The sequence below is a fragment of the Cucurbita pepo genome, chromosome 3 (genome assembly GCF_057944985.1).
Source record: "Cucurbita pepo subsp. pepo isolate OVF chromosome 3, ASM5794498v1, whole genome shotgun sequence".
Classification (NCBI taxonomy): Eukaryota; Viridiplantae; Streptophyta; class Magnoliopsida; order Cucurbitales; family Cucurbitaceae; genus Cucurbita; species Cucurbita pepo.
In genome coordinates, this window is record NC_141800.1 from 11,906,516 (window position 1) to 11,978,604 (window position 72,089).

Consider the following 72,089-nt stretch of genomic DNA (forward strand, 5'->3'; position numbering starts at 1 on the left):
AAATGGTTAAGTGGGGTCAAAATCTCCATCTCAAGCAGAATAAGTTGGTTGAGCCAGTCGAATTGAGTGCATGCCAATTGTAGGGACGCGGTCTAACGAGAAAGGTGAATGGATTGAGCCACATTTGTTTGGGAGTTGGCTTGGGTTGTGAAGCGGATCAGCACGCAGGTCATGGATTGGGCACAAGTCACTCGAAATGCATCTAGACCGCTGGAAGATGTTGGGTTGGGCTAAGGCTTAGAGTTGCACTCTTATGCACTATAGGACAAGTTATGTCCATTGATACAATTATTACAAACAAGTCAATCTGTATCAACCATAGATTTCTACTTAACCTAAAGTCGCTACTGTGTACATATCATAGTCATTTTATGCGAAAATAAGTCATTCAAAACTTTATCATAAAAATATCGCCATGAACTTACATGTTTACTCAAAGGTCTTTAAACAGTTTAACAAAAATTGAAATAAAATAAAACAGAATGTCCTACACGGACGTATATTCAACGAATTTAAATGCATGCTAACATATACTAACCTGTAGTCTACGAAATTTAAATGCAAATTACCTTATGCATGTGTTATGGTCTCCTAAGTTGCAATGTCACTGTCAGTCGTACATGAGAGCTTTGTCTTTACCTGAAAAATTAGAGTAGCATATAATAAGTGACCCTGTTATTGGGGTTAGATGCAAGCACATACAATCATGAGTGAGACCTATCATATCAGCCTATATTCCCTTAGGTGACTATCACAAGGGAGTAATTGGATGTGTATTTACTATTCTACACACGATGTACACGTGCGAGTATGGACCCACCAATCGGTTCACACACCTCGGCGCCTTTCTTGGTCGAGCTAGCATTCTCTAGAGCAATTGTCAGACACCCAATAGGTATAGTGACCGTTGCAACATTATGATGAACATAATGATTGTTTTTCTACCTCGTAACTTATGCGTTCATGCCATCATAAAAAGAGGGGTATTCCGTGATGCATGAACACACAATAATGCATGAGGTCCCAACATTTTTTCTTTCATTATCACGTAACACAACCTCTTCTGCTTCCCTTTATAGCATATCTTTATTATGTATATATCGAGGTTATGCATCATGCTGAAACATCATATACATGTCAATCATATCATATATATCTCAACATGTCAAACATGTGTCGGATCAAAATATGTCGGGTCTTCCAAACTTATTATATCATACTATGCGTGAGAGAGAGAGAGAGAAGTGAGGGATTTCTTGGTATATTCCATTCCATACCCTTGTTTTTGGGGGATACAAATTCCCAAATTGGTGGGTCACCTAACCTTACACCATCATATATTATTAATAAATTATTATTATTAAATTATTATTTGCCCTATAAACTTCACCTCCCTCTTTCCCTCCCCTTTTTCCGCGTTTTTTCTCACTAATAATTATAATTAAAACATTATTATTTAATCATGATTAGTAACTGAGTTGGATTAAGTAGGCCTCGTGATTGGCGGAACATGTTTGACCAAATAATTAATTTAATAATATTATATTATTCTATTACACTCACAGTGCCCTATAACACCTTCCAATTTATTCAATATATTCTTTTTTTTTTTTTTTTTTTAACTAAACATTATTCTTCTTTCTAATCAAATCCCAAAACCCCATAAAATATTTAAATATATATGTCTTATAAAATATTCATATCATGATGAGTATGAAAATCCTTCGTGTATCATTACACTGAACCATGGTGTTAAATGTACCACCTCATGTAATGTTGTATGTCACACGAGCATGTATTACTTCTCCAATATGGTAGATATAGACGTGTACCTTTTCTTTTTCGTTGGGTTCCGACTGACAGTATCATTATATGTTAGCCCATCAGGTCTAGGGGTATGTATACGAGCCTGTCTAGTGAATTTATGTATGCATATACAAATCCTTTGAGAAAAAGTATCATGTGATGATAATTGATTGAAATTAATTAATAAACCTATTCATTAATTATTAATTATTATACTGATCATTAATTGATTCATGGTAATCAGAGACACACCCAAGACTAGCTGCAACATTATTTGAATTTTATAAATCTAGAAACAATAAAGTAACGATTCATTGTGACTAATTTTTCATTATAAGTTAGTTATGTGCTCGTGCTTCGATGATCTCTTTCTCAAAGTCTTTGGTCTCGTTATGGGTTAATTTTGTAGACTCGTCAACTTAATCTCTCGTATCAAGTTCAATGATTGTATGCAATAATTTTAGTGATAAGGTTTGGCCTCTTTTGGGTTGGATTAGGCCAATCATGAGCTTAAGAGTAGAATATATTTGTGGGGCATTATGTTTTAGTAAATATTAGATGTTTATTATGTTTATGGTCGATACTGTGTACATATCATGAACATTGAAGGCGGAAATACATTATTTAAATATTCATAAAACATAAACTTCATTTTAAAATACATTCATTGACTTACGTGTTCACGACATAATAATGAACTAAATGAAATAATTAAACGTTTAAATTAAAAAAAAAAAAAAAAAGTGTGACTACCCTATGCACTTGTCATGGTACTTACGTGTTTGAAAACATCTTTAAAACGACATAGAGACTAGAGCTGGCTATTAATTCATCCTCTTGGCCGACAAACTACGACATTGTTCAGTAGTAATCACTTGTGTGCATCATAGTGTTCCCTGACATGTTAGTCCTCTCTTCCATGACGTTATCTACACTATACGACGCAATGAGTTTCGACGGGGTGATTGTCGGCGTCGTGACAATCTTTTCTTCTTCTCCCTTGTTTTCCCTCTGTATCATGTTATTTTTCTTTGCATGTGGATTCTATGAGGCGTATTCTTGACGTCGAGAGGAACATGTTTCGTAAAATAACATGTTTGGATCATTGATTGTTGATGTATCATATGAAACCTCAGCTGAAATGAATAATGTTTTGATTTAAAAAGAAGAAGAAGAAGAAGAAGGTTTTATGTTAGTTATTGGTGAGGAATAAAGAGAGGGTGGAAGGATCCACTTCCTTCCATTATTGTGAAGACTAAAAGGCAAATCAAATTAAGAAGTAAGCACATTGGGCATTGTGGGGGAGAAAAGCTTTGTAACTCTCTCTCTCTCTCTGCTTTTCTTTTGCTTTTTCTTGGTGCCTCTGCTAAGCATCTTTCCCTTACTTTTGTTTTTAATTTCTTCTTCTTCTTCTTCTTCTACAATTCTCTGTTTCTTTCTCTCATTTTGTCGATCAATACGAATTCAGCCAAGTTTTGTGAGTGTTGGAAATGGTATGAATCCGTGAGTGGTTTTAGTGTGTGTGTGTGTGTTTGTGTGTTCGTGTGTTTGTGTTCAAGTGGATTTCGGATTCCATGGGACTGTGTCATGGAAAGGCCATTCAAGAAAACCCAAAACCCATTTCACAAAATCATGATTCAGTGATCCAATCGGAAACCCCTACTAATTTCCCCTTTTACAGCCCCAGCCCTCTGTCCAATCTCTTCAACAACTCCTCTCCGGCTAACTCCACCCCTCTCCGTCTTTTCAAGCGCCCCTTTCCGCCGCCCTCTCCGGCCAAGCACATTCGGGCTCTCCTCGCTCGCCGCCATGCCTCCGTCAAGCCCAATGAGGCTTCTATCCCTGAAGGAACCGAGTGCGATGTGGGGTTGGATAAGAACTTCGGCTACTCCAAACACTTTGCCGCCCACTATGACCTTGCTCACGAACTCGGCCGCGGCCATTTCGGCTACACTTCCTCTGCCACCGCCAAAAAAGGCCCTCTCAAAGGCCACCCAGTTGCTGTCAAAATCATTCCCAAATCCAAGGTTGCTTCACTAACTTCATAATCTCTGTTCATCATCATCTTTGTTCATTATTAGATTTATGAACACCTCATGATTTTCTTTACATTTTTGGTTTAATCTATGGTTGTGGATAGTAGACTGTGTGTTTATGCACAATGATGAAAATAATGTGCAGATGACTACAGCAATAGCTATTGAGGATGTGAGAAGGGAAGTGAAAATACTGCGAGCCCTCACCGGACACAAAAACTTGGTGCAATTCTACGATGCATTTGAAGATCAAGATAATGTGTACATTGTGATGGAGTAAGTTTATATCCATCTAAGCTACGACTTGGTGATGCTTCACACAACCATTTCCCATTTCATTTCATTATGTTTGTGCTTCAGGTTATGCGAAGGAGGCGAACTTCTCGATCGGATACTTTCGAGGTATCTATCCTTATATGCTTCTAGATTGAATTTTCAGGATCTTTGGTACACATTTATTAGTTGTTGCTATTCTTGTGCAATTCTTTAGGGGTGGCAAGTATTCTGAGGAAGATGCAAAAATTATTATGGTTCAGATTTTGAGTGTGGTCGCCTACTGTCACCTTCAAGGTGTGGTTCACCGTGACCTCAAGCCTGAGGTATACAAAACTACCAATTTTGCTTATTTGGTTGTGCGCCGAAATGCTACAACCTTCAATGTTTTGATACCACTTGTTGTGCCATAATGATACCACAACCAAAAACTGTGATACCACAACCAAAAACTGTGATACCACTTGTTGTCCCATTCATTTCTTGGAGGGTATCTCTAAAGTTGGATAATTATTGCTTTTGCTTCAGAATTTTCTTTTTACATCCAAGGAGGAGAGATCCACTCTTAAAGCTATCGATTTCGGGCTCTCTGATTACGTGAAACCGGGTCTGGATTCTGAACGATTGTTTCTATTCAAAATCACCTATCTGAAGGCACACAGTGGATTTCTGAGGTTTTATTTTTATTGTTTGTGCAGATGAGAGATTGAATGACATTGTGGGAAGTGCTTATTATGTTGCTCCTGAGGTTTTACATAGATCATATGGAACGGAGGCAGACATGTGGAGTATTGGTGTAATTGCTTATATTCTCTTGTGTGGAAGTCGACCATTCTGGGCCCGAACGGAATCTGGCATTTTCCGAGCTGTTCTAAAGGCGGATCCGAACTTTGAGGAATCCCCATGGCCTAGTTTATCCTCTGATGCAATTGATTTTGTGAAGAGATTGTTGAACAAAGACTACCGCAAGAGATTGACTGCTGCTCAAGCCCTGTGTATGTTTATGAGAATCTTTCTTTAATTGTTTTGTTTTGTGAAGCTCAAACAACATTTCTTGCATGTAGGCCATCCCTGGTTAGCTGATCATCAAGATATCAAGATCCCATTGGATACAATCACTTACAAGCTTGTCAGAGCTTATATTTGCTCATCTTCGCTGCGTAAATCGGCATTGGGCGTAAGTGTATTATTGTACTCTTCAATCTCATTCACGTAGCTGTATGATTTATGATGAGTGTGTGATCGTGTGAGATCCCACATCCGTTGGAGAAGAGAATGAATCATTCTTTATAATGGTGTGGAAACTGTTGGGATATAGACCCTGATGTCTATTGATAGTAAAAGATCTTGTAGATATATAGGTATATATTTCGTAAACATCGTGCAGAGATCTATATGGTAGATACTTCGTAAAGATTTGGTAGACATACATGGTACGTACCTAAAGTGACCAATAAAACCTTTAGCCAATATTCATCCTTGAATTTTCTCTCTCTCCTGTTCTTTGTGTTCATCTTGATCGAGTGTGTGCGTTGTTGTGCAATCCTAATAAAAACCTCTCCCCAAAGAGGACAATATCTGCTAGCGGTGGGCTTAGGTTGTTAACTAACTAGTTTGGGACATTAATTTTTGTGCAGGCGGTTGCAAAGACATTAAACTCTGTTCGACTGGGATATCTTGAGAAGCAATTTACGGTGTTAGGACCGAACAAGAACGGGTTCATTTCCATGCAAAACTTCAAGACGGTTGCTTCTTTTTTCTGGTATCATACACAAGAATAAGAGAGTTGAAAGTAAGTTGATTGTAATGAGATTAAAACTTGGCAGGCCTTAATCAAGAATTCAACGGATGCCATGAAGGATTCGAGAGTTGTAGAGTACGGCAACATGGTAAGACTTGTGTTCTCTTCTTTTGTTTCAATGCTGCTGCCTGCTAATATGTGGTTGAAAACAAGTGTTGTTGTTGTGTGTATGCCTCTGCCTCTGCCTCTGCCAGGTTAGTTCCATTCAGTACAGAAAATTAGATTTTGAAGAATTCTGTGCAGCTGCCATAAGTATATATCAACTAGAGGGAATGGAGAACTGGGAACAACATGCCCGACATGCCTACGATCTTTTCGATAAGGATGGGAATCGCCCCATAATGATCGAGGAACTTGCGTCGGTATGCTTTCGATAATGATGGTATATTAATGTGATTGGAGTGGGTTGTTTTGTGATATGAGTTATGTGTTATGTGTGTCAGGAACTCGGACTTAGTCCATCGGTACCGGTTCATGTGGTTGTCCAGGACTGGATCAGACACTCGGACGGGAAGCTTAGCTTCCTGGGATTTGTGAGACTTGTACACGGTGTTTCGTCTCGCGCGTTGCAAAAAGCATAAAATGAATCCACATAAATTGTCTGTTGACCAAAACCATTGAGGATTCTATGATAATATGATCCTAGTGAGAAGGAAGGAAGGAAGGAAGGGTGTGATGTGATGTGGTGTAATCTGTTGTAGTTGTGTAAGTTGTTTCTTACGTTTTGGCAGTGAAGTGATTGGTGCGGTTGAAATTGATTAAAGGATTTGTACAGTGGAAGAACAGAGGAACAACATAATGCACTCAAAATCATTTTCATTATAAATTATGAGTTAAAGAAGCGGGATAGCAAAGTGAAGTACTCGATGTACCTCTCAAATATCTTAGAAGCCATGTATTTGGGTTCTCTTCATGGGTTTGCCAATATCTTAGAAGCCATGTATTTGGGTTCTCTTCATGGGTTTGCCATGTACTTGCTAACAACCCTCACTGCATGTGTTATATCAGGTCTAGTGCATACCATAGCACATACATCAAACTCCCAACTATAGAAGCGTACGACACTAATGTCATGTGCTTACGTTCCTCAACTATCTTGGGAGATTGCCCCTATGACAATTTAATACGATTTGTGTAACGGAATCGGAAAAAAAAAAAAAAATGATGGTCGTCAGCAGAGCGAACGCCGGAGTTTTCGCTCACACACGACCCACAAAGGACGGCCGAGGGCTGGGATGCCACAAAATCGTGTCCCCGACCTTCAGCCACCCTGAAAGAACCTGCAAGAAACGAAAACGGTAAGGAAAAAGGAGAGAGAACAGAAAACCGACGGAACTCCGGCGAAGCCGAATCGTACGAATCGACGTCGAAAACCCCCATTTCACACCACAAAAGTAATCCCAGAACCCTTTACACACATCAGGAGTAGGTTCTACGCGAATCCCGTACGCTGAACACCGTCGGCAAGGAAGACGGAACGGCGGACTTCCGAGCTTCTCCAGATCCGGGAGTGCGAGGCCCTTACCAACAAAATCGGTACCAAAAACGGGGTTAGGGTGAAGGATAAGCTCGGGAACGGGAAAAAAAAAGAGGGAAAAAAGACGTCGGGACGACGTTGTCGAAGAGAGAGAGGGACCGCCGGAAAATCGCGCAGGCAGTCGGGCGAAGAGGACGAAGTCCGACCCGCGATCTGGATCCGGAAACCCGAACCGAACCCCGTACCTTCGGTCAGCCCAGAACCCACGTTACCCGCAGCCCAAACACCCAACCTTCAATCGCAAGCCGGCCCATCAACCTGCGGCCCGTCACCCGCGAGCCGGCCCATCACCGCGCGGCCCGTCACCTGCGTTCGGTCCGAGACCCGCGAGCGGCCCGTTAACCCGCGCCTCGACCCGAGACGCCTGCACACGCGTCGCTCTCGGATTGTGCCACGTGTCACGTCTGCAGCGCGGCTACTCTCGGCTCAGGCGGCTTCATCGGCTCGGTGGTGGCTCGGCGGCTCCGGCGGCTTATTGGGCTCGAGAAACCTGTTTCCAGCCCGTTTGACACCGTTCTGACCCTCCCGGACCTGGTTTCGGCCCTGTTTAAGGTAAAAGGGAACATTTTAAGGTCGTATTTCACAAATTCCAGTTGGGAATTTATTCTTATTTGTGAAATACTAACGGAAGTGACTCATGAACCAATAGGAACCAACCACCAATGGAAGCGTAGAACGTCCACGAGGAGCTAGGAGCTTACGTTATATTCTAGGGAGTACTTCGGCTAAGGCCTACCAAGTAAGTGGCTCACCCGTTGTAGGTTACGCGTTAATTGCTGTATGTTGGCACGTGCCCGTGGTTATGCACGTGCCATTAAATTGTATGCTAGCTTAATGTGCTTAAGTACGAAATCATGTGAACGTGAATGTATGTTGTTTATGCTGCTTAGTTGATGTGATATGAATGCATGTGACGATGGGTGACCCTTGTATGATTATGGCTTGTTGTATGAGTATTGAAATGTAACTGAATGAATTGTATGACATGAAATACGGTAAATTGCATGATACATAACCCCGCTAGGAATATGTATGATATGTAACGAAATGAGAATGAGAATGACATGTAAGCATGAAAACGTGACACGGGGTTATGTTCATTAAATGATGACTGTAGGACTAGTGGGACCTCATGCATATTGTGTGATCATGCATTTGGGGGGATACCCCTATCCCATCACGAGGGTACGGACGCGTACATCCAAATGGCAGGACCACGATCGTTATGCCCTGCATAGCGCTGCCGTGACGGTTTTAGTTTTAACGGGTCCCGGTGGGCCCCCAGAGCATGCCCACCGGCTAGGGACAGTGGCCCAGCGGTGTGCGAACTAGCTGGTGAGCCCATACTCGCACGTATGGGCTGCGTGTAGAGTATATGGTACACGTCCACGATTACCTGTTAGGATTACACCGTAGGGAAAACGAAACGAAACGAAACGAAACGATAGGTCCCATCATTTCATTGCATGTGTTTGTCGCATAACCCCGATAGGGGGTCACTTACTGAGTATTCTAGAAATACTCAAGCCTCGTGCTACTTTACTTTTGCAGATAAGGGCAAGGCACCCATGTGACAACGACGACGGCATCGTACCCCCCAGGATCGTGGCACATGCATAGGGTAGTTGGTTGTTTTTTTTCCATTTCGTAGTCTAGGCCGAATTTGGTTGCATCATTAATATAGGTTAGTATAGGATGAAAGGTATTTACATAATAAACCTTAGGGTAGAATAAAATATGCATTTTTGGTTTCTGTTTCTTTTCCTTTCTTTCAATTTTCTCTTTTTCCCTTGTAACCATTTTTCTCTGAGGTAATAAAAGGCGGGTGCGAGTCGCATTAATGAACATGGCCCATTAAATGTATATTCCGCATTTCAAAGTATAGTAATGACCTTAGATTAGACAGGTAAAATATTAGGGTCGTTACAATTTGTAGCCTTGCATTTAACATCATTCATCTTGAATTTGGACAACTTGTCAAAGGGATAGATCTAATGTGCCATCGAATCTATTTCAAGAAATCCTCATCCCAAGAATCTATTTATACGGAAGACATGTTTGCCTTCAAGTGGTTTGTCTCCCTCATACTAGATCCAGCAATTAGTATATCATCCACATATAAGAGTAGAAACACATAAGAATCAGTGTATTTCTTGAGGTAACTGGTCATTTTCACTATTGTGGAAACCACTCTTGCATATGAAGGAGTCAAACTTCTTGTACCAATACTCAGCAAAATTTGAATAGTAGTTTGACAAAGGGATAGCTCCATGCAAAAATTTTGTTTTTACACCATCTGCTCAAGGTAATTCTCAGATGAACCAATACTCAAGCAAAATTTGAATAGTAGTTAATTTCACAACATGGGAAAAGATTTCAGCATAATGAATGTCTTTCCGATGTGAATATCCTTTAACTACTAACCGAGCCTTGAACCTCATTTTTCCATTTGGTTCAGCCTTGATTCTTAATACCCATTTGTTCAACAAAAGTCTCTCTCCTGTAGGTAACTCAGTCATCGTCATCCATGGCTTGCTCCCACTTGGTTGAATCTCATCATCCATGGCTTGCTCCCACGTGCATGTATGGACCCACCAGTTGGTTTGCACACCTTCTGGGACCTTTACTAGTCGGGCGAGTATTCTTTGGTAGTTGTTAATGTCAGACACTCGTTAGGAGTAGCGACTGTCATGACAGCATTATGACAAACAAAATGGACGTTTCCCTGCCTGGTGTATGCGTCCGTACTATCGTGAAGGAATAAGAGTATCCACCGATGTATGAGCACACAATAATGCATGAGGTCCCAACATTTTTCCATTTTAATTATCATTAATACAACCCCACTAGCGTCTCGTATGTATCATACATTTTCATACCATTTCTCATAACGTTTATCATATCATTTATTATTTTTTTCATGCATATGTTGGGGTTGTATTTCATGCTAGTTTGTCGTTTTACATGTCAATCATAGCATATCATACATCTCACATATCAGTCATATCATAAACATATCTGTCCATATCGTGCACATATCATATCATATATCATAACAATCACGTAATAATCCTGAGCATATTTTCAACACATCATATCATAACATAACATAGCATAAAGCATATCAATTCATCGAACACAACATAGCAATCGCATCGTATAATATTTACATATTATTTCATAATAGTGTACATGTACAACCTATGACAGGTGCGAAACAATTGACACGTGTCATCATACAACACACAATTTATAACCAATGATGGTAGGGGCCACTTACTTGGTTGGCCTTAGTCAGCATTCTCCCCAGTTCTAGTACGTTAGCTCTCGTTCCTCAAAAGTGATCCAAACTATTATCGGTTTTCATTTTCTATTAGGTTGTTTATTGCTTTTTGTTAGTATTTCACAATTCTAAAATAATTTCAACTTAAACTTGTGAAATAAGACATTATAATGACATAAATTACCTTACTTAGGGTTGAAACAATGAAATTGGGTCAAAATCACCGAGCTAAATAGTCGAAATTTAAGCTGCGAAGCCGAGTCGAGCCATCTAAGCTAATTGAGTCGAAGGGCTACACACTACAAGTGGTGACACGTGAGGCAAAAGAAGGTCGACGCGGGTGTAGTTGGCTTCGGGTGTAAGGCATGGGTTGCACGCGAGTGTACGGGTCGCGGGTCTCGATCACGATTCACGGGCTGCTGCATACTGGTTTGGGTTCTCGGCTGGCTACATGTATTCAACCTCGGGAATTCGGTGGTCACGAGTGTTGGATTGGTATGGCAACCCTAGAGGGGGGAGGGTGAATAGGGTTTTAACAATAAAAGTGTTTAAACGTGATTAATTTTTCTAATGATAAACTTTTTACAAATAAGCAGAGATAATAATTACTAAACCAAATAATTCAAGTCAAAACAATAAGAATATGCAATAAATCACCATAATAATTTTGAAATTAAATAGGAAAGAGTTAGAAAATATGACACCGTAGTTTTATAGTGGTTCGGTTAAACTCGACCTACTCCACTCTCCAAGCGCCTCTTGGGAATTTGAATAAACAACTTTCTCGACTCTTTCCATGGATCAGAGTCAAACTGCTACACCACTCTTTTTACGAGTTCAAGAGCAAACTCAATTCTTTCCACGGCGCCGGATCAAACCGGTACAAGTATTTGAATTTGGTAGTAACGCACCACAACTCTCTCAAATAGTAGATTTACAATTTGAAGCACTCACAACTATTTTTTCACAATACCATAAAAAAAATCTCTCTCAAGAATAACATAATAAAAATAAAATTGGAAGCTTGGAGAGAGCAAGAAACAATGGAGACTTTGAACAAATCAGGATGGAAGTTGTGTGTTGAAAATGTAGGGAAGTTGATGAGTTTATACAAAAAAAAGAAAAATGACAAAATGTAGGAATCAATATTGACCATTGGATTGTGTTAGGAATAATGGAAGATGGAGATTAAAAGTAAATAAATAAGAAAAATTTCCAAACTCATTTATTTAAAATTTTTAAATATAAAGATAATAAAAATCGATGTGAGTAACGGTCCAATGACAAATTCAAAATTTATGATAAATATAATAATATAATAATAATAAAAAGTATGTGAGTAACGTTAAATTAAAATTTCAAAATTTATTATAAATATAATAATAATATAATAATAAAAACGATGTGAATAACCACCAAAATTTTAAAATATAATAATATAATATAGTAATAATAAAAATCGAGGTGAGTAACGGTAAGATTTAAATTTATATTTTGTAAAAATAATTTTATTTATTATAAATAAAGAAATATAATAATAGGAAAAACTCCACCATTTGTTACTCTACTAAAATTATAAGTGTCATACTTTTATATACTTTCATTTGTATCATTTTGATTTTGCTGCCACATCATCATGTTGGATATTTTATCTCGACTGTAATTTCTTCGTTTTAGCTCTGATTTGAGTAATTGAAAAGTTGTTCAAATCGTTATTCTCAACCTTATACTGTGGACATTTTAAAATACTGAAAATAGTTAATAATTAAAAGTAGGTTTGTTATCATCAAAACATCAATCAATTAATTGATTGAAATTAATTAAAATGAGATCAAGGGCCAAAAAGCTAACAATGGGTTGCAGGCATTCGTCGCAGGCTTAGGCCGAGGTGTTGGCGGGTTGCAGGCGTCTGGATACCCTATTCAGATCCGATCCGAAGTCCACAGGCTTCGTCTTCTCCACCCGATTCACACGATTTTTCTAACAAACTTTCTCTCTCTTCTTGAAACGTCGTTCCGGCATTCGTTTCTCCTTCCTCTTCACCTCCCTCATAGTTTTATGGATGGTAAACACCTAAAACATATAGATTTGTGAGTGCCAACCAATCCGCAATTCAAACTCTCTTTTCCGACGACAAAGCACATTGTTAATGCGTGAAAGCTTACCTTATTCATGTGTACAGTCCTCGATGATCCCTTTCACGGTGTGGGTAGGTTGTTTCGACATCGGATACCTTAGCTACCACTAATTTTCTAATGAACAATTTGTTTATGATCCAACCATAACCCAAGTCTCTCTTAGGTCGATGAGATGAGACGGTGGGATCTCATTGTTCAAGTTCTAAAATTAGCACTTACGAAAACTACTCATCTACTTACTTTATATTGGAAGGAGTGAATTCCATCTCTTGAAAATGGTATGCATATTGAATTAGCTACAAAAATCATTGCCACTCATGCAAATAAAAGGACAAGATCTTATGTGCAGGAGTTCATAACTCACTCAGAATTAAGTTCGAGTCGCATATGATCATTCTATGAAATATTAATCTTCTAAATTAACGAACTTATGAAGAGAGATTAAATATTTTGTGATATAGTCATATACAAACATATTATATAGGATATCTCCACTCACATGTCTCCTCATAAACGATTTGGATCAAATCATTTGTAATAATTACAAAGTCGGTTGTATCAATTATGTTACTAGGATAAGCCATTCAACCTTAATATTAAACCGTAAATAAAATATTATAATTAATTACAAGATTTTAGGGTATAAATCTCAACATTATACATACGTGTGCATGAGAAATTATGACGTAGATGGTTAGAGGAGGTCAAGGAATAAGACGTAAAGATACTATATCACCCTAAAACATTGAGTGTGGTAGCATATGCATTGAGCAGGAAGTAGTACCATATGTCGACACTAACCACCAAGCAACGAGTTATACAAAGGGAATTGAAGCAAGCCGAATAAGTCACGGTCATCGGGGAGGTCATGACACAATTAGCAGAACTGACCGTGTGATCGTCATTGGCGTCGTGCATTGTTGACAAACAATATATGGATTTAAGAATTGATCGAGAAATGATGGTGTTAGTCATGAAATAAGTCCATGAGTTTCCTCTTGCGTTCGATAAAGGACTTTTATAACGTGGACGACTTTGTGTACCTAGTATGCGTAACTAAGGACAAATGTTCTAGCCGAGGCTCATTGCCCATCATTCACGATACATCAAGGTAGTATCAAGACGTATCAAGATTTGAAGTAATGTTATTGGTGGCGGAATATGAAGCAAGTTGTGGCTAAATTCATGAGCAAACATCTCGTTTGTCAACTGGTCAGAACTTTGAGACAAAAATTTGTAGGATTATTATAACTATGTAGTATGCCATAATGAAAATGGAGAACATCGCTATGAATTTAATTGTGGGATTTTCTAGGATGACCAAAGGCTACCCAGTTATATGGGTTGTGATTGATACACTCGCAGAGTCGACATAAAGACAAAGCAAATGAAAGAAAGATCAGCTGTGAGATAAAGAATACGAGAGTAACCATGCTTTGAACCTTTTCACATTTTTACTCTCTTGTAGAACACAAAGAATTCTCCGTTCACCTTCATTCTAGTCAGAATTGTGCTAGACATTATATTTAGACTGCATGCGGTTGAGATGATATGAACCAAGACATCTCAATCATGAAATTTTGAACTTCAAGGAAGATGAACTTCATTTATTCTTAATTAGTTACAAATTTTGGATGGATGATAATTTAGAGTGATGTACTTTTTTTTTTCTTCTTCTTCTTCTTCTTTTTTTTTAGGCTACGTTTACATCGTGGCTCATTATAGTCATTAAATATGAAGGTTACAGCTCTTGAAATACCTTTGAAATGATTTTATTGTGAGGCTATTTAAAGCCAAGGGCTATATTTCTGTACAGTTGTACATAGTTTAGGTTGCACACTTATAATCATTCAAGCTTGATTTGATCAATCTCACGTGTGAAATGATTCAATCTCAAACCATTGTTTTTGTTTTGAGATATTCGATCAACACGATAATTTAAATCTTATTTTGTCTTGGGGTGATTCCTTATAGTTTTGAGGTTCGGTCTTATTCTTTAATTCAGTTGTAAGATCAAATTCTCAAGAGTTGGAATCATTTTGAATGAAATTAAACTGTTTTTGTTTTTTTGTTTTTTTGTTTTTTTTTTTTTGTTTAGCATTTGTGGAATAGGAGTTTGCATATTAAAATATTTATTAGGTTTCTAAGATTGAACCAGTTACCGTTATTGTATCAGAAAATCTACCTATTCGAGGAATAAATTGGCTCAATGGTACCTAAAGAAGTGGTAAGATTGCACGGAGTACCAATATTTATCGTGTCAGATTGAGATCCTTACTTCACCTTGAAGTATTGAAAAAACATTAAATCGACATTGTTAGTATGATGTTCCACCCACAGATAGATGGGCAAACTGAACGTCTAAAGTAGACTCTAGAAGATATGTTGTGGGCTTGTATGTTAAATTTTTTAGGTAGTTAGGACATTCACTTCCATCTCCAGAGTTCACGTTTAACGACAATTATCAAGCCATGATTGACATGACATCTTTTGAGGATTTGTATGGAGAAAAAATATCGATCCACGGTGTGCTTGTCGTATCCAAACCTAGTCCAAAGTGAATAATGAGGCTACACAAAAGATAAAGAGCTCGAATGCGTGCAGCCTAAAGTAGGCAAAAAAGTTATGTTGATGTGAGGTGTAGAGATCTAGAGTTCAAGTCGAGAGACAAAAGTATTCTTAAAGGTAATACCAATAAAGGGTGTTCTCAGGTTCGAGAGTGAAAAGAAGTTAAGCTAACGTTTCATTGGACCATTCGAGATCTTGAAGCAAATCAGACGGGTAGTATGACTTAGGGATTTGAACTTGAAATATGTTATAATTAAATATTGTAATTAAATATTGTGAAAGCATATATATGTTATTAGCTTATAAAATATTTACATTTATGTATGGTGGGGAATTAGTAGAACATGTGGAGAACTCCCAAGGAAAAGGAAAAGGAATTGAAATAGTTGTTTCCAACCGAAAGGCGGAAGAGAAATCGAGTTCCACTCCCAAGTTCTTCCCAGCAGACAACGAATCAAAATCAAAATCAAAATCAAAATCGAAATCGAAATCAGAATCGGAATCGGAATCAGATTGAGAAGCCTCTGACCGTCTGAGCGGGTCGTTGCTTCCTCTCTAAGACGATGAACGGCGGCCCGTCTGGTTTCAGTGAGTTCTCTTCAAATTCCCTATTCTCTCTTCTCTTCTAATGCTTAACCACCCATATTACTCCTTTCTCCCTTCTCAATTTCTTCTTTCCTGTTTGATCGATTTGCTTCGTCTTTGTGTCCGCAGACAATGCCCCTGTCACCCGGAGCTTCGTCGTCGCCTCCGCTCTTTTCACCATTTTCTTTGGGATCCAAGGCCGTTCAATTAAGCCTGGCTTGTCCTATCAGGTACTCTTCTCTCTCTTAGACTAGCGAGATGCTTTTTGGTGCCTTCTTTTTTTTTTTTTTTTGGTTATCTCGGGATAGAGTAGGTTGGCTTCTTCGGTTGAATGAGCCTTATTGCTTGGTTCAGTGTTTGACTATCCATTCCGCGACTTATTGTGCGTATAGTTGTTGACTGGAAGCTACTTTTTCAGCCCCAAGATTATAGATCGAACTGGCCGAGTTGATTGATTGGTAATTGAACGTGGGGATCCTCTTTTCCTCGTGTATTTGTAATGACTTAGTTAAATCGATCTCTGCATTTTTGGTTCTGAATTATAATGGCCACCTGCCATTTTAGGCTCTAGTTTGTTTTATATATCTCTTTAAGCAATTTCTTTGTTGCTGGAGGAGGAAAGGGTGTTTGAAGTAGCCTTGTGGTTGGCTATGCGGCATTTGAATAGTGTATTTAACAAATAGGCATTCGTAATGTACGTTCCGTGACATTTTGAGAGTCTTGTATGTGTAATATTTTTAGTATAATTTAAATAAGGATTAGTTCTAATTTGTGAAATGAAGGAAGTGCAATCAGTTCTTAATTAAGCCAGCTAATGAGATATTGAGATGAGATATTACATCACGGCCCAGCAAAAAAGGCAGGTTAAAGAACTGGCATATTAGAAAGGGGAATGTAGTGTAATTGGAAAAATAGTTATGAAGTTTTTTGCACGAATTCAGGAAATTTGACACAAAGTTATTGTCAACAAATTTGGGATAGAAGAGGCAGGTTGTTTTTGAAAGAAAAGGAAGAAATTAGTTGGTACCACTGAGGTCTTTCATCAAATAACTAAGAACTAATTTTGAGAAGTTTTTGAATTTAAGATGGTGGGACAACGATAAAATTGAAATTTGAGAAGACATTTGGGTGGATGGGCAGCTTTTGAATTTCCTTTCTCCAATGTTATTCTGCGTTGCTGTAAATATTGGAGGTTGGATTAAGGATTTTAAGGATTTGGAGACAAGAAGCTGAAGATCCTTTTGGAGAGGAGCTTACTAGGATAGGTGGAAAGTTTTTGTTTAAGGGTTTGGAAGTGACACAAGTTCAAATAAGCTGTGCTAAAGGGATCCACTTGTAGAATTATTATTTTTATCATTTTGACTCTATTCCATCTTTGTTGCATATATTCCTTTTATGAAGGACTTAAATTTGACTTATTTTATCCCTTTTCCATAGTAGAGGTTACCTCTTAATTTGCCTGGTAGGTGGACACTTTTGACCAGTTAATTGTCATCCTTATGGCAGGATGTGATTGTGAAGCTTCGCATTTGGAAGTTAGTAACGTCAGTTTTTGCCTTTTCATCTACTCCTGAATTGATGTTCGGACTGTTTCTGCTCTATTACTTCAGAGTATTTGAAAGACAGATAGGTTCCAACAAATACTCGGTAAGTTTACTTTTATTCAATTCATGCTTCAGGATCTTATTAAAATATGTCATAATGAACCAACCAGTCATGATCTTTAAGTTGAGTGGATCACAACAAAACGTTTTTTTTTTTTTTTTTTTTTTTTTTTTGTAGTGATGTGTTTTTTCTTAAATAGATTTATATTAATATTCCATTGTGATGCAGGTCTTTATTTTGTTCTCTATAATAACCTCTTTACTTTTTGAGGTCCTTGCGATATCATTACTTAAAGGTATGCATTTTTGTTTAATATACTAGTATGCATGGGAGCTAGCATAATTTTAATCTCATGCTCATTTACTGTTTTGTTTTTTTGTTGTCCATCCCTTTCCCTATCATTTTCTAGATGTGAACAGTTCTACTTTCCCTACTTTTTCTCCCCTAAAATTTGTTAATAGAACTGGAAGTCCTTCTTAGCAAGTAGCTAACATGCCAGGGAGTTAGTTGGGCCTAGTGACGAATGTGCATGGCCTCTTGATTTTTGTAGGATTTTTGTTTGGCAAGTGTTTGTAACCATTTAGTTTCTTCTTTCTCGCTGCTCATTTATTTTTCTTCCAATGAGGATCTACTCATATATTCTGTTAACTTTGGAAAAGGAAATTCAGAATGAAATTCCATTCTTTTCCTTGTTGGTGGCTTTAGGAAGAATTATTAACACCTTGGATTTTATCCTTTAGAACCCTTACTTTGTCCTTGGCCTCAATTGGTGCTTTATGTGCAAGGGGCCTTTAGAAGATCTAAACCACTTGTTATGGCTTTGTTTGCTTCTTTGTTGTGGAGTCATTTCCAGAAAAATTTTGGTTCCTACCGTGAGCATACATATAATAGAAGAAGCGGCCTCTGATTCTCCATTTTGATAGGCAGTTTTTTATGGCAAGCTGGCTTTTGTGCTGTTCTTTGAAATCAGAGAGCCTTCTTGGGTTGAAATAGGCCGTGGATGAGATTTGAGATTTGGTGTAGTTTGATGTCTTTCTTTTGGTGTATTTGAGATTTGGCATTTGTTGATGCTACTGCTGGTTTCCATGCCGCCAGAGAAAGAGGATACCGAGGTTATTACATATATATTAGGAGGCATTCTTGACTGTATCCTTGGTCAAACCACTGGGGCACATCACCTAAAGTCTTTTCCATAATCCTCAATGGAAGAATGAGAGGGAATATTTATGCCACACGGGTCTCAACAAGGGGATCCACTATCCCCCATTTCTTTCATAATGGTAATGGATGACCTTAGTCGCCTACTCTCAAAGGTCAAAGATGAATGGCAGGTAAAGGACTTTTAGATTGGCAATGAAGGCTTAAGAATCAACCACCTTCAGTTTGCGGATGATACAAATCATTTTTTCTGATTTGTCGGAATGCAGATGAGAAAGCAAGGGGCATACAAAAAAACTGCCCACTAGGAGAAACCATCTCCATGAGTTTTAGAAATATCCACTCTGAAGAACTTAAGTGTCTTCTTATAGAAGGATATATCTAATCATTGAGAATGTTTGTAATGGTCTGGTACATATCTTGGCTAAGATGAGATGAAGTTTGATTATACATTAGCTTGTGTCAAGTTCTAAAACTTTATAATTGGTTTTTGTTGCAAGTCTTTTTTTTTTTAATTTTTTTTTTTAAGAATTAACCGTTTCTTTTATAGGGAAATATTGACTAAATCCAAATTGATAGGTAATCTAAATTTCCTAGATACTAGGTAATCTAAATAAATCCCTAGATAATAGGTTTATGTGCAATATTGATCGCACGACTTTGACAACTCAACTTCAACGTCAAGGCATGACTTCAACGGTAATTATGAAGGCTCTAAATAAATTTTTCAATGGTAGTTATGAAAGCTTAGAGTAAATTTGTCAATGGTAGCTATGAAGGCCCCAAATAAATATGTCAACGGTAGCTATGAAGCCCTAAATAAATATGTCAACAATCGCTATGAAGGCACCGAATAAATTTGTCAATGGTAGCTATGAAGGCTTCGAATAAATTTGTCAAGGGTAGCTATGAAGGCTCTGAATAAATTTGAGTTAGCTATGAATTTCTTTTGTCAACAGATCCGTCAGTTGAAAGCCATGAGAGCACATAACTCATGCATACTATCCCCTTGGAGCACTTCCACGTGTATGATTCAGTTGGTAACTCTGTGATAGTAGGGGTAGACTTATAATCTTCAAAGTAGGCTTTTCGTAGCGTTTTTCTTATGGTTCTGCCCGATTCTTCCATTAAGAAATTGAAGTCTAGCCTTTTGACGGATTTGGAGATCTTAGTTTTGTTGCCTCACTTTCTTCCTTCGACACCTTTGGTTCCATCCATTATTCATTTCTATCACCTTCTTTTTTGTGGACCACACCATTCTTGATATGAACCACGACCAAGGAATTTCCATACCTCAAGGTCCAATTACAAGGACGAGAGCCAAGAAGCTACAACAAACCTTGTACGCTTATATTCAAGCTATGGTGAGCTCATCAAAGGAAATTCTAGACCTCCCTTATATGTGGTGCAAAGTTAGCTTCAAGAAAGAGATGCATTAAATGCACTTTAAGTTGCATTTAATGAACTCAACTAAATTTATGGAACTAGTCTAAGGATGACTAATAAGCACATTTCATTCATTGCACTATTTAATTATAATTTAAATATCTGTTTGTCATATTTAAGCTTGTTTTTAATATAGGAGTTAAGGTTATATTGTAACCACATAGGTTACCATATTCCACCATTAACTAGCCATTTTAATATGGAGGTTATGAGTATTTCTCATTTACTAGCCAATTTATTTTGGGAATTATGTTTTACATAGGTTAAAGTTGTAAAGGCTATATAAAGCCTTCTTTTCTTTGATTAGAGACATCACATCTTGGAATTAAAAAGAATAGAATTTAGATTTTTTAGCTTTGTTGAGAGCTAAGATTTTCTTTGCAAATTCTTGTGTTTAGAATTTGCACGCTAGAGTCATTCAAGTGGTATTGATCAAATTTCTTGTGGAGTGATTCGAATCACGAGTTTAGAAACGAGTTTTCTTTACTCTTGATCTTGATCATCAAGGTAATCCGTTCCATACTTTCCCTTAGGTAATTTCTACTATAGTGTCCTACCCCTTGACATCTCCAACACTTTAAATCCCTATTTCGAACATTAGACTTTTCTACTGTTTCTTTCCCTGTTCTAGAACTCTCACCTTTCTCAAATTTAGCTTGAGAGTTCTAGAATAGGGAAAGAAAAAGTAGAAAAGTTTAAGGTTCAAAATAGGGATTTAAAGTGTTGGAGATGTCAAGGGGTAGGACACTATAGTAGAGATTACCCAAGGGAAAGTATGGAACGGATTACCTTGATGATCAAGATCAAGAGTAAAGAAAACTTGTTTTTAAACTCGTGATTCAGATCACTCCACAAGAGGTTTGATCAATACCACTTGAATCACTCTAGCATGCAAGTTCTATACACAAGAATTTGCAAAGAAAATCTTAGCTCTCAACAAAGCTAAAAATAGAAATTCTATTCTTTTTAATTCCAAAATGTGATGTCTCTAATCAAAGAAAAGAAGGCTTTATATAGCCTTTACAACCTTAACCTATGTGACACATAACTCTCAAATTAAATTGGCTAGTAAATGAGAAATACCCATAACCTTCTTGTTAAAATGGCTAGTTAATGGTGGAATATGGTAACCTATGTGGGTTACAATATAACCTAACTCCTATATTAAGAACTAGCTTAAATATGACAAACGAATATTTAAACTATAATTAAATAGTGCAATAAATGAAATGTGCTTTTTAGTCATCCTTGGACTAGTTCCATAAATTTAGCTGAGTTCATTAAATGCAACTTAAAGTGCATTTAATGCATCTCTTTCTTGAAGCTCAACTTTGCACAACATATAAGGGAGGTCTCCAACGTCTTTTAGAATTTCCTTTGATGAGCTCACCATAGCTTGAATACAAGTGTACAAGGTTTGTTGTAGCTTCTTGGCTCTCGTCCTTGTAATTGGACCTTGGGGTATGGAAATTCCTTGGTCGTGGTTCATATCAATTCTCTTCCCTTCACCAGTCGTGTCCTCTATTGATAACCTATTTGCTACCATCAAGTCCTTTGAAGATCCTTTGAACACGCATCGGGTTTAAACGATAATGTGCATAAGTCTGAAATCTTGGGAGTGTGCATCGAATCTCCTATGTTATCATCTATTTCTTTTCATTATGGGTGCAAAGAAGCTACTTTGCCGACTACTTATCTGGGATTGCCTCTCAATGACAAACCGAAATCTTCTTCTTTTCGACTCCCATTGTTGAAAAGATTGAAAAGTGCCTCAATGATTGGGGCCATTCCCACATTTCAAAGGGTGGCTGTCTCACCCTTCTACAATCCACGTTGCCCCATCTCTCCATCTATTATTTATCAATTTTCTCTATACCCCATGAAATTTAAGAGATGCTTGAAGATTTGTTTGCAACTTTGTATGGAAAGGCTACAAAGATAAAACTGGTTTCCACTACTTAAATGGGATAAGCTCACCCGGCCTATTGATGAAGATGGTTTTGGCATCATTAGCATCCAACATTAAAACAAGTTTCTCTTGGCTAAGTGGATTTGGAGATTTTACAATGAAAAGGGAGCTTTGTAGAGAAAAGTGATTGCTTATAAATATGGTTCGGTTCACTTCGACCAACAACCTGGGTTTTCCTCCATCGTATCTTCCAAGGGTCACTGGAAACATAGTGATTGCTTTAAAAGTACAGTTTACAGCAACATCACTTTTAAAGGTTGGCACTGGGGGAAATACTTGTTTCTTAACTGATTTTTGGATTGGAAACAGGCTTTGAGGATGATTTTCCATCATTTTTTGCTCTATCTCTTAACAAAGATGCTGTCATCTTTGACCTCTGGCATTCTGAATAAGCATCATGGGACCTCAATCTCAGAAGACACCTTACAGAGTCTTAAACCAATGAGTGGGCTAGGCTTTCGCACATGTTTGCTAATATTATGCTCGCTGAAAGAGCTGACGTTTGGGTTTGGAATTTATATCATAATGGTTTCTTCACTAAATCTTTGGCCGAAACACAGTCCACTGCAGGTATCCAAGGCACAGAAGCATTGTATAAGATGATTTGGCTGGAAAATATCCCAAAACATTAAAGTTTTTCCCTTGGGAACTTAGCCATGTTTGTCTCAATACACAGGATAAGCTGCAAAGAAGAACTCCGGGCATCTCTCTATCACCCTCATGCTGCATTATGTGTACAAGGGTCCGGAACTCACAATCTCCTCCCATTTTGTGTTCCTTTGCTTGATTTTATTGGGAATTTATCTCCCAAAGTTTTGGTTGGTCAGTCACTCCTCCGACAAATATTCGGGCTCTACTTAGTATTGTCCTCCTTGGTCATTTGTTCAAGAATGAAAGGAGACTCTTTGGCTTAACTACACAAGGGCCTTCCTTTGGCTGTTATGGCTCGAAAGGAATTCTCTCATTTTCTCCAATACGATTCAAGACTTCGATTTTTTTTTTTCTTCTTGTGTTACTTACACGGTTCTTAGTTGGTGTAAAGTCACTTCTCCTTGTTTAATAACCGCTTAAGCTACCTTATAGCCAGTTGAAAATGTTTTTTATAATCCTTTGGATAGCCGGTTGACAAATTTATTTGAAACCTTCATAGCTACTGCTAACAAGTTTATTTAAAGCCTTCATAGCTACCATTGAATCATGCCTCGAAGTTGAAGTCATGCAAAGAATATTGGACATGAACCTATCCAATTCAAGTTGAGGATGAATGATATCTATTACTCAGCTTGAGAGGGGTGTCGAAGGATATTTGTGTAATCCCATTAAAGTTTGAATACATTGGACCTGGTAGAACAAAACAACGTAAAATGTTAACACAGTGCCACTCTGTATGGCACATGCTCCAGCTCCGATTCCATCCTCGATCAGCTCTTTGTTACTTTCGAACATTAGAGAACTTGAATGAGTACAAAGACTTTGTAAGTAGCCTACTTATAGGTTCTTAATTGTGTCCTTAAGGTGTGCTAGTGTATCACATTCTAACTTGTCATATTCTTGTTCTTGGTCTGAGATTTTAGGTGCTTAGAGTCTGTTCTTGGGTTTTGAGTTTTTATTATGATCTAATCCAAGGGCCTTGGTCTTGGGTTTTGAATTTTTAATCTTAACTTTGATCTAAGAACCTTAGTTTTGAGGTTCTCGATTCTTAGATCTCGTAACTCGGATCTTGGTCCATGTTCTAGTTCTTATCCTTTTGTTCTTAGTTTTTTATCTTAATTCTTGTTCATGTCCTTAGTTCTTGTTCTTGGTTCTTGTCTTTGATTCTTGTCTCTTGAGTGGTATCCAGCCTCGTCCTATCTTAAGGGACTTGGGGTTTATATAGTGCTAGGACATTGGTGTGTAGTAACTTGTCTTGATTCATGGCCGTAAGGTAATATATTGATTACTTAATCAAATGCTACCTAAAGCTTACTTGAATCATGACCTTTGGGTAGCATATTGATTACTTAAAAATCAAAAACTACCTAAAACTTATTATGAGGTAGCTTCCTGATTACTTAAAAATCAAGGGTTAACCTTGAGCTCATCTTGAGTTTGAGTAGCCTCATTGTTACTTAAAAACCAAGAAGTGTCCTAAAGCTTAACCTGAGATAGCATCCTGGTTACTTGAAAATTAAGGGCTAATTTTGAGCTCTTCTTGAGTTAGGGTAGCCTCCTGGTTACTTAAAAACAAAGAGCTATCCTTAAAGCTTATCATGAGGTAACAAGGATGAACCTAGAGTTCATCTTGAGTTCGGGTAGCTTTCTACTTAAAAATCAAGGTTCATCCCTAAGTGTAACATGAAGGGTGTGTTGTAACATGAAGCTTATAACACACCCTGATCATGATTCTTGATAACATTCAAAACCCTAAAGTGAGTACAAGTCATATTCATCTTCTAGGCCCATTGGAATCATTTACGGGCATAAATCTTAGGGTTTAACCATTAGGGGCTTGAGCCTTTAACTTATACCCCTAACATGGTGTAGGTTCTATACTTGATCCAAAGATCCAAACTTAGGTGATCTTTCATGTTTACACATAGGCTTTAACTTAAAATCTTAAGTCATTTGGAGGTTATTTGTGCATTGGTGTATGTCTTAAAAGAACCTTAGGGGCATTATTGCATCTTAAATTTGGTTCTTGCTTCAATGGTTCTAAAAGTTTGTATAATCCTTAAACGATATAAAATAAGGCCTCTTATATAGTTTGGAGGTCATTTGGGTCATGAACTAGAGGTAGTTTACCATGGGGGCATTATGGTTAATTTGTATCGTTACTTGGTGTAGCTACTTAACTTTATCCCACGACTACTAAATTTCATATATAACGTTAATGTGTCGTATTATGCCTAGTATTAAAATTTTATGAGAAGCGAAGTTTGTTTAGTGGGTTATTTCAACGTTACTTGATTCTCGAGCAAAACGCTCTGTTTAGGTCCTTAGCTCATGGTTCTTTGCTTATTTCTTCCATATTCCTTTAAATCATACTTAAGGTTCATATTGAAGTCCAAGTGATTCTTACAAGTATTTCTTAAGTAATGTCTACATTGGTTGCTTACCCTATCATTGACACTCGGGTTGTATAATCTCAAGCTTTCGATATCTGAATTACTTCAAATTTTCTTGGGTAGATCCATTTTTTAGTTTAGTTTTTTGAACCATCAAGTATTTTTTAAGAAATGTCCAGATTGGTTGCTTACCCTATCGTCGACGCTCGGGTCCTATGATCTCAAGCTTTCCGTATCTGAATTACTTCAAATTTTCTTTAGTAGATCTATTTTTTAGTTTATTTTTTGGAACCATCAAGAATTTCTTGAGAATCCGTCTGGAAGGGGTTTAATTTTGAGAAAAACTGTGAGAAGATCAAAATTTCGGTTGGCTATAGCCGGTTCAATTGTATCGGCCACGTCATCATCTTCTTCCCCAAGGGGAAGAAGACATGTGATCCCTTTCGAGCTTCCTCTGAAAATTAAATGCTAATTTTGAGTTCTTCTTGAGTTAGGGTAGCCTCCTGGTTACTTAAAAACAAAAAGCTATCCTTAAAGCTTATCATGAGGTAACATTTAGATGACTTAAAAATCAAGGTTGAACCTAGAGTTCATTGAGTTTGGGTAGCTTTCTACTTAAAAATCAAGGTTCATCCCTAAGTGTAACATGAAGCTTATAACACACCCTGATCATGATTTTTGATAACATTTGCCCGTGGTCTCCAATTGAATTTTAATAAATTTCCTTCCTTACGACCATGGATACTCAAATGGGGGGATGTGGACCACTTTTAGCTCTCGAATCCTTCATGAAACTTGTTGGGGGATTCGTTTAGAAGTTGTAGGAATTGGTTTGAAGGAGTATAGCTCCTAAACTTTGGAAAACTCGAGAGCAACAAAACCCATAATCCAAAAGCATCAAACTCAAGTTTTAGGAATTCTCGTTACTCGATTCTTGTCTCAAAACATTGTCCAAAACTTCATATAGATGAGGCCTTGACTGACCTTGAATTGTCCAAAACATATTTGATTTTAAAACTTGAAGTTTCTATAGTTCTTGTTGGAAATATCTTCTCCGATGAGGGTGCTATTAACCTTAGTTTTGAATTATGGTCGTTGGATCTAAAGTACTTCGAGTCTTCTTGAACATACTGAATTTTTAGCTCGATCCAACCATTAGATTTGAAGATGCTGATGATTTTGTCCAGTTGACTCGTTCTGAACACAAAATCTGGGTTTAGATTCGGCGTAGGGGTATTTTCGTAAATAACTTGTATAGGGGCATTTTTGTAATTTGTCATTTTTTAAATATTTTATTCTGAAAATTCAAACTTTTTCTAAAACTTTACCCCTTTTTTGTCATTTTCCTTTCTTGAGCCCTTTGAAATTCCTTCTCCCTAAGAAATTAAAAATCCAAAAAGTTATTTAAAAATTGAAAAAATGATCTTTTTGCCATTTATGCTTTTGCTTTTTCTTTCCAAACCTTTTCCAAAGACCTTGAATGTTTATAATCCTTTGTTAGGGTTTTGAAAATCTCTTATTTGGGCCCTTAAACTTACCCAAGTATCTTAACCTTACTTGGGGGTTTTACATAAGCTTTTCTCCCTTGCAATAGAGATATGTTATTCTCTGAAAATAAAATAAGGAAAACAGCCAGCTTAGCCAAGCCTTTGCCTGGATGGTTTATTGGAAAATTTATAAAGGTTTATTGGAAAATTTATAAAGGTTTATTGGAGTGGTTGAAGTTATTTGTAGATGTTATTTGAATTTGAAAAACACATGGACATTGAAGCGGGTGTTAATGCCTCATTCCTTGAAGAACAGATTTCATCTAGGTTGGGGACTTCATTTCTTTAGCCTTTCTCATGGTCATATGAAGCTATCTTTGTGGTTCTTGCTTCTAAAATTAGAGGAGTGATTCATGATATCATTATCCAAATTACTTTTTGCAATATGAGACTGACCGTTGATTTTATGCCATCTTGTTAACATAGGAGTTCATTCTGTTGTATCTTAGATTCAGAATCAGAAGTTATGTTCTTATGATTTTCACTTGGTTAATATTTATATTTCATTCTTTTTGAGCAGATCCTGCAGCGAATCTAGTTACTTCTGGACCTTATGGTCTTCTATTTGCTTCCTTTGTACCCTTCTTCTTTGATATTCCTGTTTCAACTCGGTTCCGTGTATTTGGAGTTCGTTTCTCTGACAAGTCTTTCATATATCTGGCTGGTCTTCAGGTTAAGGACTGTTTGATTTCTACTTTTTGTGATACCTGCTTTACTTTATTTGCTGTCTAATCTAGTTTTATTGTTGATGTTGCCAGCTCCTACTGTCCTCGTGGAGAAGATCCATCTTACCAGGGATATGCGGAATTCTTGCTGGTTCCTTATATCGTTTGAATGTATTTGGCATCCGCAAGGCCAAGGTTAAATTCAAAATTTGCATAATCAAATTGTTTCCTTAGTTTTCTTTCTGAAATTTTAATTCTGTTATTTTAGATTGTAGTTTAGGCTTTTGGTATCTGTGCAAACTGTGGAAATTAAACACAGGTTTAGGTGGTTTATGGCTTGTTGTTTTTTTTTTTTTTTTTTTTGTTTGATAATCACAATTTAAACTATTTTAGAGGATCAAAAGTGAAATTCTAACTCTGCATGCATATCCAAGATTCTTATGATTAATTTATGAGTTCTCTTGTATTGAGTTTTTGATTAGCTACCATCATCAGCCATCAGGTTATGTCTTCCAACAATAATTTGTTCCTATTTTTAAAATTTCGAATGGAATTGTTACACTTGGATGCTTCTAACTTGATCGAGGATCTAACTGCTATTTTGATGTCTTGTCTTCAATATTCTGATTGATTATTGTATTTTCGTCGGCTCTTACAGTTTCCAGAGTTCGTCAGTTCATTTTTTTCACGGTTTTCTTTGCCATCCGCGGGAAATCCTCCAGCAGCCCCAACTAGAGATGTTAGAGGAAACATGCCATCTTTCGTGGGCCGCCAGGTTGAGGTTAGTACATTTGACGAATGCTTCTATTTGCTGTTAGTTTAAACACATTTTGATAAGCTAAACGATTAAGCATGAACTTACTGTGCCTTGGTATTTACAAGAATGTTGGTATTGCTAATGTTGGCATAATCCATTGAATAATCTGTATAGCTAATGTTGGTATTGTAAGTTTGATGCTATGTCCTCTAAACTGGTTTGCTTTCTCTTGTCCTACTTTAGAGGAGCCATCCTCCTGTGCCAACTGCCACAGAACCACCAGAGGACTCCATTGCCACCCTTGTTTCGATGGGGTTCGACAGAAACTCAGCGAGGCAGGCCCTTGTGCATGCTGGAAATGACATTAACATTGCGACAAACATACTTCTCGAATCACAATCGCACTAATTTGATGGAAATTTTTCTCGGTATATGAAACCTTTGACGTCCCCAGTTCTGAGAACAGTCAAATTCAGTATCCAGGGTTGATGGTCCGACACACTTGCATTTGCTGACAACTGAGTTTTGATAGGTTGCAGAAACTCATCAGGCTGTTTCTCTTAACTCTCTTTTCGGTTTCCCTTTTGTTCGTATCGTAGCTGTCAAATTTTCTTAATACTTGATGTCTGACTACAGAAGATTGCTTAGTTTGTACGTATGAAGTTAAGCTGGTAGAAGTATTTGTGGAAGCAGAATGTGCAGAATTGTTTTGTTCTGTGATAGCTATAAAAGTTGCAGATTCTTACAGAAATTTTATTGGCTGCTAATCGTGATTAACTGCTCTGTTACTGCGCTCTGATATTGAACTGAAATTTCGGTTTTCATTTAGGAATCAAAGAATGCGAATTCTGTTTTGTGTTGGGTATATAAAATGTTTGATTCAGCCCCTCGCAATCCTTCGATTGTTCTGTTCTTTTCTTTGAATGAGACTGAGCCTTGCATAGCCTGATGAGCAACACTTCATTTATTATATATATATGTCGGGAAAAAAACTGTTTCTTTAAATCGTGAGAGACCTATAGCAATGTTCGTACGGGGTTAAAACTAGAACCATAATTTGGGACCCTGGTTGGGTTGTTTGAGATATGGTCGATAATTTTTCGACAATTTTGTGAAGAACGTTGAAATTCGATGATTTCGACGATTATGATTGACAGGCAGCACCAAAAAATGGTTTCGCTTTTGGCTAGTTTTTGTTTGACCAACTTGGGGTACCATCAAGGCTCTTTGCTCGCATTATAGGGTAGTTATGAACAACTACTTCTCTTTCCAATATCTTAATATTCTCTTAGGAAGCTTATGAACAACTATCTCTTTCCAATATCTTAATATTCTCTTAGGAAGCAGTACCTGTATGTATGTGGTTAAAATTGAAGTCCTAATTTGGAAATCGTTTTAAAAAAAAAAAAGGTCAAGATTGATAATTATTCAACAATTTTGAGAGTGGTAACTCTTCTAAGAAGAGAATTGGTTGTAACCGGTGCCCATTGTGCCAAGGCAAGTGTCATGATGCGACCATGGATGATAGTGCATCATCCAACACATTGAGAAGACTGTAATTTCGAAGTTGAGGCATAAGCAAGCTTAGACGCAACCGTCAGGATTCTGGAGTGAGCTTTGACATGTGGCCCTGTAGTTAAGTCTGTATACATGGAAGATAAAAGGTCATCAAATTTGATGTCAATCGAACACAAGACGGATCTCCATATGACTATTTGCGAAAATGGCGTTTACTTCAACCAAAAGGAAAATGCTTTAGAATGTATTATAGAGGAAGATATAATATCAACTCTTCACCCCTTGGCTAAAGTGAGCTACCCCATGACATAATATCAACTCTCCACCACTTTGGCACAAGGCCCAAATGTGGTGAAGAGTGGACACCCTATACAATCAAATAAGCAACCACTTTGACTCAAGAAATACTTGTAGGAACCACTTGGTATTACCTCTTAATCTTAAGTTAACTTATAAATAAGTAAAGATCCGGCCAGGCCAAGAACCATGAGATAAGGACCTAAATTAAAAGTTTTATTTGGGAATCATAAGTTATAAAATTAACCAATTAATGACATCTGCCTATGCATAAGATTTTAACAGGTGGCCAAGTACCATTTAATAAGGATGTATGAAAAGTTTGATGGACATAGGAGCATGCTTAGTAACATGGTCGTACATCTTCAATCGTGCAGCATCGTGATCTTGACACATTCACAACAAGCATTAAGGGGGAACAAAAGCCCCATTCACATTTTTCGCCCGACTTTGTGGCTTCGTTAGATCGTCGGCGAGGTTTGCCTTTGCCAACCAAACATAACTTGTGCAAAATTCAAGCTTGTTCGATCACACACAATGCTCGTGCGTGCATGCTCAATCATGTGCGACATAACGTTGCATCTCATTGTCATCTCGGTTTCTAACAACATGATATATGCAATGTAATGTCATCCCATGTCCCAGGACACATTCATTGGAAACGGACCCATGTGTCGTTCGTCTCATCGAGACATCTCGAACATCCATCCATCCGAGTTTGCTCGAGCATTAGACTCTCTCATGTCTATGTTAAACCATTTACGATATACGTTCAGGATAACTGGTGCATAATCCAACCTCCAACATATGGGTTGAGGCGCAATACCAGCACACCCGTGTCGTCTGGTACTGTCCTTGAAAGATCCTTTTTAAAGGAAGATGCCCGAGACACTCATCCTATGATGCTCGCTCACGCGTGCCACAAAGTCCAAGGGTGGTGGAGAGCCAACACCGTGCCTCCCCCCTATACATTTTGAAGCATTCCAATCCTTTTTGAGTAGACGTCATTTTGGCGAGCAGACATACGGCCTCGTGCATAGTCCGTCAAGTATTTGTTTGACACCAAATTTGGTGAGTTTTCATCTTTCATATCAACGGACTTAATTCTTGAGATGCATGCCAAAACCCATATCGAAAGCCCAACTTCTGAGGTTATGGCCCAGGGTCTACTTGGCCTTCTTCGAACTTGTTTTCGACACTTATGTTGCCTCGTTCTCTTGAACCTTGCATATGCCTCGACTTAGATTGAATGCACACTCTTGGTGTGTTAGATGATGCACCGTCCTTCTCGGTCGCATCATGACACTTCTCAATCTTGGCCCAAACGTGACTTGGATGGGCACCACTTGCAGGTCGCCCCTTGTTTATCTTGATGGTGGAGTCACAACCTACTTTCTCTCGATGAGGCTATGAGACTTAATACCTACACCAATTATAATATTTTCATAATGTTTGCCTAAAAGAACTTAAATAATGTTTGCCTAAAAGAACTAAAATGACTTGAAATTTTATATGAGGCGTATTTGTAATGAACTACTATGAATAATTTCAAAGATATTTATTGGAGTATGTTGAGTGCATAAACCAAAATTATGGTAAAAATGACAAAAATGCCCCTACAAACATTTCGTGAGAATTTATATTCTAATAAACTTCAACATGATATTTATTTATGATGTTATGATGTATAATGTTTGCATGAGATTAGGAAGTGTAGATATGTTTATGACTTGTATGCTTGGACTAGAGCTTATAAACCTCATAGTATGACATATGGCTAGGTTGTGCCTTTAAGTTCTTGTGATGGACCCTTAAACTTGAACTATAAACTTATGAATCTATGATATTACTCTATGATTGTTTCAAGAAGTGCACAACTCAAGCTCTAAGCCTATCATGACGTAGACGGCTAGATATTACTCTACTCAGACTCGCCTTATGCCCAAAATCACCCCAAACCTCCTATACAAAGTACATTTTGATCACATGTTTTCCTCACTTCGGTGGGATATCCTACTTAGACTCTGTACAAGATGCATTGCTTTGTAGGATGCCAAAATTTAGATTACATCGTGGAGGAGGTAGGGGAATGTTGGGGTAACCATGAGCCAAATTTAAATTATGAATCCTAGTTTGCATCTCAGACAAAGATTTTATGCTCAGGTTCACATTGTTTATAGCCCATGTGACCTAGTAGACCGTTTAGGGGAGTGTTATATAGGATGAAAGTGGACAACCCAATGGGATCCACTCTCCTTGTACTCGTCCAAGGATGAGAGATCATATAATAAATGCATAAATCAGGGCTAGGCACCAAATTGATGAAGCCTTATGAAATTAAGAACTCGTGATCTAGGACTAAAGTCACATTTCAAATAAAGTCGTCTCAAAATTGGTACAAAATGTTTTTGTCAGTGGAATAATTACAAGAAGAAGGATGGAAGAATTATGTTTTGAAATGGTAATTGAATTTTTACCCACTAAAATATCCTCTGATTAAAAATTAAAGTAAGGTAATGAGATTAAATGTTTTTTTAAAAGATAAAAAGTAAAAAGTCATAAGGTTGGGAAGTCAATGTGATGTTTGAATGAAGGGCGAAGATCGAATATTTAAAATCCAACGGTTATTAGTTTTGGTGTTGTTTAATGGCTTCCATAATCGCGCCACGGCCGAGAAACCACTTATTCCTCTTCCAACCGAAAAAATAGTGAAATTCATGAATCCACATGCATTCTATTGCATTGCAGCTTCTTCTTCGTTTCTTCCCCGAATTCTTTTCGCAATTGCGGTCTCTGGTTTTCATTTCGCATGATAACAGGTAATACTATTCCTTCCTCTTTCGTTTCGTTTTCCGGATTTCTTATTTTCAATCGATTGTATTGTTGAGAACTGTCTGATCTATGAATGTTGATTTTCATTGAATTGGCGATGACGTCGCGGTTGTCCAAATCAGACCTTCAAATCGCGTTTTGTGTGTTTTTATGTGAAACGTGGATTTGGAGAATTTTGATGAGAGGTCACAAGAGAAGGAAGCAGCACATGCATCTATGAAGAAGACTGGGGTACGCAGGTCGCCACCGCACTACCTCATGCAATTGTCGCTTGTCGACATTGTTGTGCTTCTTCTTCATGCGGTTTGTCCACGATTTTCTCAGATGGAATGGCAGATCCTGCTAGCTATGGGAATCACGAGCGTGATATTGAGCAAGTCAGTTTTTCTCATCCTTCCTTCATATACATCTCCCTCCGACCTCGATGCTCTGTTTTGTCTTTTCTTTTCTCTTAAATGCGTTTCTTTGTTTATCATTTTCAAGGCACTCATCGCTTTGAAAAAAGGAACTCAATTAATCAAGTATAGCCGAAAAGGAAGGCCCAAGCTCTGCCCATTCAGAATCTCTACTGTAAGTAATAGTTTCCTTGTTGAGACTCAAACATATTTATTACTTAATTCCTTTTGAGGGTTGTTCTATAGTGCCATAAGTTACGGATTTGTTATTTGTGGTGTTCATTACATGCATAATGCATTATTAAAATTTTATTCCCCTCAGTTCTATTATGAATGATGAACGTGTATGAGATGAACAACTAGATTTATTAGAACATATTGGTGGTTAGCCCAACACAATACAAATTTTCACTCTCTGGATTTCTGGTGTGTTCGGTACAAATCGTAAATAAGTTTCCATAATACATTCACCAATTCTTTCTTCACTTCTCCAAATACTTTCGTTTCGTAACTTCATCGATAGTTGAAGATATGTATTTCAGATTTTAGGATCATAGCAGGCTCAACATATGCGGCAACGTGTGACCAAGATGAAGGACCATAGACAAACATAAGAAGACTAATACATCTATTGACCATTTCATCAGTTTGATCATCTTGTCCACAGGCATCACGATGTCAGGTTATGTATGTCTTCAAAATTTAATTTTACTGCAACTAATTTTCAGGACGAAACCAAGCTGATCTGGTATTCACATGGGGAAGAAAGAACCTTGAAGCTATCTAGCATCTCACGAATTATCCCAGGACAAAGAACTGTGAGTTAAAATTGCCCTCAAAAAGCTAAGTAATAGAATATGCATACCTGTGATTAACTATAAGGAATGCATATGATGCAGGATCTTCTCGTGGCATGGCTATATGTTTGTCAATATAGAATTTCTACTATATTTAGTTTTTTGATTGTTTGCTGGTTCAATGACTTAATTTGTCACCTTAATTAGCTTTATTAACTTACATCAAAAGCCACTTGTGTTCATTCTTTTGCTGTGTTTTCTTCTCCTCTTGTTCTCTTATCTTCGTTCATATTACTAGAATTTACGTTTTGAACTTGAAAGAATAATAATGAGATTTCTTCTTTTTTCTCCTCTTTTCTTTTTTCCCTTTACAGGCTGTATTCAGAAGGTATTTGAGGCCTGAAAAAGATTACTTATCTTTTTCATTGTTGTATAGAAACGGGGAGCGGTCACTTGATTTGGTTAGTGAACCACAAGAAAATATTCAAGTTTCATCTTTTTATTTGTAGTATCTCCGATTGGAGAGTAATCGAATGATTTCTGTCATCTACTACCTGTTTATAGATCTGCAAGGACAAAAGTGAAGCTGAAGTCTGGCTTGTTGGCCTTAAGAATTTAATTTCTTCAAGACCACATCATGGACGTTCTAGGTGTGAATTTCCAGATGTGAGTTTTTACTTTTCATTCATTCCTATAATGAGCATGGTCTTGTTCATTTTTGCTTTTATCCTTGGCAGTTAGATTTTTTCTGGTATTGCTCTTGCATCAATGTTGAATTCACATGAAAGACGTCATTACGGAGCTATTTCTTCAGGTTAATGCAACAGCACGATGGTTTCATAGAGAAAATCTTCCTGCAGAAAATTGTCATACTTGCAATATAGATGGAACTCGATGCATCATATTATGGATAAGCCTCTAATGCTTGCTCAAGGATGAGTCAATATTTTCTCACACATTATCTGCAATATGTTAGGAAAGTTGGAAAGGCGTCACTTTGCCGTACCACTTCGAGCCTATAAATTATGACTGAGAACTCATGAGCCATAGAATAAAAGGGTTTGTTGGAAAACAAAAGTCTACAATTTCTTTCATTCTTTAGCACACTAAAGAATATATGAAAACAGTGTCATAATTTTAGATTTAATTTATATTCTGTGATTCATTGTTCTCAAAATAAAACTATTTTAAAAGTAGATACAGCCTTATTTCAAACTATATATGTTGATCTTTTATTATTATTATTTTTTTTCTCTTTTCCAAGTTATAGAGTAAGTGAATGTTTTACCCAAGTAGTAGAACGTGATTAAAAATCTTCCAAATGTGGGCAGTATTGTTTACAATCTTGATTCCTTATTATATAACCATAGATCACCTGGGTTGGGCGATTACGCTTTTTATCTGGTTATCATGTACCTAATTTCTATGCTAACCTATCAAAAAAGTTTGTAACCTATGATTGACTATTATTTTCCAGGTTCAGGATGCTAGCAACTTCTGTCAAAGTAATCGACCTTTAGGTGCAACTTTAGGATTTAGTAACAGCATAGCTCGTGGAAGGGATTCTATTGATTTAAATTCTCGTGAGTCTCCATTGCATCTGGTAAGTTCAGATGTGGGTTTGGAACGTGCAAATATGCAACTAAGACCAAGTGGAGGAGATGGTTTCCGCAGCAGTGTATCAAGCACTCCTAGTTGTTCAAGTGGAGGATCTGGACCAGATGATATAGAGTCATTAGGTGACGTTTACGTATGGGGAGAGATTTGGTCTGATTTAGTTTTACCAGATGGAAGTTCAAGTCCAATGCCAGTTAAAAATGATGTGCTCACTCCAAAGCCATTGGAGACGAACGTTGTTCTTGATGTTCATCAGATTGCTTGCGGTGTCCGACACATTGCTCTTGTAACGAGGCAAGGCGAGGTTTTCACATGGGGTGAAGAATGTGGGGGACGTCTCGGTCATGGAGTTGATAGAGATCTTAGTCACCCCCATCTTGTTGAGTTTTTAGCAGTTAGCAATGTAGACTTTATAGCCTGTGGCGAGTACCATACATGTGCCGTAACCTCTTCAAATGATTTATTCACTTGGGGTGATGGTATCTTTAATTCTGGAATTCTTGGTCATGGCACTGATGTTAGTCACTGGATACCAAAAAGAGTTGTCGGTCCACTGGAAGGGCTTCAAGTTTTATCTGTTGCATGTGGCACGTGGCATTCAGCACTGGCAACTTCAAATGGAAAACTATACACATTTGGTGATGGAACATATGGTGTATTAGGCCATGGCGATAGGGAGAGCGTGGCATATCCAAGAGAGGTGCAACTATTGAGTGGACGTAGGACCATAAAAGTTGCTTGTGGAGTCTGGCATACTGCTGCTATTGTTGAGGTTATGGGTCAGACTGGTTCAAATGTGTCATCTAGGAAGTTGTTCACTTGGGGTGATGGTGATAAATATCGATTGGGTCATGGAAACAAGGAAACTTATCTGCTTCCTACTTGCGTTCCTTCGCTTATGGATTACAATTTCCACCAGTTAGCTTGTGGACACTACATGACTGTGGCTCTTACCACATCAGGTCACGTGTTTACCATGGGTGGGACTGCATATGGTCAGCTAGGCAATCCAAGTGCAGATGGAGTTATTCCTTGCTTAGTGCAGGATAGATTAGTTGGTGAATTTGTTGAAGAAATTTCCTGCGGTGCATATCACACAATTGCTCTCACATCAAGAAATGAAGTCTTTTCTTGGGGTAGGGGTTCCAATGGAAGATTAGGACATGGAGATGTAGAGGACAGGAAGGCCCCTGCACTCGTGGAAGCTTTGAAGGACAGGCATGTTAAAAGCATATCTTGTGGGTCAAATTTTACTTCAAGTATATGTATTCATAAGTGGGTTAGTGGAGCAGATCAGTCAGTTTGCACTGGTTGCCGTCAAGCATTTGGTTTCACAAGGAAGAGGCACAATTGCTATAACTGTGGGCTGGTGCATTGTCATTCATGCAGCTCCAAGAAAGCTTTGAAAGCAGCATTGGCACCTACCCCAGGCAAACCACATCGCGTTTGTGATTCATGTCATGCAAAACTTAAAGCTGCTGAGGCTGGCATCAATTTGGCTGTAAATAGAAAATTGACGGCCAATCGTCGTTCAACAGATTACAAGGAAAAATTTGATCGAGTGGAGGTGAGACCCTCTCGCATCCTATTGTCTCCCACCACAGAACCTGTTAAATATCATGAGATTAAATCAGTAAGACCAGGGAGTAGACCAACTTCTCCTTCTATGGTCAGAGCTTCTCAGGTGCCATCTCTTCAGCAACTGAAAGACATTGCATTTCCAAGCTCGTTGAGTGCTATTCAAAATGCTTTGAGGCCTGCAGTTGCTGCAGCACCGCATTCACCACCAATGGGCAACTCAAGACCTGCATCACCATATTCAAGGAGGCCAAGCCCACCACGCTTAACTACTCCAGTATTTTCAAGGAGTGTTATCGACTCTCTGAGGAAGTCAAATGAGACGTTAGCTCAAGATAAATCAAAGCTTCAAAGCCAAGTATTAACTTGACTCCTAGTGAATCCATATTTTTTAGATTCGCATGTCTTTTCTAAAGAAACCTACACCCAAAGAAACTTTGTTTCATTCATATAAATTACACCCTCCCCTGTTTTTCAGGTTAAGAGTTTGAAGCAGAAATGTGATATTCAAGGTACTGAAATTCAAAATTGGCAAAAACTTGCGACGGAAGCAGCTTCATTAGTTGAAGAAGAGTCCTCCAAGTGCAAAGTAGCAAAGAAATTAGTTACAACCATAACAGACCAGGTAATCCAAATATTTCACCGTTTTAGTTACTTCAGGTTGTTTAATAGCTTGTTCAAATAACCGGAAAGAATGCTGTTGACGTCATTGGTAGCCTAGCTAAGTTTATTTACAGGTTTTTGGAGAGCTGTTATTTTATTAGATAAGATAAGCAATCTTCTAAGCTCTTAATATGTCAAATTGTTTGATTTCTGTATCCTTCATTTAGAATTGATAACCAATAATTCAAATACTAGTGACGCACGTTGATTTAATGTAAATTTGTTCCACTTGGTTCTTCAGTTGAAGGAAATGAAAGAGAAGCTGCCACCTGAGATTTCCGATGGTGAAAATTTTAAAGCCATGTATGCCCAAGCTGAAGCTTTCTTAAATATGGTTGAGACATCGAAAACGTCTACGAGTCATGGAAAAGCTAACATTGTAACTACGCTCAATAATGGATCTACTCCCTCACTTGATGATTCTTCAAAGAGGATAGAAGACCACTTGGATGCTTTGGGAATGAAGGCCTTAACGCAGGACAATGTAAATAGTCTCCTGGAAAGTAAGAAAATTTCTGCTAGTACAGGGGAGGCAGTTTCTGAGAGTACAGAAAATGGCTCGATATCTCCAGTAGCTTCAACACCACCAACTGAAGGCGAACAGCAATTTACCGAGCAGTTTGAACCTGGTATTTACGTAACTTTGGTTGTACTTTCAAATGGTACCAAGATTTTCAAACGCGTTAAATTCAGGTATCATTACTCTCTCAGATGCATAACATCTCTTCTTTATGCAACACTTTGTTTAAATCTCTACAGGTTTAGATGTATGAGAACCACTCTGGAAACTCATCCATATTGGAAAAATGTAGCACAAGTTTATGTTGGTATTTTAGTTTTCCTTGCTTGTGTCACTTGGTTGAAAATTACAATCCGTTGCAGCAAGAGGAGGTTTGATGGGCAGCAAGCAGAAGATTGGTGGAATAAAAACAAAGATAGGCTCCTTAAGAGATACAACCCATCAACGAGCAGCTCCACGCCAACGGGTTCACCTAAAACTCGAGAATCTACCGAGGAAAGCGAAAGCAGCACTGAAGAAATCCAAAGGACTTTAGAATAGCCAGCATGATGAGGTTTGTAATAGATCTTGATGAATCGGTAGAATTAATTTTTAGCAACAGAAGCAAGGAGAGAAGATTCAAGTCCAGAAGAAGGCAAGGATAAACGTGAATTCCATGGAAGGTTTGTTAATTCATTTCGTTTTTGGATGCACCACCACTTTCTTTTCAGTTTCTGATGCTTTTATTAGAATAGAGTTATTATAATAGCTTTTTAAGTTCACTGTACTGTTGTAGAATGGAATGCATATGGAACTTGGAAATGCCATCCTTAAGGTGTGGAGTGCGAACATGTATTCCTTCTCATTCTGCATTGATTTTATTCTTCTTTCAGCATTTTTTTCCCCTTTTTTTTCTATATCTTCATTCTTACTTTATTTCGAAAAATAATAACAATCATGTTTGATTTTCATTAACATGCAAGATATTGGGAAATTTCTTTTTAACACCCTCCAAAATGATATGTTAACACAACTAATCATTGATAAGAGCTGATGCCACACAAAAAAGAGCTGATCAATTAGAGGAGTTGCTACAAGTATAGTGATAAGATAAGGAATCAATACAAGGGGAATAAGATTTAGATTACCTTGTTGATCGAATATCTCAAGGCAAGAGTATTGTTTGAGATTCGAATCACTCCACAAGCAAGATCGATCAGAACACTTGTTTGAGATTCGAATCACTCCACAAGCAAGATTGATCATGTCGAGCTTGAATGATTCTACATGCAACCTAAACTACATGGAATTGCAAAGAAACTTAGAATTGCAAAGAAACTTAGCCATTGGCTACATGCAATCTAAACTACATAGAATTGCAAAGAAACTTAGAAACTTAACTACATAGAATTGCAAAGAAACTTAGCCATTGGCTACATGCAATCTAAACTACATAGAATTGCAAAGAAACTTAGAAACTTAACTACATAGAATTGCAAAGAAACTTAACTACAGAAACAAGAAACTTTGCAAAGAAACTTAGCCATTAAGTAGAATTACAAATTGCAAAGAAACTTAACTACAGAAACAAGAAACTTTGCAAAGAAACTTAGCTATTAAGTAGAATTACAAAGAAACTTAGCCATTGGCTAAAGAAAAGCACAAAGCTTCTTTTACTATATTTTTCAAGTCTACCTTACAAATACAACATTAATGCTTTATATAGCCTCAAAATGAAACTATTAAAGCAATTCCAAAAATGGTAACATTCATACTTAATAACCATAATTAGTCATTATGTAAATATAACCTAAAGTAAATAAAATGTCTTAAAATACAATAATTCTAAATTACTCTAAATTGTAACCTATCCAAAATTTGTAACAATCAAACTTCATTCTTCTTCAATGTGGCTGTGGCATGAATTGAAACATCTTTTGATAATTTTGACAATCTTTTCTTCACATCTTCATTGAAGCATATGTTATGATTGATGTCTCTGGGTTCATATCATATAGGCATTGCGTTTAACCAATTGCGCTTTTCTAGTGGGTTATAAATCTAACGACCTAATTTTCAAGACTTAGAATCTTAAGATTTCATAAGGGATTGTTTAAGGTAAACATAAGGATTTCATAAGGGATTGTTTAAGGTAAACATAAGGTATCAGTTTAAATAGTTTGCGTAATTTAAAGACAAATAACATTACAATTTTAAAACAACTTGAAATCATGTATGAGTACTTTTCAAATTTATTACAAATTTGGGCCCTAGAATTGGGATACAAATTTTAAAACATAAAAAAAAAAAAAAAAAAAAAAATTAAAATACACAAACAGACTAGACTAGACTAGACTAGACTGACGCATCGGGACGACTCTCTCTATGACTGCACAAATCCTAATCGCTCTTTCACCTCGATTGACAATGAGCAAGCATCTGAAAAGAAATGTAGAATGGGATGAGTATAAAAGTACTTAGTAAGTAGCCTACTTGTAGATTCTTATCGCATCTAATTCCTTGTAAGTTGTCACTGTCTTTTCTCTAGACTCTAGGAAGTTTGAACATATTTCTATAGCTAATAGAGCGCTTCTCTTACTTGTCACAAACTCAATTAGAGTATAGAAGTTGTTTACTGGGTTCTAACGCTGCAGATCTATTGGATGACGTATCTCATCTCTCGGGTGAGCCAACCTTTTATTCTCATACTTAGTAAGCTTACTTTTCCTTGGCAGTGAACAATCGATATCCTTGGTTGAGGTGTGACATCGTCATATCTCATAGAACAGAATGGGGTCTCTTTCTAAACATCGTTATGTAAGGTTAACTAGTGGCAATTCCACAACGACCACCATCGAGTCAAACCTAGGAGAGTGACCTTGTGTGCCGATCACCTACTAAGTTTACCTATGTGGCCCCTCATCCCTTCTCAAGACAATTTTACAATGCAACGACCTTGTTTAGGGAGCATCTAATCATTTTCACATACAATAGTGATACTCATCATGAGCTAAATTACTTATGTTGTCCCTCATCCCCTCTCAAGACTAATTTACGAAAAAGCGGCCTAGGCTCTCGACTTGTTTCTACTCACCATGGTAACTAAATGTCTATTGTTTAGCGGGAGTACTACTAGATCTAACCTAGTTTGTCAAATAATGTTATTGAGCTACCGGAGAAAATAGGATGCAATCAAGCTCTAGTGATACCGTTCACACTGCTAGTAACCTTTTATGCTTTCTTAGATTTCCTTGGGCACCATATAGGTTTACTAGCTTCTTAGGGCATCTAGGTGGATTAAATCTCAAACTCAAATTTCCAGGATACTTGAGACTAGCTCCTTAGGGCTAAATCTAATTTCTTGGAGTATTATAGTCTTGACCACTGATCACCGCTCACGATCTTTAGATGCTTGATCTATTAAAAACGTTCTAACCTAGGTCAATGTGAAACTAGCCTAGCTCTACGCCCTATTCTTAACTTAGTACATTCATATTGGGTTTTATGTCCTAAAACTCATAGTTTGTAAACAAAAACATATTCTATTTTCAATAAAGTTATTATTGTTGTTTATTCAGTAAAGAGTATTATTGAATAAAGTGAACTTTACGATTATTAATCTAAATCCAATAAACTAAGAACACTCTGACTATAGTATGATTACTTGAACTATATGTAGAGACATAAGAGTGGATCAAGTTCAAGTATATAGTTAAAATGATCTATAGTATGGGGATAAGGCTGAGTATCTTATCCTGGGGACACTATGGATGCGGCCCACTTTTGTATATGATATAAACAATGTGATCACTAAATTGTACATGTGGAGACATGTGAGTGGGGGCGTCCTATGCAATGAGTATTGCATAAGATCGGACCATGAAGAAAACCACTCTCACTTTATAATGTCGTTTACTGTTGAGACTAATTTTCTTTTCATTCGATAACCTAGGTAACTCGGTTTTAATCCTGAGCTAACCATGAACTCCTGTTTATTCGGAATTATCCTTAGATTTGCATGGCTGACAGTGGCTCTAGTTCGCCGACTCAATAGGCCTCCCATTTCAGGGGTAAGACTGGGTGAATGGCTAGGGACGTGGGGTGCAAGATGGAATTCACTCCTACCCACTTTTAGGGATAGAAGAAAGATAGTTCCCTTAAGCACTGACTCCAGGTCTTGAACAAGGGGCCCCACCCTCTCATTAGCCTGAGAGGGATTCGGTTTACTGGTTGGACCACAAACCAATTGTTCATTAGAGGATCAGTGAGACATAAGGAACAAGAAGTAACTTTAGGGGTAAAACGGTAAATTGACCCAACTCTAGTTACGAACAACCTGTGAAGGATCGACTTACTAATCATGGTTATATCAAATGGACAGAAATATATCTATAGTGAGGGGAGTGCAACTACTAGGCTATAGTGGAGTGTCCTAATAGTTAACGAATGTTGGTTAACAAGGTTAATGAGTTTAACCGGTTAATCTTGGATCGTTGGAGCCCATGATCTATAGGTTCATTAGGTCTCTCTACTAGCTCATACCGGACTAAACCATAGAACAGTGTGACGAGTGAGTTTGAAGTGTTAGAATTCAATTTAGGGAATATGCGCTACATATATACGATATATTTAACTGCATTTTTGTTTTATTTACAAATTAAACGAAAGGAGAGAATCTGAGATATTTAAATAAATTAATTGATTGGGATTGACATTTGAATTAATATTAAACATTAATTAAATAGTTCAATTAATCATTTAATATTACTCTAATTTGAAATTAATTGTTGAATTAAAATGAAGACTTCATCTGGAAAAATTCATGTTTGAGTTAGTGGAATTTTAAGGTGTCAAAATTTGGTTTAACCAAACTTGCATGCTTGCCAAATAAACCCCACAAATTTTAGTGGAATTTTGAGTGTCAAAATTTGAAGAACTCAAACTTCGAATGCTTGCCACATAATCCCAAACATTTGAGTGGAATTTTGAGTGTCAAAATTTGGTGATCTCAAATTTGCATGAACATGCACACATGACCCTATAAATAGAGTGATCATGGTACATGGAAGGTCTTCCTTCAGAAAAAACCTTGAGAAAAATCTCTCACAAACTCTCTCTTCATATATACTAAATCCCTCCCAAGTTTAGTCACTCACCGGATTCCACAATCCCATTCTAAGGCCGGAGAATAGTGAAGAAGACACTAGTGGTGGTTCGAAACCGGTTCGTGAGGAAAAAGAAACTTGAGCGACAAAAGGTTAGTATTCAAACTCATTGAATTTTAATGCTTTTGAACATGGTAGCTAATTTACTATAATTGATGTACTTAGAATGCCTAAGATCCAAATTGCTTCCGCATGTGTTATATTAACACCATCAATTCATATTTTTTCGAGGGGATAATCCTATCAATCACCTAAAATATAAAATACTTTATTTCAACATTCATGCAAGCTCAACAAGAGATAACATCCATCAATCAATTGGAGCATAGATCACATTCTTCGTTACTAGCACAATGGAAAACATCTAAAACAACATGCATCTTAAAATCTGACCGTAGGGCATTTCATTAATTTACCCTAACATACATGGCATTCTCATCCAATTTATTATTCTAAAGTTCTAATCATGTATATTCTTAACACCTAAGGTAAGATATGTTTGCATGTCCTAACGATCCCTACAAGTATTGTTAATAAAAGTACAAATGGCTACTTAGGCTTGCGTGCCTTTCCGAGCTTACTTAGATTGGAGACTCTAAGTCTCACATCCCGTGTTCAAAACTTAGTTTGCATAGCATTCCTTCGTTTTTCGTTAATCAACATGTGGCACCTTCCAACCCCGAGCACACAACTTTTAATCTAGCGAGCTATTTCAAGGTTGTGCCACATTTCACCCTCCTATGCTACACACATTTCTCCTTCCTTTGGCTGGCTGACACATGTCCTTGAGATTCCTCAAGGGCACGTGTTTTATCTTCAATCAGAGCGGTTTTCATCAGAAATGCGCCTCACCTTTCAACATATCCGTACCAAAGGGTAACTGATATTGAGCTGAACAATTCATATATAGGAAAACTGTTTCCACCGTCTCGAGCCAACTTTCTGCTGCCACTTGATCTAATTTCCCACAATCAAAAGAAGGTGGGTTGTACTTTTGGAAATCCATTTTAAGTAATGGGATTCAACTATCATGCCCCCTAACTCGGGCCTTGTATCTATACCCTACCCATCCCTTCGTATCTACTGATTGCTATCCATTTTTCTTGAATCTATCTCAAGAGCGGAGTTATACCGAAAAAGATTGGAAATTAATATCAATCTTATATGTTCTCATTCTCCTTGTTTTCCAGCAACTTCAAGGCAACAAATGGAGACGTAGGGAGGAACAATGTTCAAGCTGTGACAACCCAGCAACAACAACTTGCTTTTCAGCAAAGAAAGTAAGTTTCACTCCCAAACTTAACCGCCAATCTCAAGTTCATAGTAAACCATCTCCACAACAAGACTCATGTGCTCCACTTCAATTAGGCAAATCAAATCTGTAACGCCCCTAATTTTCTTTAACTTAATTAGTGACGTCACCCCTGCATACTTATCTTATTAAGCGGAAGCTCATCATAAATAACCTTGAAAGAGTCTTTCATAAATATTCATGAATCCAAAACAAAACCTAAACTCCGAAAATAAACCTTCAATTCTGAATTTAAAATAAATTCAAATAAAACAATACTCAATGCTATAACTTAAAACAGTCTAATAAAAGTAACTCCTAAAAATATCCCGTCACCAACTTCCATGGTGGCCTCAGCTCCGCCGTCAATCGTACATTGGCGCCTTGCCTTTACCTGAAAAATGTAGGTAGCACGTGGCTTGAGTATTTTATGAAATACTCAGTAAGTCACCCCACTGTTGGGGTTAGGAATGCAAACACATGCAACATATGAGCGGGACCTAACTTTTCATAAACTTTTCATAGCCTTGGGCGCTTTTCTATTCCGGGTAGGGTTGGATGTGTGGTACTCCTTCACACATGGCCCATGTACGTGTACATTGACCCACCAGGCGGGCTCATATACGTACCCCCTGGGCCTAGCTTGGTCGGGCATAACGTATTACACGTTGCCGGACACCACAGAACAGAAAAGGGCGCATGATATCATGGCGAACATAAATATCGTAATTCATTCTTTCGTAACATAAAGGGGATGCACGTGACATACATATATGCATGAGGTCCCTTAACATATCTAACATGGCATTACATAAGCAGTGCTAACATCGCATATACGTTTCTTACATTACATGGCGTCTCACATGACCCACATTACATGGCATACTACATAACATTACATAATTCATAGCATGAAGGTACATTCCAGTTGCATAAACATCTCATGACACGACTCGATAATTCTACGTGTATCTACGGCATCGATCAACATATTCATGGCATATAATACTAACATCTCATTCATGACTTCACATAACATAAACAGTCAACAATCAACACAAGTTCATACATCACATAACATACACATTCGACAGTCAACACAATCTATACATCACATAATCATATCACATAAATATGGTGCATGCAGGGGCCACAGGGCACGCACCATCATACAACATGTAGTAAGCTAACTCCAACAGTAAGGTCACTTACCTCGATGGTCTTGGTTGAAGTCACTCACAACGAGCTAGTCCCAGCGGTTAAATACGCCCTATGATAACCACATAAGAATTTAGAACCTTTCATAAGGTACCCTATGTTAGGATCGATACCAGTTGTTAGCTCTGATACCAATTGTTAGGATCGATATCAGTCGTTAGCTCTGATACCAGTTGTTAGGATCGCACAACAACGCACACGCTCGATCTAGATGAACACAAAGAACAAGATAGAGAAAATTGCAAGGAGAACTCTGGCTAAAAGGATTTTTTATTGATGACTTCAGGTATGTACAACAAGAGAGAGTACAGAGAATAGAAAAGTACATTTTCAAAGCTCTACCGGACCAGATATATATATGGTTTAGTTTACTATATATAGCTTTACCAGATTTAGCCATCTACTATATATAGCTATTTACCATATATAGCTTTACCGGATATAGCTTTACCATATATAGCTTTACTATATATAGCTTTACCAAATATAGCTTTACCGGATATAACCGTTGACCAAGCTATAAATAAGGCTCCATAGCCTAACAATTCTCCCACTTGGAGACTGATCTAGTCAACCAAGAATTTCACTCTCAAACGACCATGAGCATCTTCACTGCACCATACCAATTGAGGTTTTGCACAACCTCAATATTCCAACATCAACACATTTTGTCAACATGTTTGCTGGATTCTTTGCACCCTCTATCTTCTCAAAACACATCACCATCTTCAACTAACCTCCGAGTGAAATGGCATCGCCTTCTGTGTTTTGAATGATAGACCGGGTTCCTCGCCAACAGCATGAGTCTCAGGAGTTTCTTGAGTATCTGCTACAACATCACTATGTGAATCTTTTAGCAACTCAACCTCAACTCCCACTTGCTTCACCTCTGGTTTCTCAGCAAGAGTCTCAGGAGTTTCTTGAGTATCTGCTACAACATCACTCTGTGAATCTTTGAGCAACTCAACCTCAACTCCCACTTGCTTCACCTCTGGTTTTTCAGCAAGAATCTCAGGAGTTTCTTGAGTATCCGCTACAACATCACTCTGTGAATCTTTGAGCAACTCAACATCAACTCCCACTTGCTTCACCTCTGGTGTTTCAGCAAGAGTCTTCCGGCCCATGCAACCTCCTCTGGAGTTTCAGCGACGCTTCCAGCCGACGCAACCCCCTCTGGAGTTTCAGCGACGCTTTCGACCGACGCAACCCCCTCTGGAGTTTCAGCGACGCTTCCGGCCGATGCAACCTCCTCTGGAGTTTCAGCGACGCTTCCGGCCGACGCAACCCTCTCTGGAGTTTCAGCGATGCTTCCGGCCGACACAACCCCCTCTGGAGTTTCAGCGACGCTTCCGACCGACACAACCCCCTCTGGAGTTTCAGCGACGCTTCAGGTACTTTTCTTCAATTCTCTAACAGTCTTTGTGAAGCTAACTCGTTTCTGTTTGCTCGTAACGCAGTTCTCACAAGGACTCATAACAATCTCCGCATTAAATACACCTTGTTCATAGCCGACGGTTTTTTTTTATACATATTCGACAGCGTCTTCAACAGACCTGACGTTGTCTTCTCCTTGATAATGTTGAACGCCACGTTTCTGGATAGCGTCAACCGGATCAGCCCCAAGGCTTATCGATCCTTGAGCTTCCACTGTTCCGTGGTCATGGTATCAGGCTTCACCCCCAACAGAGGTTCGTGAAGATCTTTCTGATACAGATAATCTTCAATCTGCATCTTCCAAAAACCAAAATCGGATCCATCGAACTTCTCAATTCCAATCTTTGAACTTTCCATCTTCACAGATCGTGGTGAATTTCTCCTAGCTCTGACTTTCGCCTGGCTCTGACACCGCCTGGCTCTAACTTCTGCCTGGCTCTGACTTCCGCCTGGCTCTGATACCAGTTGTTAGGATCGATACCAGTTGTTAGCTCTGATATCAATTGTTAGGATCGATATCAGTCGTTAGCTTTGATACCAGTTGTTAGGATCGCACAACAACGCACACGCTCGATCTAGATGAACACAAAGAACATGATAGAGAAAATTGCAAGGAGAACTCTGGCTAAAAAGATTTTTTATTGGTGACTTCAGGTATGTACAACAAGAGAGAGTACAGAGAATAGAAAAGTACATTTTCAAAGCTCTACCGGACCAAATATATATATGGTTTAGTTTACTATATATAGCTTTACCAGATTTAGCCATCTACTATATATAGCTATTTACCATATATAGCTTTACTATATATAGCTTTACCATATATAGCTTTACTATATATAGATTTACCAAATATAGCTTTACCGGATATAACCGTTGACAAAGCTATAAATAAGTATCAGGCTCCATAGCCTAACACCCTAGCTAAACCTCATGCTATTTATCAAAAATATACCCCCCGACCTAAGCTGTCTTTAACATTTAGAAGCCATACTGACCTCGGATGGTAAAACTAAGGGCAGAAACTGCTTCGGAAGTGTCAAAAACCTTGGAATCGATATATTATAGTGATACCTTGCCGCTAAGCCTAGTTGCCGAGCCGGCCAACTAAGCCGCCAAGTCGAGCTGCGGGAATTGACGGAACCGAGCCGATTTCGTACACGTGCGAGCCGACCCGCATTGTGTACGCGTGCGAAGCTGCCGAAGCTGCTGGGTGTGCGTCTCGACCCTATTCCAAAAACCTTGCCTTCCTTACCCGACAAGCGACGAAACTCTAGTTTCCGCCTCCCCGATTCCAGCGACGCGCCGACAATCCCACAACTTCCTCAACACCGATTTCCGACGGTCAACCTTTTTTGACACAATGATCCCAACATCAATGCCTTACTTCTACTCGATTCTTCCTCCAAAGAGCAACCCAACGTTCCGGAGGAAAGTTTGGAGAGAAAATTGTTTTCAAACGAGGTAAAAGGTTGGACATGAGAATATAAAAATAATATGAAGACATTTGTATTCTAGGGTTTTTGGATAAGGAAACTCAGACAAATAAGAATGTTCCTATTAGGTAATAAAAGTCTGACACGAATCCTTTGTATTTTCGGGGAGATTACATTTAATTATTTATTTTATTTTTAGACAATAACTTCCTTGTCGAAAATTGCACATTTTCGGGCGAGAACAAAAGCATAACATAATACGTTGTCATATATAGAAATAAAAATAAAAATCAACCAAACAAGGCAAAAATGGAAAAAAAATCACAAAATCTCTCTCCTCCATCCCAACAACGTCAAAATAAACCAGCCACACCAGATAACTCTCATCACTTCGACAGTCCAGAATGCTCTTGTTCAACAGTCAAATTGGAAAGGTCAAAGCAATGACCTACATAGGGTCGAAAATTGACTAATTCTTTTGTGGACCAGGTTCTTTCTCTTTGACGAGTAAAGTTCATTAAAGATGATGGGCTTGCCCACTCGCTTCCAGAACCTAAGCTTTTGGACTATGACCAAACAAATCTAAAAAATTTCATTCGGTCTGGTTGGCAAATAAGGGCTGCAGCAACTGGTTAGTCGGAGCCTGATTTTCCATGGAGGTTCTTATGAATGTCTGTTGATTCTCCATGGAGGTCCTTATGAAAGCCCACAACACCTCCAAGGTGAAGGTTGTTGTCGGCTGGCTAGGAGGCACCTTAGTGTTCGTCGCTAGCATCCGTGGGACCACCTCAGGAACTTGTGTCAAAGAGTATGCATCAGGAATATCACGAGTCACCGCCCTCCTTCGTGCCCCTAAGCGAAGGTGCCTGTGGTATAGCCTGTCGTCCTCTTGAGGCAACTTTCTAATCTCCTCCTGGGGTGCATGTTGTTTCACCTCAGGTGTTTGGGACTGTCACGTCATTATCGATCCTTCTTCTTCCCCTCCTAGGTCCAGGCCCGACATAAGCTCCTCGCCCCTTTGGCAACATGAGAACCACAAACACAGTTACTAATTGCTTTAACATGTCTCCATGAAAACTCTTAAAACAACATCTTCAACCCCTTTTTCTATGATCCAAATCTGGATGACTACTTGGTCGCAGATGACACGTGTTTAGCAAGCGTGATCATAGAGGTTATGACTCTTTAACCTAAATGTCTACAATACAAAAAACCTTGTGCTTTGATACCAATCTGTCACGACCCAAAATTTCCACAATGGATCATGACCAAAAGGCACGGTTAACATCAAAACAATAATCATAGATTTCAAAAGAAGAAAGTTTCAATACAATGTAACAAATCGTTTACAAGTTTTAATTTTGAAGAGTCATGAAGTCAAACTATATAAAAAAAAAGAGGATTAGATAGACACCTCGAAACTGCTTCCCTTTGTGACTTCCACGTTTTCCAAACACGCCCTTTCCTCAACCAATAGTGTCATGCACCTGAAAAAAAGTGTAGCAAGGTTTGAGCATAAAAGTTACTCAGTAAGCCACCTATTTGTGGGCTCTCAGCGCATTCTTAGCATAACAGGTTCCGATGAACTTTTCTTTGACTCTAGGACATCAAGGTTTAGTCTCCCCCTTAAGGGTCTGTTCTCGCTTCATTCTTATGAGACTATATGGCATCATATTTAGGAAGTTAATTGGCATCTCCCACAAGTCCATAAAGTCACCCTCATTCGGGGGTCGCGACCCCTCCCTCGTCCCATCTAGCTGTTGGGCTATACGAGATGGTCTCACCGTTCCCTCGATAGAAATGGCTTAGCATCTATTGGGTCCTAATAAAAAACCCTGGTCATACCACGAAGCTAGGGCCCATACTTCCCTTCTAAACCTTATATTCTCGTTAGAAGTAGGGAAGGGGTAATGGGGCACCAGTTGACACCGATCACACTACTCGCAGCCTAAGGAAACTCCCATGGTGGTTTATAGGCCATGGTGATCTACTAGGCTCCTAGAGAGGTTAGGTGGCCTTCAAAAACCTTACCTTTTGAGTTCAATGTCATAGTCCTTATGAGGTTTCTATCTCTATTGCGTGCACTGGATTTCCACCCTCTGTTAGTGACTCGTGGCCTTATGGGCTCGAGCTACTAGGGCGTCGTGATCTAAATTTAGTGACGAGCCAACCTAATCATAACTCTGTATTCTTAACGTGATTCTAGTTCTTTTAAATTAATGAAGAGTACACATTCTCCCACCTAAGGTCATCCTACAACATTTCATGCAAAACACTCGCACATGCTTCATGGGGCGATAACATCCATTAAGTACCGAGAGCGCAAATTACAAAATCTCCCATCTTCCTTTCAACATAATATAAAACATATGTACAGTGGAACGTAAAGCATGATAACGATAGGTAAACAATTCTCAAAGTTTCTAAATTTAGTGCTACCATTCTCTAACTTAGGTGGACGATAAGGCAGGTTTAGTAGTATGCATGGAATCCAAGCGAATCCCACCAGTATTTTTTTCCTAAATCCGTGTGGTAACTTACTTGCTTGTTGCGTGCTTTGTTGCACACGATTTTTCACTAGGAGAGTGTTCAATTGAATTGAATTTACTAAAGTAGGTCCTATTTCACATAAAAAAAAAATATATAGTACTGGAATTGAGACAAAAATCTAGCAAATGAAAGTGGAACGAACCAAAAGGAGACTCACACATGTGGTCCATGTGCCGAGAGTGATTTCACGCGTGGAAATCATGCGCAAGTGCCACATGCAGGGAAAGTTCCACAGTCGCAGATCACCGGTCTGGGTTTGGGTTGGACTATGGATCAAATTGGTTAAGTTTTTGAGTCAGACCGCGGGTCGAATTGAGTCGGCAAAGAGGTCGCGTATCTTCGTTCGAATGGAGACGCATTGCTCCACACCGCGCGCCCTCTGCCTGGCAGCGCGTGTTTCCTCTCACTGGTCAACATGTGGCACACCGGAAACTTTCTCTCTCCTCCTGGCAATCGCAAATAGGAATTCCGGTTAGATTTTTCCTTTAATTTCACATTTTATAACTTTTGACTTCAAACTCAAATCGAAATGGTTCATTCACCAAGATTATAGAGCATAGATCCGGCAATGCCCTAGCATTTTTCTTGAAATTAAATGGCAACCATGGGCTGAATTACAAGCGTTTAAAGTAGGTACGTTACTCTCTCTTACCATTCTTGGTTGGACTTCCCAAACTCTATTTTTGGATCAAAATCTATGTCAGAGTTCTTTCAAGAATCTTGTGGAGAATCCTCTCTAAGTGATCATATCAAAAACTCAAGTCTCGAATCTAAGAAAAACTGTGTAAGATTACCCAAAACTTTACCTCATGGAACTTCTAGTGGTATATGGTGCCTAAATATAAAGATATGGTAGAGATATATAGGATAGATATTGGGTTAAACTTGTTAATGACTATTTATCGTAAAAGATCTAATAGAAATATATAGGGTAGATATTTCGTAGTAAACTGAATCCATATATATAATCCATTAGGTAGTGCTTTCAAGACTATTTTATTCATTTGATACTCTTTCTAGCGTACATGCATGAACTCATAATACAAATCCTTTAGCCAATATTTCTCATTGCTTTCTCTCTCTCATATTTTTTTTGTGTTCTTCTTAATCGATTGTGTGCGTTGTTGTGCGATCCTAGCAACTGATATCAAATCTAGGTGAAATTCACCACGCTCTGTGAAAATGGAAAGTTCAAATATTAGAATTGAAAAGTTTGATAGATTCGATTTCGATTTTTAGAAGATACAGATCGAAGATTATCTATACTAGAAAGATCTTTACGAACCTTTGTTGAGGGTGAAGCCAGAAACCATGACCACGGAGCAGTAGAAGCTCAAGGATTGTCAGACCAATAATCGATTCAAAAAATCTAATGATTTTGACTTAGGCCAATAAGATGTTTTTAATACACCGCCTTATTCGGAGTGGAGTCATTTACTTGGTATTTTTAATACTCATTGCTAAATACATATTGGTCAGTCACGATAGTGTTAACTTTCATTTTAGTCAATTTTATATTTTTAATGTTTTAGTCAATAAATTCTTGTAAGATTTATATTTTTCTAATGTTTAAGTATATGATTTTAGATTTAATAATTTTTTTTTTTTTTTTTTTTGTTTGTCCTTATGTTCAATTTTCATCTTTGAGCTATTATTTCACATGCATATAATGAGGACCACGACCATGACCACGACAGGTCCCCTTTAATGGAGTTTATTGTTGGAAGAAGTAATTAATTAGAGTGGAAGTAAGAAATAGGTTATAAGTAGGAGGAGGTAAAGATTGATAAGAGGTAAATTATAAAATGTAATTTAGAGACAGTAATAGTATAATGGTAGTTTAATTATTCAAGGGCATTTGGGGCCTCCTCTTTTAGTCTTCCATTCATTGTAGCATGGACAAGACTGCTTGTTTCCATAAGTCCCATACGGCACACACAAGCATTTGGCACAGCATTTCTGGCAGAAGAACATGCATGGCTTCTTGAACGCCGTCTTTGAGCATCTCCCCGCGCATCGACCTCCACACTCTGCACCCATATTTTGTTACCCTTTTTCCTTTCTTTCTAAACCCATATTTTTTTTTTTTTAACTAAGCCAAATTGCTTTTACCTTCAGGTTCCAGGCTGCCTTCAGTCACTCCATGCTGAAATTAGGCACCCAACATTGCATACATTAGCTTCCAAATTGGATATTCTTATAAAATGATAATAAATTTTGATGGTACCATGGGATCGGGAGAGTTGCCGCCGCCGCTCTGGGGCTGTGGAGTTGGAGCCTCGCTGATGCTCTAAACACACCCACCAAAATCGACTAATTAAGGGGTTGATAATGAGTTTACAAGTAAGAAATAGTATCATTGTGAGCCACGAGAACTTATGTTCAAAGTGGACCATATCATATCATCGTAGAGCATCATGGGTTTGGGACAAGCAAGGCGTAAATAAACGTTAACTAAAAAATGTTGGTCGGGAGAAACTTACATGATTTTGTGCTAACAAAAGGCAATTGAGCAACATAACTGCAAAAAACATCTCCATTATTTGCTTCCTGGCCATGCCAAACTGCTATAACTGGCTACACTAAAGAGGGAGAGGGAGAGGGAGAGAGGGAAGGAGAGGGAGAAGGAGAGAGAGACTTTATTGATGATTCATTGAGGGTACATTATATATATAGACACGGGGTCATAGTTTGTGTTATGTATGGGAATGCACCAAATTGGGTCAGATAGATATGGTCTTTTTTAGACTTTTTCTTTTGAGCTTTTCCTTAAGATTTTCAAAACGCTATCTGCTTAGGAGGAGAACGATTTGGTCCTTCCAAAAGAAGTTATAAAAATGATAAAAAGTAGTTTTAAAGAAAAAAATGGTTGAAAATGATGGGAGAAAAGGAGAGGAGCGGTGATGCATGTGGTGGAGTCACATGTGTGGGTTTGGAGCTTCTAATTCCAAACCCAAAAAAGTGATCCAGAAAGAGAGAGAGACAAAGCTCACATGCTGCTGCTTTTAACTGTTTTGGTTTGCCTTTCCAACAAAACTAACGCAAATGAGAGATAGAGAGAGGAGTTTTGTGAGGGTATTCGATGCATCTCGTGATCACGTTTTGTCTTCTCCCTCTATTTGGACTCAGCCGCACATCTCACCCACTCAAACCAAACAGTGTGTCAGTGGTGTGAGAGAACTATTTCATCCCTACCATTATCATAAAATATACCACTATCATTATCATATTTCATCTATGTTCTAGTCTCGTTCTTGGTTATTTTTTAGGTTCTTGTTCTGTTCTTGGTTCGTTCTCCAAAACACTCCTCCTAAGATTTACAATACTAGCTATGAACTTGACAACTTATGCTCAAAGCTTCATACGTTCCACGCGACACAATTTGAACCTACATCCAAGGCTTCATGTTTTTCAAGCGATGTAGTCTAATCTTGGATTCAGTGCTTGCCCTGTTATACAGCCTGAATATTTATGCCCAAAGCTTCATATGTTCCAAGCGGCATAATCTGACCTACACTTAAGCTTCATACGATCTAAGTAGCGTAGTCTGAGTCATGAAGATGTTGTACCATGGGAGGCCTCAGGATGTTCTTGATTCGTAGCTAAGGTAGTATAATCTCTTCTTGCTCCAATATAGCCCTAGATTACTCTCCATGAAAGACCAAAAAAGGTCATGGGATAGGTACAAAATATGAACACGACATCTTGCAGATCATGAATAGGGTACCCATGACTCTCGGTTCTTTGTGTTTTTTTTTCATATATCCTTAACTCATACTTGGTTTAAGGTTTATACAGAAATCCAAGCGATTCCTACTAGTATTTGTTAAGAAAAGTCTAAGATGACTACTTACCTCGTTATTGACATTCAGGACCTCCGTTCTCGAGCTTCCAGTATCCGAATTACCTAAAATTTTCTTTCACAAATTCTTTATTGTATCTAGTTTCTAGAACCATAAAACGTTTCCTGAGAAATGGTAAAAAAGAGGGTTAAAATTGAGAAAAACCAAGGGAAAGTCACGATTTGGTCTAACATGGCTGGTTCATTTGAGCCAGCCACGTCATCATCTTCTACCTCTAGATGGAAGGAAGAAGACGCGCGTGACTATGGTCGCTGACGCTTAAAAATGCTCCTCCACAACTCCATTCTCATAGTTTCTCTCCTCGATTTCTTCATGAAACCTAAAGATGGTGTTACAAGTAAGAGCTAGGAATTAATTTCATACCTTCTCGTAGATCGTAGCTTAAGATAACTTGCCTCTAAAATTCGTCGAAAATATGATTTCTTGTTAGAGTTCAAAATAGGGGATTCTTTATTGGGCAACCGATTCCAGAGGTTTTCAAGGTCCGATTTCTTCATGGAACCTCTTTCTTATCCTTCCCTCAAGCTAAAGGAATTAGTTTAGAGTACCTTCTTTGAGTGTGTGACCTTAATTTTTAAGAATTGTTCTCGGTCTACAACTCGTCTGAGAAATGCAAGACTTCCTTTTATTGGATATCTCGTTCTAGGATGTTTCAGCTCTCGATTTCTTGATCAAAGTTACTCAACTAAATCTTATGAAGCTTAAGGGATGCTTAATTTGAAGAAAAATAGATCGTAGGAGGGAATTCGATCCTTACCCCAAAATTCTACTTGAAACTAATTTTCTTCAATTGAGCACGTTCTTGGGGTTATTTCTCTTCGTGTTCTTCTATGGAAATACTCCTTAGAGGTGCAGACACTGATTGGGATTGGTTTCACTCGACGAATTGGCTTGTACTCTCGAATTGAATTTTCAAGCTTTCTTTGAAGTTCTTCAATGGCAGCCTCTATTAGGGGAATAGGTTCACAACTCTTTCAATTCCTTCATAAAACTTGTGGGTAATCAATCTTGTTTAGAAGTTGTAAAAACAAGTTTGAAGGGAAATGGTAGAAAATTGATCTCGAATTTGGAAGAAATCTGAGAGTAGGAGACCCAAAATCTAAACGCTTATTACTTGTGATTAGGAGCTCGAGTCAATTTTCTGATGACTGTGCACTGGTTGTGGATCTAACTTTCTTATCCATGATATTTTTGTAAATACCTCGAAGTTCAAGGGTATTTTGGTAATTTGTAATTTCTGAATATTTATTATTATTTTTCTCAAAAAAATCTAAAATTTTTCTAAAACTTCTTCGTTCTTTACAGATCATTTTTTTATTTATTTTTTATTTCCGTTCAAATTTCTTTTAGATAAGAAATTAAAAATTTGTAAAGTTCTTTTGGAAAATTATTTTTATTTATTTATTTTTTTTTTTTTTTGTCCTTTTTCAAGTACTTTTTCTTTTCATTCCTTCTTCAAAACCCCTTTTAAGTCCAAAATTACTTGTCAAGGTATAAAAATGACTTAAACTCTTGTCCTTGCTTAAATTGCTTAAATCCTAGAGCTACAAATGGTGATGATCAAAGATTTTTCCTAAAGAAAAGTTTTATTGATATAATAAAATTAAAGAGTGTCACCTTCAGGATTCTATTGATATTGTCAAATTAAGATAAGAGAACATGATCTTTAGGATTCTATTAACAATAATGACATGGCTATGAGATAGGAAAATTGACCTTGAGGCTAATATTTACCCCGGCCCAATCATGAAAGGATGCATATCTAAACTCCGACCCATAGTCGCTAAAGTGAGAAGCATACCACAATGAGGTGTATGTTGACACAGAGATTGTAACACCCAAAGTAAGGATAAAAGTATCAAGGAAACCAAGGAAAGAAGTAAGGCATTCAAGCAAGGACAGACCTTAAACAAGTCATTTCAATACCCTAATGAATAATTTTAGGAATTTAATGTCTTTAGGAAAGTATCCAAAGAGAAAAAAGTAAGCCTAAAGGACAAAAAAGTCACTTTTCCAATTTTTAAGAAATTTTTTGGATTTTTAATTTATTATCGGGAAGGAATTTAAGATAATCAAGAAGGTAAAAAATAACCAACAACCGTAATGAATTTTTAGAAAAAACTTGGAGTTTTCTAGCAAAGTAATAATATAATATTCATAAAATGGCAAATTACCAAAATACCCCTAAACTTCGAGATATTTATGAAAATGCCACGGATCAGAAAATTAGATGTGCGTGAGTGTGGAGTGATCATAAAATCCCTCAAATCTCCATTTTCAACCGTTGGATCTTCACCAAATTTGAGTATGTTCTAGAGGACACAAAGCTCAGCATATCTAAGGCCCAGAATTCAAATCGGAGGTCAATTGCTTGCTGATCAGAGATGATGTTTTCTATGGAAAATCTAGAAAAATCGTTCTCCAAATCACGACGATTTTGGAGGTTTCAATGTCGGTTTAAGCTTCCCCTCTAAAGTCTGTACTTTGAGCATTCATAAGAATAAGAATCGATTAAGGTCGAGCTCTCAATCGTGAGATATGGGCGTTTAGTTTTTGGGTTTCCTAGTCTCGAATTTCTTCCAAATTCAAGAACAATTGTCCACCATTTCCCTTCAAACTCCTTTCTATAGTTTCTAAACAAGCTTACCCACAAGTTTTATGAAAGAACACGTTAAAAGAGCATAGAACCTATTACCCCAATAGTGGTCGCCATAGAAGAACTTCAAAGAAAGTTTGAAAATTCAATCCGACCATACAAGCAAATTCGTTGAGTGAAACCAATTCCAATCAGTTTTTGCACCTTTAAGAAGTATTTCGATAGAAGATGACGAAGATAATTAACCCCAAGAACGTGTCATTTGAAGATTTCGAGTATAATTTGGGGGTAAGTATTAAATTCCTATCTACGATACATTTTTTTTTAGCGTCAGGGTACATACTTAGAGTCGTTCCACCAAACCAATTCCTTTAGCTTGAGGGAAGGATAAGAAAGAAGTTCTATAAAGAAACCAGGCCATGAAAACCCATAGAATTGGCTACCCAATAAGATTTGTTTTGGGTAAAGCTCAGCGAGAACTCAATTTTCCGACGACGTGTAGAGGGGAATAACTTAGGCTACGATCCACGAGAAGGTATTGAAATCAATCCCTAACTCTTCCTTGTAACACCCTCCTTAAGTTTCATGAAGAAATCAAGGGGAGAAATGTCGTGATCGGAGCAAGTGGAGGACACTTTTAGAGAGCAACGCAAATATCGTGCATGTCTTCTTCCTGTCCAGAGGAAGAAGATGATGACGTGGCTAGTTCAACTAAACCGACCATGTCAAAAAAAATCGTGACCCTCCCTCAGTTTTTTCAAAATTTTAACTCACTTCTAAACCGATTCTTATGAAAGCTTTATGTTCTAGAAACTAGACACTCTAAGAAATTTTTGGAAGAAAATTTGAAGTAATTCGAATACTAGAAGCTTGAGAACGTAGGTCCCGAACTTCAACGACAAGGTAAGTAGTCATCTTAGACTTTTCTTAAGAAATACTTATAAGAGTCGCTTGGATTTCAATAAAACTATATAACAAGTATGAATTAAGGAAATATGAAAGAAAAATATCAAAAAACGAGAGTTAAGGCCCTGAACCAATCAAATTGCTTGGGATTTAAGTAACCTTAAAATAACTCACTAAATGAACTCTTCTACCGGTGAATTTTCAATGCTGAATATATTATAGCAGGTTAAGATCATATATGAAATTTGATGGTCACTGGATAAACGTTAAGTAGTTAAACCAAGTAACGGTGTAAAATGACCATAATGCCCCTAAGGTAACTTCTCATCGATTCATGATCTAAAATGGCCTCCAATTGCTATGAAACTCTGTAATTATATTATATGATGATTGATGACATGATAAAGTTCGAAAGCTTATGGAATATGTTTAGAGGTAAACCAAGCATTAGGGGGTAAAATGACCAAAATGCCCTTAGAACTCCTTGTGATATTTCAAGATCTAAACATACTCCAAATGGTTTACTACTTTCTATAAGGCCTATTCCTAAAGGCATGAAGGTGTGTTTAAGATTTCAAGTTAATTCGAGCAAGTTTGATACCTAAACAAAGTTATGACTTATGAAACACTTGAAAGTACCTCAAGTAATTCTTACCCAATATTCAAAACTCTTCTAGAACTCTCAAAAGAATTTACGACTCTATGACTTTCTAGAATAACTCATGCATGTTATTATTTTGGGTTCATGGGCTAAAGAATGCATGTTGCAATTATGAAATATATATAAAAAAAATATTTATGATTGAGAACCCAAGAAAAATACCACACAAGCTCTACAAATACCAAGATAAGATATTACACTTCATGCCCTACAGTTTCCATTATAATAAAGCACGCTCGGTGGGATACCCTGATCTCTCACCATTCGGTACTTGTCGAGGCTCATGTTTTCCTCTTCTAGGTGGGGTATCCTGTGTCACGGTCCTACTTTTTCAACCGCGTGGCGTCATGATCTTGACACGCTCACGACCATCTGTAAGGAGAACTCAAGACCAATATATATTTTTTATCCGGTTTTGTGGTTTCATTGGATCTTAGGTAAGATTTATCTTCGCAAACCGAGTGCCACTTGTTCGACCACACACGCCGCCTATGCTTGCATGTTCCATCGTCTGTGACACAACCAACTTGCCTCTACACTAGGTCAAGTCATCCAACTCGACCTTGCATCTACTTAGGGCCAAGGTCTCTCAATGAAACATTGCTTCCCCTCATCTCATCTTGGTTCCCAATTTATATGGCCTTGACGTCATCTCAAGCCATGGGATGTCGCTGGCTGTCTAAGCTTACTTGGTCATGCCATCGAGAATAGGCTCACATGTCGCTCATCTCATTGGGACATCCCAAACATCCATCCATCCAGGTTCTATCGAGGTGTTGGCCCTTTCGTATCCATGCCATGTCATTTACGGATACCGTACCAAACAACGGGTGTATAATTCAACCTCCGATATGCAGGCTGGGGTGCAATACCAGCACACTCGTGTCGTCTGGTACTGTCCTTGAAAACCTCATTTCAAAGGAAGTCTCCCTAGACACTCGTCTTGGAACGCTCGTCCTCACTGTGACGCACGCATGTGCCGCAGAATAGCTTGCTTAGGTCATAGGGGCGAGGGGTGGTGGAGAGTTATACCATGCCTCCCCCTATAGTAAATTTTGAGACATTTTCAATACTCCACGCATAGACCTGATTTTGGTAGACGATCATATGGTGTCATGGAGCGTCCGTCCGGTGTCTAATTGACACCAAATTGGGTGAGCATTCATATTTGATATGGACAGACTTAAATCTAGAACCGCATGCCCAAATTCCTTTCGAAATTCCAACTTTTGAGGTTAAGGCCCAGGACTTTACCCGGCCCTTCAACAAGCTTATCTTTGCCACTCTTGTCTATTCATTGTCCCTATCTTGCTTATGCCTCGACTTCTCTTCAATGTCCACTCTATGTGGTGCGTTAGATGATTCACCGTCCTCCTCGATCGCATTATGGCACTCGTTTAGGCCTTCACGTGGGTGGATGGGTGCCACTTGAGGGTTGTCGCTTCTCTTGTTGAAACGTGAGGGTCACAACCTACTTTCTTCTTACTTAGGTTATGAAATTCTCCCACACTTAAACTAGTCATCGTTCTCAATGACTTACTTGGGGCACAACCACTTTTAGGTTGTGACATTTTCCCCAACTTAAACTAGTCATTGTCCTTGATGACTTACTTGGGGGCACAACCACTCTTTGGATTGTGACACTCTCCCCCACTTAATCTCGATATAGTCTTCAATGTCGAGACTTGCTGCTAATGGACACACTAGAAATACGTATTTTGGAATGAATACGAAAACTACACACTACTTATGAGTTATCCCACTCACGAACCTTACCCTAGTCTCTGAGACTCGCAACATAAGCATGGCAGAACGACTGCACTATGGTTGTGTGCTATCCCCTCTTGGGCCTCCTTCGCCCTTCTACGGACTCGACCTGAGACTCACTAGAAAATTACGGCAACCTAACTAACTTAAGTATACTCTCGCTTAGGCTAGGGGGAGCTATCCCAAACTTCAGCCACTTAGGCCAGACTCGTTGTACTCTCTGAGTCGCACACAACGGTGCACCCCTCAAGGTGAGGCTCACAAGCCAACCACAGAATTTACTCATCGTTGCTCCAATCCTTACAGTAGCGATGTCTAAAAGCTTGTAACACAACCCTGCTGGCGCTACACTTCAGCCAACTCTTAATTGGCCACCTTCATGTGGCAACATTGCTTTGACACTTCTCTAGTACTACCACAACTTCACTTCTCTATATCCATTTTCAGTTGATGCTCACTTCTCAAGCGAGTACTAGTATTGACAACTCTTGTGGAAACACCCACCTTAGGCATAAGGTGGTGTCTCATGGAATACATGCGTGCTCGAACTTTAGAGCATCTTCACAGGGTAAGAAACCCATTCACTCTGGCTCTCTTCCACTTAAACTTGAATTTCTCTCTATAGCAAGGTCGTCCTCCCCATAAGGACTTGCGTTGTGCTCAACTTGACATTTGGTCTGCGTTTGTGATAAGGCGACCTTAATCCTCAGCCCAACGATTCAAGCTTTTGTTGAAGCAAGAACCCTTAAATCAAAGTATTTAACACCTCCTTATACAAAATTCGGATCAACCAAGAGCTAAGGCTAGAATTAGATTACCTCTTACGATCGAAGATCAATAAGCAAGATTTGGAAACTTTGTTCTAAATTGAGTCACAACACAATCGAACTTGATCAAGGCTTGATTGAATGGCTCGGGTATAATTCTACCACAAGAATTGCTTGAAACTTAGAAATGTCAAATATGATGCTCGGATTTCTTAGGGAAACTTCTCAATTTGAGATCTGAATTACATTTATCCACGAATCTTCATGACATTTTTTGAATCTTCTGGACAATAGGTCCATTTGGAACATCGTGATTCTAATCATCTTCCCCCTCTTCAAAAGGATTCATCCTCGAATCAGAAAAATCACCTTGTTTCCTTCACCTCCTTTTGCAATGTTTTGATCAAATCTGTCTGCTTCACTCATAAAAATATTAGAGAAATTTTGTTTCATCAAGTGTATTAAATCCATAAACTACTTAAAGAATAAATCAACAGCATGCAGCCAAGAACAAATTTCATAGATATATTAGTCCAATGTTTGTTAGGTACATTCAAAAGAGTATACAATCCATTTGGTTGTGATCTAGATTTAGTTTCTTTGCATTTAAAACAATTACTACAAAACTTATAGACATCATGCTCCATCTTAGGCCAAAAGAAGTGTTGATGCAACATCTTATAAACTTTATTAATCCTAAGATATCCCATTAAGGCACCACCATGTGCTTCTCGCAAAAGCAAATCTTTTATTGAGCACTTAGGAATACAAATCATAAAAAGTTTAAGAATTAAATAATAATCATCCGCAGCTTTTTTTGCAAGACAAGATGCATAAATAGTTTTGAAATATCTCTATATAATTCGGTAATATGCTCAAGTTCAAGAATTTTTGCACTAAGAGAAGTAGAGTTTAGATAACACATCAGCTACCATATTATCATTATTTTGCTTATATTTGATGACATACGAATGTTTTGACCCTTCACATACTTCAAGCTTTTATGATCAAAGTGGATCACAAATTCTCTAGGCCATAAGTAGTGTTGCCACACATGCAATGTATGAACAATTTCTTCCTAAGAAAATGGAAGGCATTCTATTACATTTCCCCATTTAAAAACAACATTATTTTTATTAAGTCATCAATGGTGCAGCTATGGTACAAAAATCGTTTATAAATTTACTAAGAAGCTAGCTAACCCATAAAAACTTCTAACTTTACTAGCACTTTTTGGTGTTGGGAAATCTCTAATGACTTTAACTTTCTCTTTTATCTACTTCTACTTCTCCTTTGTTTTTACCAACTAAGCCAACAACTTTTTCCATGAAAAAACTACACTGGTTAAAATTAAATTTCTCTTTTCTATATGTAATCAAAACTAACTTAGCCTGCTCCACATACTCAAGCAAAATCTTCAAATAAATTATAATATCATAAATATAAACAATAACATGTTTTTTCAGATATTTTCTCAAAACATTATATATTAAGCGCATAAGTGTACTAAGAGCATTAGTTAACCCAAAAGGCATAACAAGCCATTCATACCACCCAAACTTAATTTTGAAAGTTGTTTTTCATTCATCTCCTACATGCCTTCTAATTTGATGATATCCAGATTTCAAAATAATCTTTATAAATAGACACGAATCATGCAATAAATCAAGCATATCGTCTAGCCTAGGAATAGGATGTCGATACTTTACCGTAATTTTGTTGATGACTCTATTATCCATGCACATGCGCCAAGTTTCATCTTTCTTTGGCACCAATAAGTCTCGTATAGAACATGGACTCAAAATTTCTCGTATATAGCCCTTCTCCATGAGCTCCTCCACTTGCCTTTGAATTTCTTTAGTCTCAGTTGGATTGACTCTATAAGCTGGCTTATTAGGAATGACAGAACCCGGAATGAAGTCTACTTGATCTTCAGTACCTCTAATGGGAGGTAGTTCCTTAGGTACTTCATCTTGAAACATGTCTTCAAATTCCTGCAAAAGAGATTGAAACACACAAGGCAAGACAAATTGTTATCGTTAGAGACCAAATATTCTTCCTTTACATAAGTACAAAGATTGATTTTTGTGAAAACCTCCTTACCTCTCCAACTCTAGCCAAACAACTCTCTCTCTCTCTCTCTTTCTTCAACTTCATCTCTTTTTTCATTCTTCTTTTCACTTTTTTTTTTCTCTCTTTGATTTTTCTCTATTTTTTCACTTAATTCTTGTTTTTCTTTCAACTCTTTTTTTTTTTTCCTCCAACTTTAGTCGATCAGCAAATACATTTGTAGAACTCAAAGGTACAAGAGTGGTTTTTTTTACCATCTTTTACAGAATACCTGTTCAAATAGCCATCATACATAACCCTCCAGTCAAATTGTCATGGTCGGCCAAGCAATATGTCTCTAGCATGCATTGGTAACACATCACAAAGAACTTCATCTTTATATTTTCCCAAAGTAAAAGATATTAAAGCTTGGGAAACTACCTTCATTCTTTCACTATCATTGAGCCATTGGAGCATGTAAGTTTTAGGATGATCTTGAGTTGGAATTTGCAACCTTTTGATCAACATGGTACTTACAACATTGGTGCAACTTCCACTCTCAATGACAAGACTACAAGCAGTCCCCTTGACTAAACACCGTGTGTGGAACAGGTTGTCTCTATGATCATCAACATCATTCTTCGTAACTTGAGTTTTAACAAGTCTTCTTGTTATAAGTGCCAAATGAATCTCATCTTCTCGTTCCTCCTCATTCTTCTCGACTTCTTCAACTAGATCATTGATCTCCTCTCCATTTTCCATGTCTTGGTTCATGATTGTACAAATAATAGTTATATATGCTTAGGACCTCACACACTCAACTCACTGATTTTACACTCAGGAACACTCGTGTTTAACAAACAAACGTAGGCTATTTGGGAAAGTGACTAATTTATGATCAAGGTAGGTAATATGGATAAAGCAATTCTGATAATAGCGAGCTATTCAAGACAATCAAGACAAGGTTAGTAACAACAAAATAAAACAAGAAACGAACAAATAAATAAGGGACAAATATATTTTTGGATATAATTGCTCACTGAACAAAATAAATTCCAAAGAGAATGGTCGTGAAGATTTGACAGCGATCTAACTTTCCTTTTTACAGAATTCGGGAAAATTTAGAAGTTACCTTCGAGTTTAAATGATGAAAAAACATATCGAACACAACAATTCCAGATTTATATGCTTTAGGAAAAAATGAGAATTGAAATTTATTTGATCTTCAAATAAACATGCAAATGGTCTAATGATAAGGATTTATAAATACAATATTAAGAACAATATCATAAAGATTTTTTTTGTTTTTCTTTCAAGATCTAAATATGATATTTAAGAGGACAATAAGAACAAAGTAGAAAGATAATGAAGAAGGATGAAAATGGCAGCAAGAAAATAAATGGACAGATTTAAAGAAACGATAAACAATAGCGAAAATTAAAGATAAAATCAATTCTAGAGTCGGCTACAAAGATGCAACCTACGCTATGATACCAATTGATAAAGCAATCCTAATCCTCAGCCCAACGATTCAAGCTTTTGTTGAAGCAAGAACCCTTGAATCAAAGTAATTAACACCTCCTTATACAAAATTCGGATCAACTAAGAGCTAAGGCTAGAATTAGATTACCTCTTATGATCGAAGATCTAGAAGCAAGATTTGGAAACCCTGTTCTAAATTGAGTCACTCCACAATTGAACTTGATCAAGGCTTGATTGAATGGCTCGGGTGCAATTCTACCACAAGAATTGCTTGAAACTTAGAAATGGTAAATATGATGCTCGGATTTCTTAGGGAAACGTCTCAATTTGATATCTGAATTACATTCATCCACGAATCTTCATGAAAATTTTTGAATCTTCTTGACAATAGGTCCATTTGGAACATCGTGATTCTTATCAGTTTGTCTTTTCTTGACCCCTGGATTCTCTACTTGCAATCACTGACACTATTGCTCTAATGCGAATGGTTCTTTGGATGGCACCGACCTGGTGCGTCTTCTGTTTCATCTATCTTGCCCACATCGGAACCACAAGTCATTGGAAATGAGCTTGGTTTTTCTTGGCGGGTATATTTCCCAACACTAAAGTGTCGACATACGACATTAATGAACTTCGAGAAGTCTTGCCTTCAACCCACAACTCATTCTAATTCTTACCGTTGTCATTCTTGACACACTTGCAAAGTCTTCAATCAACTCTCGGGTTCATTTCTCTGATTGTCTTGTCCAACTAAACACACAAAGTGTGACTCTGATATCAACTGTCACGATTGAAAAAAGTATGACCGTGACACCCTACGTCATGTTTTCCCTCACCTAGATGAGAAGTTATGCACCATGTTAGGGGTACCCTAGACACGATTGTAGGATGTCACCTTCATGTTTCGCACGTGATCTTTTCGGTCTTTCATGGGGAGTAATCTAGGCTCATATTAGGGACAACTACAAGAAGAGAGTAAATTACCTTAGCCATAAATCAAGAACCTCCTAAGACCTCCCACGGTATAGCATGTTCAGGACTCAGATTAGCTGCTTAGAACGTATGAAGCCTTGAGCATAGGTATTCATACTATGCCACTTGGAATGTATGAAGTCTTGGGTATAGGTATTCAGGTTGTATCACACGGCAAGCCCTGGATGCAGGATCAGACTATATCGCTTGGAACCTAAGAACCCTTGGATGTAGGTTTTCACAATACGTACTTGGAACGTAAGTATCCTTGTGCGTAGGTATCCAAACTATGCCGCTTGGAACGCATGAAGCCTTGGGTATATGTTTTCAGACCATACCGCAGGGCAAGCTCTAGATGTAGGTTAAGACTACATCGCTAAGAACGCATGAAGCCTTGGACGTAGGTTCAGACTGTGTCATTTGGAACGTACGAAGCCTTGAACATAGACTGCAAGTTCATGACTAGTATGGTAAATCTTAGGGGAAGTTTCTTGGAGAACGAACCAAGAACAGAACAAGAAACTAGAAAGTAACCAAGAACGAGGCAAAGATCAAGGACTAGAATATGGATCAAGATCCAAGTACTAAAGACAAGAACCCATAACCATAGTGTTGTGCGCCGAAAGCGGAACAAATGTACTCACAACACCAAAGTTACTCAAGACATACAATATGACACTCAAAACTTGATGATTTCAACAACAGAAAGAATGGCATTATATAGCCTTCTGCTAAACCTAAAGATAAACTAACAAGCCTAAAAAAGACCTTGAGAATAGGTCTTGGTCCGAGAGAAGAGGGCTTATGACACTGTTCAACAATCTCCACCTTGTCATAAGATCTCCAAGTTGATAGCAAATTTGGTTGCTACCACGTCAACACACTACTCCCTTCCGACGTTGATGAAATCCAAACAATGCCAGAACTTTTCACGAGTGATCACCTTTGTAAACATATCAGCAAGGTTATCAGCAGTTCCAATTTTTAATAACCGAATATCCCCTTTGCTAATAATTTCTCGAATAAAGTGAAAATGGACATCAATGTGTTTTGTACGAGCATGATGGACTTCTTTAAAAGCTTCTGTTATCACAAAATACATCTATATGTTCCTGCAAAATACCCAAGTCATTGATCAAACCATGCATCCAAATAGCTTCTTTAAAAGCTTCTGTTACTGCCATATACTCTGCTTTAGTGGTAGACAATGCAACAGTAGACTGCAATGTTGAACACCAACAAACAGGTCCACCAGCCATAGTAAATAAATAATCCGTAGTAGATTGTCGCTTATCCAAATCACCAGCATAATCAGAATCCACATAACCAGCTACACGATTGTCAAGATTAAACATTTGTTGTTTTTGAAACTTAATACCAACATCAATAGTGCCAAGAATGTACCTAAGAATCCATTTTACAGCTGTCAATGCTCTTTACCAGGATTATGCATATAACGACTCACCATGCTTACTGCGTGTGAAAGATCAGGTCGAGTACACACCATAGCATACATCAACGCACCAACAGCATTTGTATAAGGAATGTTCTCCATACACCTTTTGTCATCGTTAGAACTTGGACACATGGAAGCATTAAGCTTGAAATGAGGAGCAAGTGGAGTACTAACGAATTTGGTTGAATTATTCAAACTAAATCTTGACAATACCTTGAGTAGATATTGAGACTGAGTCAACCAGACTGTACCTTTTTTTCGATCTCGCTCTATCTCCATTCCAAGTATTTTCTTTGCATTACCTAAGTCTTTCATTTCAAATGTTTTAGAAAGCTCATCTTTGAGCTTATCAATCTCCACCTGTCTCTTTGAAGCAATTAACATATCATCAACATATAAGAGCAAATAGATAAACGATTCATCATCGAGACACCGATAATACACACAATGGTCAAATTGACTATGAGTAGACATATGCTCTACCATGAAATGATCAAACCTTTTATACCATTGGCGAGGAGATTGCTTCAGCCCATACAAAGATTTCTTCAATCTGCATACTAAATGTTGCTGTCCAACTACTCGGAAACCAACTGGTTGCGCCATATATATTTCTTCTTCCAAATCTCCATGCAAAAAAGCAGTTTTTACATCGAGTTGTGCAAGCTCAAGATTAAATTGAGCAACCAAAGCCAACAAAATTCGAATGGAAGAATGTTTTACCATAGTTGAGATAATTTCATTGTAATCAATACCTTCTTTTTGTGCGTAGCCTTTAGCCACAAGTCGAGCCTTATAACGTATACCAGAAGAGTTTTCCTTTTTTGCAAAAACCCATTTACAACCAATTTCCTTCTTACCTTTTGGAAGTTGTACCAAATCCCAAGTTTGATTTATCTCCAATGATGCTATCTCCTGATTCACAGCCTCTTGCCAGTGTAAGCTATATGGGCTCTGAATAGCATCTTTGTAACTGTTAGGAACTCCATCAATCAAAGAGAAAGCATATGCTATCGTATCATCAAACCTTGCAGGTTTTCGAATTACCCTTCGTGGTCTATTCTTGGCGATTGACTCAGGTTCCTCCACTCTTTCATTTACAAGGCTTGGCTCCTCAAGACTTTGCTCTTTCTATTCTAAGACATCAAAGTTATTATTTACCTTATCAATAGGTTCTTCAGTAGGAGCAACCACATCAGGAGAGAACACCACCTTCTCCACCTGCTTCAATGCCTCGTCATTATTTTCAATTTTCTGCAAAAACATTCCAGACTCATCGAATGTCACATCTCGACGATTAACAATCTTACTTGTTTCTGGACACCATAACCTATAGCCCTTCACACCTTTGCTAAAGCCCATAAACTTGGCTTTTTTGCTCTACCTTTGCTAAAGCCCATAAACTTGGCTTTTTTGCACTAGGATCCAGTTTTGAGTCTGTCACATGATAATAAGCAGGACACCCAAACAAATGCAATTTATCATAATCACTAACAGGACTACCTGACCATACCTCAAGCGGAGTTCTCCCACTATTTCCAGAAACAGGTAAACGATTCACCAAGTGAACTGCATAACTGAGAGACTCACCAAAATGCCTTACTCAATCCTGCTTGAGACAATATGCATCGAACCTTCTCTATTAATGTCTGGTTCATTCTCTCAACAACTCCATTTTGTTGTGGCTTACCAGGAACAGTGAAGTGTCGAACGATCCCTTCATCTCGGCATACTTTAAGGAATAGATCATAAGTATATTCTCCCCCGTTGTCTGATCTCAGCTTTTTGATTTTCCTGTCCGTCTGATTCTCTACCATTTTCTTTCACTCCAGGAAGATTTGGAGAACCTCGTTTTTGTGCCTCATGGGATACATCCAAACTCTCTTCGAGTAGTCATCAATAAAGGTGACAAACCACCTCTTTCCTCCCAATGAGACATTCTTTGTGGGACCCCATACATCAGTGTGAACATAATCCAAAATGCCCTTTGTTTGGTGTATAGTTGTACCAAACTTCACATTTTTTTGTTTACCAAATATACAATGTTCACAGAAATCAATTTTTCCAGTTGTGGCATCCTTAAGGACTCCTTGTTTCACCAATGTCTGAAGCGCCTCTCACCAGCATGCCCGAGTCGCATGTGCCATAATTTCGATATGTCTTGTTCTTTCGAACTTGCCACAGCAGCATGCCCAATTATTGTGGTTCCGTTGAGGTAGTATATGCTACCTCTTCTAGTTCCTGTAATTGCCACCAAAGCTCCACGAGCTACTTTCAAATTTCCTCCTTCCAAAATGTTGCGATAACCACTCGCATCCAAATCGCCAAGTGAAATCAAGTTTTTCTTCAAGTCAGGGACATACCTCACATCTTTGAGTTTTCGTATAACCCCATCAAACATCTTGATTTGTACTGAGCCGATTCCCATTATCTTGCAAGTACAATCATTGCCCATATAGACAACTCCACCATTGAACTTTTTGAAGTCCAAAAACATCTCTTTATTGGGACACATATGATAGGAGCACCCAGAATCAAGAATCCATTCAATGGTTTGGCTGGCTGATAGGGAGATTGTCAATGCATCATTTGTATCAGTGTCGTCATCTTTAACCACAATGGACTTCGACCCCTTCTCTTTTAAGATCGAACAATCTTTTTTCCAATGGCCTTTCTGTCGACAATATGCACACTCATTTTTATCAAGTTTTCTCCAATTATCATATCTACCTCTCGACTTTAATCGAGACTCTCCACATTCGTTCCTTTTCCAAGTAGAAGTCCTTCCATGAGCAGTGAGAACATTTGAGCTAGAGCTTTGATACGTCTCCTTTTCCTTCTTTCACATCTCATTGTTTATTAAGACATTTGAAACATCTTCAAAATCAATATTAGTAATCCATGTAGTAGGGTCGTTACTAAAAACTCGTAGGATTCCGGCAAAGAGTTTAATAACAACAACGCCTTGTCCTCGTCATCAATCTTAACATCAAGATTGAGCAAATCAGTGATGATTTTGTTAAAATCATCCAAATGCTCAGACATTGAGATACCTTCCTTGTAGTCAAAACGGAAGAGTTTCTTCTTCAAATAGAGTTTATTTTCCACACTCTTCTTCATATATTTCGCTTCAAGCTAGTCCCATAATTCTTTCGCCATGGTAACCTTCATAAATGGATATTTCTGATCCTTGCCAAGACAGGATCGAATAATTCCACAGGCTTGCCGATTTAATTTCGTCCATTCTGCTTCTGTCATGTCTTCAGGCATCTCCTCTTGGAGAGAAACATCGAGGTTTTGCATGACTAGCAAATCACTAACTTCGCCTCGCCAAACACCAAAATTATTGGTTCCATCAAATTTCTCTACTTCGAGATTGGAACTCCACACTCTCGATCCACGTCGTGATGGTTCTGCCATTTGCAATAATTAATCTGGATGTAACTCAAAAACACAATTCTTGAAAATTGATTTTCAAGAGAATAAACACGATTGTGAGCACGTCTAATGGTCAATGAGGCCCAAACTTTCACAATACCCCCAAATACCACAATAAGGCTCTGATACCACTTGTTGTGCGCCGAAAGCGGGAACAAATGTACTCACAACACCAAAGTTACTCAAGACATACAATATGACACTCAAAACTTGATGATTTCAACAGCAGAAAGAATGGCATTATATAGCCTTCTACTAAACCTAAAGATAAACTAACAAGCCTAAAAAAGACCTTGAGAATAGGTCTTGGTCCTAGAGAATAGGACTTATGACAGTGTTCAACACACAGTACTAAGGCCCTCGTATCAGAACCAAGGTTGAGACCTCATAATCCAAGGACCAAGGTCCTCATAATAGATCATGATAAGAAGTCACAAGTCAAGAACAGAACTAAATGGCCTAAGTACTTGCAACAAGCACCAAAATAAGAAAGAAAAAAAGTGTGATACCCTAGCATATCAATAACACGATTAAGAACCTATAAGTAGGCTACTTAGTAAGTATTTGTACTCACTCCATGTTTTCTATGTTTTTCAGGTAAATAAGGAGTTGGTCGACGTGGGG

General features: G+C 37.9%; 4 protein-coding genes across 6 annotated transcripts; 3 read left to right on the forward strand and 1 right to left on the reverse strand.

Moving 5' to 3' along the window:
- The first annotated feature begins 2,951 nt into the window (after positions 1 to 2,951).
- On the forward strand, positions 2,952 to 6,754 carry LOC111780446 (CDPK-related kinase 1). Its single transcript, XM_023660863.2, has 11 exons — positions 2,952 to 3,833; positions 3,988 to 4,118; positions 4,203 to 4,244; positions 4,333 to 4,441; positions 4,644 to 4,722; positions 4,814 to 5,110; positions 5,180 to 5,292; positions 5,753 to 5,860; positions 5,942 to 6,004; positions 6,111 to 6,278; positions 6,360 to 6,754. Exons 1-11 carry the CDS (start codon positions 3,381 to 3,383, stop codon positions 6,495 to 6,497), a joined length of 1,701 nt encoding a protein of 566 aa, XP_023516631.2. The 5' UTR covers positions 2,952 to 3,380; the 3' UTR covers positions 6,498 to 6,754.
- A 9,007-nt stretch (positions 6,755 to 15,761) lies between these two features.
- Positions 15,762 to 28,969, forward strand: LOC111780443 (rhomboid-like protein 20). Of its 2 annotated transcripts, none has more exons than XM_087122410.1 (8): positions 15,762 to 16,030; positions 16,157 to 16,257; positions 17,534 to 17,674; positions 17,861 to 17,927; positions 27,314 to 27,468; positions 27,555 to 27,656; positions 28,120 to 28,242; positions 28,462 to 28,969. In XM_087122410.1, exons 1-8 carry the CDS (start codon positions 16,006 to 16,008, stop codon positions 28,624 to 28,626), a joined length of 879 nt encoding a protein of 292 aa, XP_086978536.1. In that variant the 5' UTR covers positions 15,762 to 16,005; the 3' UTR covers positions 28,627 to 28,969. The 2 variants fall into 2 exon arrangements, with proteins under 2 accessions (XP_086978536.1, XP_023516629.2); XM_023660861.2 differs by having other exon boundaries at positions 27,317 to 27,468.
- A 3,726-nt stretch (positions 28,970 to 32,695) lies between these two features.
- On the forward strand, positions 32,696 to 39,317 carry LOC111779627 (PH, RCC1 and FYVE domains-containing protein 1). 2 transcript variants are annotated; one of them, XM_023659712.2, is made up of 10 exons: positions 32,696 to 32,852; positions 32,988 to 33,242; positions 33,349 to 33,435; positions 33,989 to 34,078; positions 34,432 to 34,518; positions 34,622 to 34,723; positions 35,535 to 37,610; positions 37,731 to 37,877; positions 38,157 to 38,608; positions 38,798 to 39,317. In XM_023659712.2, exons 2-10 carry the CDS (start codon positions 33,195 to 33,197, stop codon positions 38,973 to 38,975), a joined length of 3,267 nt encoding a protein of 1,088 aa, XP_023515480.2. In that variant the 5' UTR covers positions 32,696 to 32,852; positions 32,988 to 33,194; the 3' UTR covers positions 38,976 to 39,317. The 2 variants fall into 2 exon arrangements, with proteins under 2 accessions (XP_023515480.2, XP_023515482.2); XM_023659714.2 differs by having other exon boundaries at positions 38,157 to 38,544; positions 38,675 to 38,817.
- A 13,958-nt stretch (positions 39,318 to 53,275) lies between these two features.
- Positions 53,276 to 54,158, reverse strand: LOC111780355 (protein GAST1). Its single transcript, XM_023660729.2, has 4 exons — positions 53,992 to 54,158; positions 53,736 to 53,798; positions 53,621 to 53,654; positions 53,276 to 53,538 (listed from the first exon to the last, which is right to left on the reverse strand). The coding sequence occupies exons 1-4, from the start codon at positions 54,064 to 54,066 to the stop codon at positions 53,357 to 53,359; spliced, it is 354 nt and encodes a 117-aa protein (XP_023516497.2). The 5' UTR covers positions 54,067 to 54,158; the 3' UTR covers positions 53,276 to 53,356.
- Between the last annotated feature and the right edge of the window lie 17,931 nt (positions 54,159 to 72,089).

Excerpts from the sequence above, each read along its gene's own strand:
- LOC111780446 (XM_023660863.2), top strand. The coding sequence starts at position 3,381 with ATGGGACTGTGTCATGGAAAGGCCATTCAAGAAAACCCAAAACCCATT. Across the intron at positions 5,861-5,941 it reads CCATGCAAAACTTCAAGACG|GCCTTAATCAAGAATTCAAC; the intron begins GTTGCTTCTTTT and ends AAAACTTGGCAG. Across the intron at positions 6,005-6,110 it reads TTGTAGAGTACGGCAACATG|GTTAGTTCCATTCAGTACAG; the intron begins GTAAGACTTGTG and ends TGCCTCTGCCAG.
- LOC111780443 (XM_087122410.1), top strand. The coding sequence starts at position 16,006 with ATGAACGGCGGCCCGTCTGGTTTCA. Across the intron at positions 16,031-16,156 it reads CGGCGGCCCGTCTGGTTTCA|ACAATGCCCCTGTCACCCGG; the intron begins GTGAGTTCTCTT and ends TTGTGTCCGCAG. Across the intron at positions 17,928-27,313 it reads TGCGATATCATTACTTAAAG|CAGATCCTGCAGCGAATCTA; the intron begins GTATGCATTTTT and ends ATTCTTTTTGAG.
- LOC111779627 (XM_023659712.2), top strand. The coding sequence starts at position 33,195 with ATGGCAGATCCTGCTAGCTATGGGAATCACGAGCGTGATATTGAGCAA. Across the intron at positions 33,436-33,988 it reads GCCCATTCAGAATCTCTACT|GACGAAACCAAGCTGATCTG; the intron begins GTAAGTAATAGT and ends ACTAATTTTCAG. Across the intron at positions 37,611-37,730 it reads AATCAAAGCTTCAAAGCCAA|GTTAAGAGTTTGAAGCAGAA; the intron begins GTATTAACTTGA and ends CCTGTTTTTCAG.
- LOC111780355 (XM_023660729.2), bottom strand. The coding sequence starts at position 54,066 with ATGGCCAGGAAGCAAATAATGGAGATGTTTTTTGCAGTTATGTTGCTC. Across the intron at positions 53,799-53,991 it reads TTTTGTTAGCACAAAATCAT|AGCATCAGCGAGGCTCCAAC; the intron begins GTAAGTTTCTCC and ends GGGTGTGTTTAG. Across the intron at positions 53,539-53,620 it reads AGGCAGCCTGGAACCTGAAG|AGTGTGGAGGTCGATGCGCG; the intron begins GTAAAAGCAATT and ends ATATGGGTGCAG.